The sequence below is a fragment of the Callospermophilus lateralis genome, chromosome 10 (assembly GCF_048772815.1).
Source record: "Callospermophilus lateralis isolate mCalLat2 chromosome 10, mCalLat2.hap1, whole genome shotgun sequence".
NCBI lineage: Eukaryota > Metazoa > Chordata > Mammalia > Rodentia > Sciuridae > Callospermophilus > Callospermophilus lateralis.
This window is the reverse complement of record NC_135314.1, coordinates 27,136,637-27,208,725: the sequence shown is the minus strand read 5'-3', so window position 1 is coordinate 27,208,725 and position 72,089 is coordinate 27,136,637. Positions and strand designations below refer to the sequence as shown.

Genomic DNA, 72,089 nt, shown 5'->3' with positions numbered 1-72,089 from the left:
TGGTGAATTTGCTCACACATTTAAGAAAATAAAGGGAGATGATACCAGCAGAAGGGCACATGCAGAGGGGTCTAGGGGCAGAGAGGCCAACAGTTCTTGCTGCAGATGAAAATAACCAGTCTCAAGCAATATGACAATGGCCACTGACACCTACAGTAACGTCAGAAGGGTCAACATCAGAGGTCTCAACAAATAACTTTCACCACCTTCAAGTCTGTTTCTGATTTCAACAAATATAACTTTCAACACTTTATGCAAAGCAACAATTGTTTGAAAAAAACCACCCAGATGTCAATATCCATGAAGGCTATATAGCACACAATAATTTAGTGACACCTATTTCTTCATCAGTAACAATCACAGAAACTATTCAGACTAAAGAAAATAAGCAAATAAAATTTGGTACTGGCAGCTTTTTTGTGTTATGGTATTAATACTGGGGATTTTACTTTTCTTTACATTTGATGCAAAATACATCCAAGAAGAGGCATGGGGATATCAATAGAATCGTTGATGAACATGTCATCATTTAAGGAAATCCAAAGAAAAAAGATGAATGCAGCCATAAAATTTTGGTTTAATATTCTCTTATTGGAAATAGTATAAGCAGGCTCTGCAAATAATGCCCAATATGTTACACAAATATGCAAAGGTGTCATATGATTACTAAAAGGGTTTGATTTGAGTTTTTAATGAATGGTTGGAGCTTACAATTTGTGCAATGAAAATATTCACTTTTATCAAATACATCGCATGCCAAACAAGTCATTTTTTTTTTTTGGTGGCATTAGTCACATAGAATCAGTAATTGAAATACAACATTGAACACACAATGTTTGTATGCCCCTAACCTGGGCATACAAAGAAGGTGTTTGTCACAGCACTCAGGATTTTGAGTGTTTTTGTCACTCACGCAAAGACCTTCAGTGTTTTTCAGATCTGGACATATCCTAATTACTAATGCCACACAACAGACATTGCAATTGAGTAAAGCACTTCTGAAGCATTATTTAAGAAAGCATAAATATTTTATATGTTTTGAAGTATAGTAGTTGGTTTAGAAACAAAATAATTCTTCAGATGAAACCCCAAATGATACCTATATTAAACCATTGGAGCATTTAAGAACATACATTTTACAAATGACTTCTTTTGACCTTGTAACATTAATTGATGTAATATTTTCTCTATAACTTAGGAAAACTGCAATGTTTACATAATAATGTTTTAAAGACTTTCTTGTAAAACTTAAATGATCGTAGCAAATCTATCTTCTAGTTTTTCCCTGTGAGAATATTGTCACAAGTAGCAATTGCTTTTATTTCATATTTACTCATTAATGTTAATTTTATATTTTGTTAATAATTTTTGAGAATTGTAGACCTACAATAAATATGTTGACTATTTTAGTGGAGAATAAACATACCTAAGTTTTTTTTTTAAAGCCCTTTATATGGTTTCCAAAAAAAAAAAAACACTCTATGTAGTCAAAACTATAGATTAATGACAATTTTATTACACTAGAGACAATGGGATATTCCTCCACTACAAAACTTTGCAGAATGATAATGCTGCTTCTTCATGCACTGTTGATTTTACTCAGAGGCTTGGGGAAATGAGACACACAAACACACACACACACACACACGCACAGATATTTTGGAATAAATTCTATCAAGCTTTAAGAAAGAAAATTTTTAGTCAGACAATTTCTTGCTACCTTATTTGGGTATTTCCCTAAATCACCAACTCCATGGCTGAAGAGGAGTTACTGCTAGATGCATTTTGTTAATGGAGGAAAATGCAAAGTTTCATAGAGACATCACTATTAGCTAATAGAGTTTAGAATGTTTCGAGGCATAAAGTTTATATTCCATAATCAAAGCTCAGTCAAGTTTGAACAAAAGACATATTTAGTATCTAAGTACTAAGATAACATCTGTATCTCAAGAGGCCAAAGTAAACAACAACTACTTCTGAAAATACAAAAGTGAACTAAGACATTCTAATGAGTATGCACTGCATTTAATCAGGACTATGATTTTGGTCATCAACTTTGGTTTTCAAAGAATGCCAAATATCAAAAGTTTTGATGTAAATTGGATAATTTCTACTTGCTGGGTATTATGGACAATTGATTTGAGTAATATGAATAAAAAATTAACTAACTTGTGGGTAAGACTGACTCAATATAACATGCTAGGGAGGAAATTTTATGAAACACATATGGTTATTATGAAAAGTACCTAGTGGGCTACTAGGTGAGTTGTAAGTAACAAACTCAGCCCTAACTGGTTATATAACTACTGCTTTTATTTCTGTGCAAAATCTAGTTGTAGTAAGAATACCTTTAACTTATTTTCTCTTGTATTCTTGGAAGTTCAGTCAGTGCTTCCAGTCAACCATAATTTTACAGAGTGGCCTCAAGTTTTTCTTTCATACTGTTTCTTTACAACTTTACAAATAGAAAATCATTTCTTAAGCACCAAATGTCATTTGCCTTGAATGTTTCTTCTGCTTTGGGTTGAAAATAATGGAAATATAGTTTTCTCGATATATAATCAGTATAATTTGTTATTTTCAAATACGAGTATCTTTAACAATTTTTTAAATCTAAAACATTAAGAAAAGTGATGGTATAGAATATATTACTTTGGAACACATTTTCTGAGCATAAATTTATCTTCCTAATTATATTAAGCAAATGCTCGATTTTATTTTCATTCCTTAAGGATGTATTTATTTGAAGGTAAGAATAAAATCAATATGTCTAAATATTAGGCACAACCTCAATCTATGATTCAAAATTGCCCTTGTATAATTTAGCTTTTTAGTTTAATGTTGCCCCATTTCTTTTTCTTTCTTTCTTTTATGGAAAAGGAACAACTCAAATACAGATAAATGATAACTCACAATTTATTACAGTGATAATTTTGTATTTTTCAGGAAAGACAAAAATCAAACTTCTGCTATCTTTTTTTCTTTTTAAATAATGACCAGTTTGGATATTTTATTATTGCTGAAATCTATTTTTAAAATAAATTTGTTTTCCAGATTAAAAGAATAAAAATGTTATCCTCTTCAGAAATAAAGAGGGGGACAGTTCCTAACTTGTCTTATGAAGTCAGAATTATCCTGATATTAAAACCTTACAAATCCAAGCAATGCAATATTCATTTTTAATTTAAAATCTATCTCCAGCCCAGAGCAGTGGTGCATGACTGTAATACCAGCGGCTTGGGAGGCTGAGGCAGAAGGATCATAAGTTCAAAGTCAGCCTCAGCAATAGGGAGGGTGCTAAGCAACTCAGTAAGACCATGTCTTTAATTAAATACAAAATAAGGCTGGGGATGTGGCTCAGTGGTTAAGTGTCCCCAAGTTCAATCCCCCAGTGAGGGAAAAAAAATTACCACCATTCCATTGTGTGCTTCTGTAGATGTATAAACCCCACATAAGTGAAAGCAGGCAGCACTGGTTCACTTTAGTACAGTTGTCCTCCAGGTCCATACACATTGTTACACGTTGCCTGGCTTTCTCCATTTTTAAAGCTAAATAACAGTCCATTGAGTGTTCATATCATGTGTCCTTTATTTGTTCATCTGCCAGAAGACATAGCTTATTTCTACATTTTCTGCCATTGTGAATAATATGGCAAGAAATTTAGAGGTGCATATGGTACTAAGATACTATTTTCAATTCTTTCAGATAAGAACGCAGATGTGTGATTGCTAGATCATTGAATTTTTAACTTTTCAAGGAATATCCATACTATTTTCCATGGCACTGTACCATTTATATTTGTACCTACAAGTATCCCATTTTTTTTCACATCCTTTCTAACTGTTTTCTCAGGTGTGTGTGTCTTCTAACAGGTGGGAGGTGTTCACTTATTGCAGTTTTCATTTGCATTTACCTGAGTAGAGATAGTGATGTTGAGCATCTGTTCATATAATTGTTGACCATCTATTTGCCTCATTTGGATTGTCTATTCAATTCCTTTGCATACTGTATAATCAGCTTATTTTTTTCTTTTTAAATTATAGGAATTTCTTGTAGATTTTGGATATTACCCCTATATTAGATATGCAGTTTGCAAATATTTTCTTTAAATTTTGTAGGTTGCCTTATCAGTCTTCATTATTCCCTTTCCCAGGAAGAAGCTTTTTCGTTTAATGTTGCCCCATTTCTTTTTCTTTGATTTTATTGCTGTGCTGTTGGTGTGATATCTAAGAAATCATTGTCAAGACCAATGTCATGGTCAGAATAGAAGGCTGATTTCCAGAATCTGGGGGTGGGGGAAATGTAGAATCACTATACAACAGGTATAGCAAACTATGCCTACAGGAAAAAAATACTCTATATTTTAAAATGTGGTGTTAGATCTCATGATAAATTTTTATTTAAAAATAATAAATTAATTGAATATGTCAAAATGTTAATAGTTTGGATAACTTGAGTTAAATGTTTTATTTTAAAAAGCTATCAATATGATTCATTATATCAATACAATAAAGGAAACCACATGATCAACTCCATAGCCACACACTGGTATGATGCTACTAAAACTCTTCTCAAGGTGAGGGCTTTAAAAGGATATTTATGGTAAATTTATCCTTTCAAGAATGAATTGATGTCTTCCTTGAGAAACTGGGTTACGTTCCTCAAGTTTGATTAGCACTCCCAGGAATTGATGAGCTCCTGTGAGATCAGATTGTTATAAAACAGAGATATGTATGCCCCTCCCCGCTGTCTTGCTTCCTCTCTCTTCACGTAACATGGCTCTCCTACTCCTTCCCTTTCTCCCTCTCTCACCTGCTGCTGCCATGTGCCATCTGCCACGCTGTGATACAGCAGGATAACATTTCTACGCATTTTGGACTTTTCAACTACCAGATTTATGAGTCAAATGAACCTCTTTTCTGTTACCCGGTGTCAGGCTCTGTTACAGTGGCACATTGGCACAGAAAAAGTCATTGGCAAAATTCAGCATCCATTGCTAATAAAACGCTCAGTGAAACAGGAATAAAAATATTCTGTCCTCAGAATGAATGCATCCACATCAAAACTTATGAATAATACTATACTTAGTATAAAACCCTTAATATTTAAACCTCACAGATTAGGTCAAGAAAAGAGTATTCACATTCATGACTTCTATTCATCATTAATGTTGAGTGTGAATCTGGCTTTTGAACTTGTACCTACCCAATCATAGGCACCATGTTTGATTTTTCCAAACTTATTTTCTATGTAAAAGCCAGTCTTGACTTTAAACCTGACCACTCTATTACTAGTTCAGTACAAGATATCTATTTATTTGACCAACATGTAACTGATTGATTGTTTTCAGTAATATTCTAGATCCAGATACACAGCAGCAAACAATATGGTAATTTTCTCTAAGTTAGAAACAAAAGTAGTCTAAAAACCAAAGAAATACAGTTCCAACAATGAAACTACATTATTCCCCAAAACTCTCAACCACTTAGAACTTAATCACTTAGAAATAAATCCTGTTACAATGTAGGAAGGGATAACTATCTCATGTCATTTAAGAATGGTTTAATTTTTAATTTAACAATCTTCAGATATTAAAAACTAAATGTCAAAAATATCTGGTTCACAGATACTTCTTTGGGACTCTGCTCTTCTAAATCCTTCAGTAATAAGATGCTAAATTTATCTAGTTATGTTCAATTTATGAAATGCTAATTAACGAGGTATGTTTTGTATTATCATGTATTAATAGACCTTTTAAAATATTGTCCTTTTGGCTTCAATCAGTTTTTTTTTTTTCTAGTTTGAGTCAAAAATGGTCTATGGTAAAAATGGTCTACTTAGATTTGAGTGTTTTCCATTGTACACAAAATTTTCAATACCATTGTATACTATCATACTGATAAACTATCCAAATCCCTATTAATTTATACTTTAACCTTTTAGTTCTTGCAAGGAAGCATTTAATAAGCTTCTCTCTTAGAATAAAGTGAATTTAATGAACCTCAAAAATGCATTAAAATATTTAAATTTTAGAACAAAAACTGGTGAATTACTAGGATCATTATTAAAGGAGGCAAAATATAGACTCTTAAATCTCACTAGTTTAAATTCCAATCTCACATGAAGATTAGCTTTATATATGATAACAATCATTGGTATAAATAACATAATTTGCTGAACATTTATACCTGTTTTGATATGCTGTGGTGTTTCCAGTCATTTTGTAAGTTTATAAAGGCAAGAATTACTTTATTGCAAAATTATTCACCATAGTTAAAAAGCTGCAATTTTAAGTTGCCTACAATTGTATGACAGTGGTTGGTGCATTTATGTCTCATGTAGCCAGTTGGTGGCAAAATTAAATTGTGAATTAAGGTCTTCCCCTGCCCTCTTCCCATTATTGACTCCAGATTTCAGGGGTTAGGGAGGGGCTGTTCTACATTGTTAAGCTGTCAAGATGGGTGGGATGCCAAAACCATGTTAAAAACAAAAAGGAACTAATCTGAGTCTTCAATTATTAGCTGATAACAAAAATCTTGTCTGCAGCCCCACACAAGGCCTCTTCAGCTCTGTGGAACACACCTTACTGGTTCCAGTCCACAGAGTCTTGATAATGCACATATGTCATTCTGGACTTGCAAAGAGATCATCTGTCGCCAATGAGCTTCCAAGAGCTCACAACCATTTCTCTGGCCTCTACACAAGCTGGCCTAGGGGTACATTAGAACCTTGCTTTTTATCAGTATTCTTGGATTCCCAGAACCCCCAGCCAACAATGCACTCCCCCAATTCGAAGCTTAGACTGAGGTGAGATCAGGCATCACCAGATATCTAAGCCATTCCCCTGTGTTTTTGCTCTCCCTAGTAATTTAACTCAGAATCAATGAACAGGACAATTTCTACTCATATACAATTCCAAAAGGCTTTAAACCTCAAGTGTCTGGTTAAAAAAAAAAAAAAAAGACCATTTTTTCTTTTACCTCAGGTATTATCATTCATACCCAAATAAAAAACACATGTAATTGTAATTCTGCTACATCAGCAGACAATGGTCTTTTTAGTCTTCATAATTTTGCTTTATTCTTAGTTTCCTTTAGAATAAGAAGTCAGAATAAAATCTTTTTATTTTCTCAGAATAAAAATCTTTTTATTTTCTCAGTATCTTATTTTGAAATAACATGCTGCTTTGAAGCTGCAATATATATTTAAATACATGATTAAATTAAAACAGGATAGAAAGCCATGTAATTTAGTTTTCTTTCGAGGAAAAAATATGTTCCTTAGAGTTCTCAGCAGATTTCCAAACTCTCTTGGGAGCCCTTACTTGGTCTAGAAGACTAAAGACATCTACATTTTCACTTGCAATAATTAAGAAAATATTTTCCTAATCTTAAAATACTATACAAAAAGAAAAACAAGTAAAATGCCTTCAAACTCCATCCACTATTGAAATTTTTTCAGAAATGAAAATATTAGGCCCTGCCCCATTTCCTGCAACACCATGTATAAGGCAGGTCTGTTGCACAGCTTATATCACTTCTAGGACCAATTGCTCAGCTCCCGGGACAGGAGCATCAGAAACTGGTGGAACAAATCAACCCAGATGGGTCAACAGGGAGGAGTTTGGCTTTAGCATATTGTGGATACACACTGAAACTGACTTACCTTCTGTGTCCTATAAAGATTGTCCTTGCTACTAGGAAGTAACAGAGCAAGAGAAAAGGATGATTGGTGATGTGTAAGATGAAAATTTATGTTACAGGAATCAAAGTCCCACAAAAGGACATTTAGAGTAGTCACCACTGGGAAATCCAGGCAGAGATTGGTACTCCTGGTAGAGTACAAATGGCAAAAAGAAAGCAGAGTTCTCATTTAAGAAAGAAAGGTGGAATTAAGAAAGTTTATGTTTTGAAACTCAGAAGAAACAGAGAGATGCATTCTGGGTCATTTAGACATCGAGAATAACTGGACTACTAAAACAAGAACCAAAACAAACTCAGAAACATAGATTTGACAAGAAGCTTACTTACCAGAAGATGGAAGTAATTTCTGGATAGAATATGATAGATTAAAAAAAAAACCACACACACACACACACAAGGGGGCAGCCCCATAAACACAACTAGACTGAGTTCATCGGACATGTTGAGGAACTAAGGCTTGAACGGTAGACCTCCTTAAATACTGCCTTGAGTCATGACCAACCCTGGACAGGGGGAAGAGAGAAGAGCCTACAGGTGGACCCAGTTGCAGATTGGAACATTAGTAAGGCTGAACACTCAGGTCATTTTCAAACCTCACAGAGGCTGTGGGCTTTTCAATGTTCTCAGCCAGCAGCTGCTAGTAGTTCTTATGGTTTAATTTACATCAAATCACCTTGTGGACTTCTGAAAACCTGAGCACCACATGAGCACTTTCCAATTCAGTAGCTACAGAAAACTAAATTGGGGAAAGATGGGGATCAGGCAGTACAGTACTGTGAGGTGTTCCTAGGATGTGGGTAGGTATAACAGGTGGCTCAGCTCTGCCGTGAGCAATCACCAGTGGAAAGAGGATCAGATCTGCAGATCTAAGAGTACCCGTGTAAGATATCCTAGAGATCAAGCATCTTGTGATTTACTCTTTACAAACATCTTCAAATAGCATTAATGTATTTGTTATACTTGTGAGTTTGGAAATTAGAACCATGTAATTCAGAGTCATTCATTTTCTCTGGGTTCGTACATTGTTCTGGTTCTTCCAAGTTGTCTTCACTTGTTTGGAATTTTGAATAGATCAGATGTAAGTTTGAATATAGCTATGTGAGAATTTTGGCATACTCAGCCTCAGACAGCAACTTGCTCCCTTGGTATTTAAAACGGGAAAAGCTAAGGAAATCCATCTTCTACACCAACTTTGGTTTTCTTGTGTCAACTTTTTCTTATGTCATAATAAAACTTTTGTTTTTATTATGTCAACTAGACATAATAAAAAAGGTACAACATACACAAATTATTTTCCTAAACATCTTGTATCGTTTTATCATAATTTAGTTTGCAGATTTAAAAAAAAAAAAAACAAACTTCCTCAAAATACCAAGAAATGTCTACAAATTCAGAAACAATTTATGTTGAAAGGCTGCCCTCTTGTGGCAAAATATTATGTTTTTTAACTGGTCAAATCTTAACCTTACCATATACCCACTAGAATCCAACTCAAAATAGTATGAAAAAAGAAAGTCTTAACATAGTAAAACTATCTTGCTAATATGCCAGATTTTGATAATGTATAGTTCAGTCTAGGTAGATGCTTCATGGAATTAAAGGTTTTAATCCAGCTCATTATTTAGCTAGCTAAATGGACATATTTTTAAAAATATAAAAATCACTTTTCTTGTTTAAAAAAGTAAAAATTTATTACAGATTGAAATGGCAGTGGCACACATCACATAATGTGATAACCTAGACCATCATCTATATTAGAGTACCTATGAATGTCACCCCCAGATTAAAGAATCAATTAATTCATCGGCAGATATCTCTAATGGAATGGCACATATCCTGTGGGTTTAAAGAGCTAATGCATGAGATCTAATTCAGGAGGTAAATGATATAAAAATAATTTCAAAGTACAATTGCAAGTGTTATTATGTATGTGTATATATATTATGTTATTATGTATGTATATATACACATATATACATATATACATATACATATATATGTTATTATACCTGAAAAAGAGAAAGAACTTAGTTTTGATTTAGACAACCAGTGAAACTTACCAGGGGATGATAATGTTATTTGAATTAGATACACAGAAGTTTTTTATATGCTAAGTACTTCTTAGATTGTTTGTGTGTATGTGTTAATGAAAACACTTGGTCCCTTTCTATAAGGAACTGAATTATAAAGCAGAAATCATAACTAAATGGATTGTATGATAGGGCTATAATGTTCTGTGGACTGTCTTTCCTTCAGCTGTCTTGGAACTATTTCCTTCTTTACATTTTTATACTCCATAGTAAAAATACAGTGGCGATCTTTTTTCAATCTTAACTTTTAAGAATTAAAAGTTTTTTTCTTCCAGTATTTCCCCGAGACCCTCTTCCCAGTTCCAGAAGAAAATCTGTTCTGGGCCCATTGCTTTATAGGATAGAAAGGAAAGGTTTGTTGGAAAAGAATAGTAACTTGCAACTTGCTCACTTTTGTTTTCTGAAATCTTAATTCTTTGAGAGAATGAGAAGGATGGTGGCTCAGTTAGAAAGGATAAAAAGTATACAAATGTAAAGGGGAAAAGATTTTCCCTGAATTGGAAAAAAAAAAAAAATCCCATCCCTATATCCCTACATTCCTTTCCCATGGTTCAGAGGAAAAGTAAACAGAAAGTCCCCTTGGTGAGCAAGGGAACCTGAGCACAGTTTCCTAAAAACATCCTACAAAGTATAAAGATACCAGAAAAGCAGCCACAAGAATTTGTCTAGCTAGAAGGAGTCACAAACAGACACGTGAGATTTTTGCATTTCCAAGAATGGTAAAAAGCAGCGGTGAACTAGTGGGCAAAACAGGCCAGGAAGAAATGGACAAAGAGGAGGCCAGCAGCACCTTGTGTGACAGGTAATCAAGCACCAAGTGCCAGTCACACCATTCATCCTCCATGCTTGGCCTCTATTTAACAAGGCTGTGGTCTGCAACTGGATGGATTCTAAGTGATTGAAACATCCTTCCTCAGTTCTTGGGAGTTTTGACAGATGGGTATTGGCAATAAAACTCAAGTTTGAGTAAATTCCCCCAATCTAAGTTTTTCCAAGGATATTCCACATCTAAGAACTGATCACCATGGAGCTATAAAGGCCCGGACTCTTTGCCCCAATTTGAGAGGTTTGGGGACCTATTGAAATAAATCCCCTAGAGTTGGCTGAGGCCAGTTGTATGACTGGCTTCAGTTAACCTCTGACTCTGCCCAGTCCTATGGGTTTCGCTCTTACACATGTTGGGAATATCCCAATAAGCTTCCTTTCTGTCCATTTAAGACACTTTCTGAAACACCTGATTGATGACACCCCAATACCTGTGGAACAACCCAGGAGGCAGCTTCTAAAAACATACTAAGGTTAATTTTCCTGACAGTTCAGGTGAACAGTGTCTTAAAATAGATATTAAGGGGTTTTAAAGGGCTTGAAGAAAATGGACATTACATGCCATTCTGAATTTATGGATTGAAACACACATGATCTCTAAGAATGCTCATGCAACATGTATTCGCACTCTGTATAAATTATATCACCTTGAATTGATGTCAGTGCATTTTAAAAGAGAAATGAACCTATGGTAAAATGGGGTGTGTAGATAAACTAGACTCTGGATAGGCAGTCACCTTTTGGAGAATAATATTGGACTCGCTGGGCTACATAGGAAGAGAACAGAGTGAACATAGGATATTAGTAAATAAGGATATTACCATACATGTTCAAATCAACGTGAAATTTCTTCCAGAATTATCCCTCAGAAAAGTTGTCCTCTTGATACTTGAATATTCACAAGTCTTTCCATGATGGGTGTTTGCTGTTGTTGTTGTAACTCTGAATAACAAAGTAATATTTAAGGAAACACTTTGCCCTGGTTTTAATTATTTTAATAGTTATTATATTTCTGTGTATTCTTTGAGTACATGCCAGACTTTCAATTATTTAACCCTTACACCAACCCAGTGAAGAAGCTATGATTGATATCACCATTTCTGGATGGGGAAATTAAGGCACAGAAGGTTTAAGTAGTCAGAACAAAGGTACAGGATGGTAAGGGATAGAGCCAAGATTTGAACTGAGGAAGTGGATAGAGTACTTATGATCTATTTAACGATGTCCTTTGCTTTGTATCCCTGATGATGGATTGACTTTAATCTTGAGTGCTCCCTACACCAGAACAGTTGGTATCTCCTGCTACAGAGCTCCCCTGGCTGATTTCGGGATTCTAATGTTGTTGGAATTCTAGCAATTAAGGGAAAACAATTCCACTTATTCTATATACATTTGAAACTTACCATTTAAATTCAGATTTGTTATTTAAACATTTATTCTCATGTCATTCTTTGTTGTCTATTAATTTTACAGTAGAAAATAATCCCTGTGCTCATTATGACACTAGGATTGCAGAATAAAATAATTTTTGCTGTCTCCTTAATAATAGCAATATTATTAGCATTATTTTTATGATTTTATTTGTAGTTATTACAATCACTACTATTTAAAGTGGTACTAAATAAAATTAAATTCACCATATCCTTCTGAATCTCAAATCTGGGATAATTCTTATTATTATTTCAGAATATGATAGTATACTGAAGGTATATTTATGCAGGGAAAAATGCTTTTTTTAATAAACAACAGGATTTTGTAGAACAGCAATTCTTGTGTCTCTTGAATTTCTGTGCATTTTGCAAATTTGACAGTGACTCCTTGTTCTAGAGATTTGTTTACAAACGTTTGAGGTATACACACAATATATATGTGTGTGTATATATATATATACACACACATATACATACACATATGTACATATATATGTGTGTATACATATATTTCTCTACATATACATATATATTATATATGTATTTTTTAAGTGCCTCCTTCTGGAGCAAAGGAAAATATTGTTCATTGTCCAGTGTATTATAGATGAATTCTCCCTCTGGGAAAAAGTTCATCCAAGTGAACTGCCCATAAAACAATGGTTTTGGTTTCCTAAACTTGGAATGGCTCTGCTATGATACAACTTGCTGGCAGCTCTGTGTTGCCCTGGGAGAACAGGATTTCTGGGAGTTGGACAGTCTGGCTGCACAATTGCTCTGAGTAACATAGTCTTTTTTTTTTTTTTTTTTTTCTCTGAACGAAAATCTCTTCTTGCATGAGAATGTAGTAGACTAACTTGCTAGTTTGCAAGGACAACAAAGTTTTAGATTCTTCAAAATTATCAGCAAAGCTGATACAAAAAAATTAATGCATAATTTTGCATCTAGACACTGTTTGGAAATATTCTGTGAACCAAGAGAAAGAGAAATGCTGGTAGTAAAAGGACTTTGTGATTTTTGAGCTTTACTTTTACTCATTCACTATGATTATTTTTTATAAACAGAAAAAATGACTGATATTACATAAAAACAATATATCAGGTATGCTATGATTTATTTACAATATAAATTATATCTCTCTTACTATGTATAGTTTTCTAACTAATTCTATAAAGCAAATATTAATTTCTAAACATTCTCTTATATCCTACCATTCATAATTAAGGGCAACTGATTCTATTGAGTATTATCATCTGAAAACAAAAATCACTTGAAAAAGGAGGACACAGTGTTAGCATTGTTTGTAGAGGATAGTTATGTATACACATTATTAAAGTATATGTATATTTATACATATTTATTTCACGTGTATTGCTTTGGGAAAAATTACCAAGATAAAAAAAACTACAGTGGTAATAAGATTCCTTACCTTGATTCTGATTTCAAGGATAACTGATGCTTAATTAAGGTGGAAAATGTTAAAGGTATATATTTTATCATCCTAAGAAACTTTTTAATAAAAATATTTAATATTTTCAGTAAAAATATTAAAATCCTCGTTTAACAAAATTGTATCTTCTTCCATTTTCTGAGAAATGGAAGTTTTGATTTTTTTCAATTTTCATTACTGAATTGAATAATGTCTGTATAATAATAATGTCTTGTTCACCAAAAATCTTATTTGGACTTATTTATTTCTAGATGTAATTTGTTCGAATGGGGTCACACTGGATTATTTTTGGGCCCTAAATCCCAGACAGGGCCCTTAAAAAAAGAACACACACAGACATAGGCAGACGTACAGAGAAAGCACCATGTAAGACAGGCAGACAGTGGAATGATACACCTACAAGCCAAGAAACACCATGATTTCCTTAAAACACCAACAGCCAGGACACAGGCATGGAATAGACTCTCCATCCAACCCTCTGGAAGGAACCAACCTCCACCACACTTGGTTTTGGAAGCCCAGCCTCCAGAACTTTAAAGGAATAAATTTCAATTGTACTACTTTGTGGTACTTTGTTACAACAAGCCTATCTTAAAAATACAGATTTTATAAAATACATTTTGTGGTATAAACAAACAAAATAATCATTTGATTTTCTATCGTCAATACAGATTTCCTAATAAAATGAAAATGTGTTTTCCCTTGGTTAGCCTTCGATATAAATATGCTTGATTCACTTGTGAAACATTTCACCTGATCATATTCTAGAACTCTTTATGCAATGTGTAACTTTTTTTCTTCCTTCAGTGTTGGAAAGAATTCTAGATTAAAGGCTTTTTCGAGTCAAATATTAATAAGTATCTGAATTTCTTATGAAGTGATTCATCTGCCTAATTGTGACTTTTTTTACATAAAAATTTAGTAATTTTTATCAGTAGAAAGGCATCTGTTTCATTTGTGTTGAAATTATTTTTATCAAAATATATCTCATTGATTTTATTATGCCTTTTCTCCAGTTTTAAAAGTATCTAGCATATGTGTGTTCTTATCCTCCTTGAGTATTGCCAAATAAGTTGATAGTTTTATTTGTTGCTATTCTTTTGCTTTTTTATGGGATTATTTTTTTATCTTAATGAATTTTAGAGTTGAAATTGATTGAGAACCACTGGTCACTTCAGTTATATAATATTCTTATTCATATTACTTTCTAATAATGTTACTAACTTTTCCAATATCTTCTGTGACATTTAGTTCCTTGGTAGAACACTTTTAAATTTCTAAGTGCCAGAATCTTTCTATATTACAAATTTTTAGTTCATGGCATCATAGTTTAAAAATTCATTGTGAATATTTTATCTTTGGAATATTTATCAAGACTTTTCTCCTATAGCCTAATAACCACCAATTGACCAGGAAGGTAATGTTGTAAAACTTGCTAAAATACTAGAAAATGTTTGTTATGTGTTTTAAAGTACTAAGTATATATATAGATACATGTTCACTATATCCAAATGCATTATATGCATTTGGGAACCCTTGGATTTGAAAATTTCTGAAAAGAGTATTTTATGCCTCTATGATTATGGGTCATTTATTTATCCATTTCTAGTAATTTCATTCATCATTTCATATCCCATGACTTTGGGTCATTTTCATGCTACTTGTTTAAGCATTGATTCTTCATCATTAAATTGGATCTGTTTTTACTTCTTTCCCAAACATATTTGTTCTTACTGTTGTCATATTGTTTTAAATTATCTTGTATTATGTTTTCCAACCATTTCTCTTGTTTACTATTTATTACTAAATGGGCTATGGTTTTTGTTTGGTTTCAGGGGAGTGAGTTAACACTTCATGTTTTGTTTTTTTTCTGCCTATTCTTCTGATAATTATAAGCAAGTAGCTGGGGTTTAGAGTTCCTTTGCTTCACCATAAGTTTGTGACCAGTGGTAGACAAAATCTGCTTCCTTGTGAACAATTTGGTTTTCAGGTTTTTTTTTTTCCTCCCAGAAGAATTAATTCTCTGAGGATTTGTGCAAACACAGTAGAGAGAGAGAGAAAACAAAAGAGAGAGAGAGAGAGAGAGAGAGAGAGAGAGAGAGAGAGAGAGAGAGAAAGTGGGAACTGAAAAGAAACACAGGATATTTATTAAATCATAAAAAAATTAGAGATTTTGGAATCCTGCAGTCAGAAGAATATCAAGTCCATCTTCCCAGAATAGCCAGAGAGATATGTGTTAGCAGATATGTGGATAAAGCAATTAGATCAAGAAAAACCAATGTCCACTTTTTTCCTCTTTCTTATTCATGTTTTTAATATTTAAAAAAATTATTTGGATTTATATTTCCAAAATCTCATTTATAGTTTCCCTCTGGATCTTATGAGCAAATTAATGTTCTGTTAATTCCCCTTCTCCATTTCTCAACAATTAGCCTTCTTTCTTGACACCATCTGAAATTATAAAACCAGATTTAAATTAGTTTTTATGTTATGTCACTAATTCTACCGTTTGCTCAAGTACATTTTTTGATTTTATGTTTACTTAAAATTAGGTAAATTCATATTTCATTGGAGGAAACCCTCACCACCAGCACTTTTTTTTCTGACAGTGATCTCCATATTCTGAAATCCTTTCATTCTTCAGTATTGAGATTGTCTTGTATTGAACCTCCATCATATATTTATATTTTATATATAAATATGACATGTTTGTCTTATATATTTCTTTCCCACAGAACAATCTTTACATCTAATTCCCTTCTTCAACTTCGATTATTTCTGGTTATCTTTGGATTTGGACTGTAGTGGAAAATTTGCTAGCCACAATTATGTTTTTAGTAATTATTGACTTAATTTCTGTTTATTTTCTTTACCCTTAATATTTAAAGGAATGGCATGGATATGGTTAATTGTTCCAGTTTAATTAATTTTACCACACCACTTAATGTTTTATGTCAAACTACTTTATATTTTAGTATTTTTAATTATATTTTAAATATATGGTTTTCTATTCTACTCTGGCTGTGTTCAGAAATATCAATTATCTTTAAATTGGAATTTTAGTCTTTGTCATTCCTACTTATCATTTATCATTTCAATATTTCCTTTTCATTTTAAAAGCATGTCTCAAATTTCTGAAATATCATTCATGATATATTTTGTAGTACCTATTACTTTTTGGTTAAAACTGCTATTGATTTTTAATTTCCTTAACATATTTCCGTAACTCTCCAAATCTTTTAACATCTCTGTCATTTTCCATTTTCATATCAATGCATTGGATTTTTCCCCCTATTTTTCATCCATTCCTTACCCTCTGTGTGTTCTTGTTTTGGAAAACTCAGTATAGATACTCTCTAAAATATTATTGGTTTTTCAAAATAAATATTTCATATATAAAATTTTTATCTATTTCTCCCATTTTAATATGGTTTCACCCTTTTTTATTTCAGAATACTTACACAAGAGTATAGATTTGTTTTGATTTTCATATTTACTAAATCTCTAGTATGGCTGTTGTCAACTATATAAGAAAATGGTTTCTTCTTGCTCACCCTCAGTGTTCAACTTCTTTAGTTCATGTCTTTGTTTCAAGTTGTCAGGAACCAGTGTTGAAATGTCCAATGCATGCCAAATATTTTGTACTTTTTAGTGTAGATGAGATGAGCTGAAGAAAATCCTGATTATTTAACTTTGCTTGTCTTATACCACACCTGATATTTCTAAAGACCCACTTGATATCTCCATTGGATCTTTTTTTTGTTAGTCATCTCAAATCTTAAATTTCCAAAATTGAATTATTATTCCTAGCCCACTATTTCCCTACAAAATCTTCCTGTTTCCCACTTCGCCCAATCTAGTTAAAATTAAATCCAGATTATGACATTAGGAGCCATTCTCAGTGACTGCCTGCTTCCAGCCTTATCTGGCTACCAAGGACATTTTCATTAATGTGATACCATCCTGCCTCAATCCTACTTAGGATAAAATCCAAACTGCTAACATGACCAGTATGTTACCAGACTCAACTGCTACAATCATGTTTCTGGGTTGCTAAGATTCCAGCTCTGCTGATCTGGTTCCCCCAACACACTTTCTTATCTCCTCTGCTTATACTTGCTATACCCTCTGTCTGAAGTGTTATGCCCTTGATCTTCACCGTAGTGGCTCTGTCATGGCCTCCAAACTTCTGTTCTCAAACTATCTTCTCAAAAAGACTTTCCCTCACCATCTCCACTCTATTCCTCTTATCACAAATTTACTAACAGATTTTTCTCATTGCTCTATCAGCCTCTGAAATTGTATTTTTGTTACTTTATTCATTCTCTGCTTTATTCACTAAAACCCAAGTTCCATAGGTGAAAAATTTAGTGTCTTTTGTTCATGGGTATGTCTCCAGCCAGCCATCAAATACATAATAAGCATTTAATGTATATTTGATGAAAGAATGAAGGAATGAGTGCCTGTTTAAAGGCTCCCCCGTTACTCATTCTATGTCACATCGTCCCAGAGTTGGCCCAAATTTTTCTTGCCACATTCCATACACTCCTTCCTTTATAGTTCAGAAGGTATATTACTTAACTTTGACTTCATACCAAATCATCTTAAACACTGTCCTAAATCTCTTTTCCTAGATTTGTGGCTTTAGAAGGAGTACAAAGTAAAATAAACAGGGTGAATGTGATGCACAGTGGAAATTATCTTGATGTCATAAAGCAACTATTTGCTGGTAGATAAATAACAATATTCCTTTGACTGGAAAATAAATCTGAAGGTAGTTCATCAGTCTCTTACTTGCTTACACTGCTGGCAATATTGTTCATCTTGAAGTCCTATTTCTGTTTGATTGCTAAAATTCTTCTCTTGAAATTTGGAAGATTATGATTAATTTTCCTGGATTGCAGAGATTTTAAATCTAGATTCTCTCTTTTCTTGACTTGTTCCATGAGGAGGGAGAGAAGAGTGAATGGAGCATTTCGTAACCTTGAAATGCTTTCAAAATTTTTTTTTACCTTATATTAAAAACTATCTATAATAAAATCTACAAATATCAATTAAATGTTACTTTTAGGGCAATTATGGGGAAATGAGGATGAAATAAGATAGGCACTACATTAATTTTGTGAAACTGAATCTTCTCTTTTGTAATAAAGTTTCTTCTGAGCTGGGTGCATTGTCCTGGGTCATGTAGTTGGAAGAATATATTTACTAAGATCATTAAAATACAATATATTCTAGGAACTGGAGTTGTAACTCAGTGGTAGAGCACTTGCCTCATTTGTGTGAGGAACTGGGTTTGATTCCCAGCACCACATATAAATAAGCAAATAAAATAAAGGCCCATCAACAACTTAAAAAATATTTTTAAATTACAATATATTTTTAAAGAATTCTAATATTCCCTTTTTTGTCCCCCATGACCCTGTCTCAAAGAATGTTCTGCTAAGAACAAGCCCATTTTCTAATCTTTATTTATCTGTCTTCCTCTCTTTCTTTCTTTCTGAGGTGCTGGTGTTGGAACCCAGGGCACGTGCTCTACTGCTAAGTCTGTCCCTAGTCCCATTCTTCATTCACTTCAACAATTTTCATCTTGAAAACTTTCTCCACAGATATTTTTCCAATTGAACCTTTCTTCTACCAAGTCATAAAGAGTAAAACAACTTTACTAAATATTGGAAAGTACAAATTATGTTGCAGTATGACAAGTTCAACTGATAAAGGTCCAGTGATTTCAGAATTTTTATCTGCAGTAAATTTTGTGTACTTGCTTTCAATCATCTCTATTCCTAAAATACTATGAAGGAGATACCTGATGTTTATAATTCTTTATGTGTTTAGATGTTAACTGGTGCTTTACTACTTAACTAATATATGCAGGATAATTTTTAAATTTTCAGTTCTACATGCAAATTATTATTATTTATTATTATTTTTAATTTTTTTAAATGCCATAGTTTTATTGAGACAAAGTTTCCATGTCCCACAGTCCATTCTTTTAAAACATATAATTCAGTAGTTGATAGTATATTCAACAAACGTGTAAAACCATCACCACTGTCTCATTCCATCACTGTCTCATTCCATCACTCCCGTTAGCACCCATTTCCCATTTCCCACTTCCCACACAGGCCCTGTTTCTTCAGGGTCTTCTGTGCTTCCAAATGAATTTTAGGATTTTTGTCCTAGATGTGTGAAGAATGTCCTTGGTAGAGAGAGAAGATGGGAGGGGAGGGGAGGGGAGGGGAGGGGAGGGGAGGGGGGATAGTAGAGGATAGGAAGGGCAGCAGAATACAACAGACACTAGTATGGCAGTATGTAAAAAAGTGGATGAGGAACCGATGTGAATCTGCAATATGTATACGGGGTAAAAAAGGGAGTTCATAATCTGCTTGAATCAAATGTATGAAATATGATATGTCAAGAGCTTTGTAATGTTTTGAACAACTAATAAAAAAAAAAATCTTGCACAGGGATGAAAAAAAAATGTCCATACTTACCCAAAGCAGTGTACATATTCAATGCAATCCCTATCAAAATACCAAGGCAAATTATTATCAAATATTATATTTGTTCTGACTAAGATCAACTAATACTGAAATCTGGTTTTACTACATTCTTAGAAAAGTCTTTAAGACAGATTATCTTCAATTTGCTGTACAATGAGAGCTCTCTGACCTCCAACCAGAACTACTTTTAACATCTTGTTCTTTTAAATACCCTCTAATGGCTAGTGTCTGCCCACTCTTTCCATACTAAATTAAAAAGAAAGAAAGAAAAACTTCCTGTTTCATTTATTTCATTTTGCATTTGTCATTGAACAAATATTTATGGTGCCTTTATAATAAGCCAGCCATTCACTGAGACCTAACAATACAAAGATATACAATCTAAAACTTCCTCAGGAAGCTCACATTCTCATAATGGATACAGACAAATTAGCAGAGATTTGTAATATCCAGGCCAGAACACAGACATGGACAAAAATATCTAGTAAATAAGGCAGGAAGCAAAGGTAAATGTAGTATTAAGCTTGGGACAGATAAATTAACCACAACGAAAGCAAAAGAAAGGTCCCAACTGAGAAGAAAGATGTTAGGACAAATCCAAGCCAAGAACTGGAATGTGCTAATGAGGACCAAAGAAACAGAAGAGTATTCAATAGAATCCTAGTGAATCTGGGTGAATGATTGGTTGCTTTGAATCTTCAAACACTTTCTGCAATGTTGTGTTCCATTTAAAGCACTTTAATCATGACTGTTAGCCTGAATGCAAATACATTCTTTCATGTCCTTGTGAGATAAAATTCTACCTTAAGCCAAGAGTCTAGCATTCCAAAAACTTAAACCATGATACAGAAATCCAAATTCAGTTTGTCAACACCATCTGCATGACCAGCTGTTCACCTACCAGATTTTCTTCTTTTTTCATATCCCACATGTTCACAGGGAAAAAATTATGAATGAAAATGTTATCTGTGCTTTGCAGTCCTACATCTCATAACTCCAGAACCATTCCTTAATGTTCTCTAACAATGATTAGGTCACTTGAAAAAGCAAGTCATATTTATCTTGGGCAGGACTCAAGTACTGGGGAATTTTTAGCAGTGTCTTAATCCTAAGAACCTAAAAGCACAAACAGAAAAACAGCATGAGTGACGGTCAATTTGCCAAAATGGTCACATTCAGCAAATTCTTGTCACTTGGCAAACACCAGCCACATCACTATTACTTAAAACTCCCTGTTGTCCTATATGCTGTTTTTAGAGGATTTGACTTTTTGTTCATCCATTCGTTAATTTAGTCATTCATGAATTTATACAATGCTCATTATTTACTTAATATATAACAATCAAAACACAACAATTTTTTTCCAGTATTTTCAATCATTCAAAGGATTTTTTTTCCTTTTTGTCTCCTCTGAGTACCTGAAGATGCTCTATAGGACATTTATAAGGATCCATGAGATGTTCCAAGTAAGGACTTAACGTACAAATTGGTACACAGAAAGCATTTTGGTTTGAATCTTCAATGTCCCCCAAAGGATCATGTGTTTAGGCTTGGTCCCAAGTTCATGGCCCCATTGGGAGGTGGTGGAAGTTTTCAAGATATAAGGACTAATGCAAGGAAATTAGGTCATTGGTGCATGTTTTCAAAGGGGATATTGGGATCCAGTCTCTTCCTCTCCTCTCTTTTCTTGCTTCCCAGTCATCATGAGATGTTTAGAACTTTCCAAGTACATACACTCATCGTGATGTTCTGCCTTCCATCAGGCTCAGAAACAACAGAGCCAGCTGAAACCTCTGAAACACGAGCTACAATAAGTCTTTCCTCCTTTTATTTTCTCAAGTATTTTGTCCAAGCAATGGAAAACTAACACAGTAAATACTCGTTGTGTTTTTGCTATTATTGTTGTAATAATGTGAAAGAACAGGATTAATGCAAAAGCCAAAAATATTATAAGCCATGACACTTCTATTACTATAATTATACAGACACGAATATAATTATACCTAGTATATACTGGCAACACACATTTAAGTGATTTTTCAGTAACTTAGAAACCTTACATAGCCATCTATGTAACATTATTCTTTTTAATGTTTTGAAGTGTTGTTTTTTAAAAGAGTAAAAATCAAAGCCTCAAAGCCAAAGTAACAAAGATCGCTTTATCGTTGACAATTTTATATGAAGTTTATAATTCAATTAAAATAAGTCCCATTAATAAAATAGGTCTTATTTAATTAGATTAAATAACTTTATATTAAAACATTAACAAAAATATAATCAAACTGCCTTCTTGAGAGATTTTAAAAGGCAGTATTTAGTCAAGTTCTGTGACCTGGGCTGAGTAGGCATCTAAGGAATAGAGAATTAAATCACCTAGTCTCTTTGCATGTTTCTGGATCTGACCTAGAGCATCATGTCATCAAGGCAATCTGGCATAATATATTTTGTACATAATGGCCACTTGTTCATTTGTTGTTCCAGATAATTTTTTTAGAATACCTGTGCTTCACTATGGTCCCCCCGCAAAAGTGCAATTTTTTTCCTCCTTACATTCATTTTGTAATCTACAGGTTTTGCAAATTTTTTTTGGGGGGAATATGAGCACATTATTTGTTTGGGTGCTATAAACTAGGGGTCACAGGAATTTATTTCCCTCACTACCATAAATGCAAACTCCAAAGGCTCTTTATTCAGGCCAATTTTTTACTCTGAAAAAAGTTAGAAGGCATGGCAATATGAAAACCTGTAAACATCTTCATCTTTGAGTTATCCTTGGAAGATTGAATCACTTGTGGATGGAAGTTTCATTATGAAGATAAAGTGGTCCAATATCCTATGAGAAAAGTAGGCTACTGTTTTTCCTAATGCCCAGAGACTGTAAGCAATCAGGAACACTTCTGGTATCCCTAGAAGCATATCTATAGTATTTTTATTTTATTTTAAATTATTCTAATATCATTGTGAGATTCAAAAGCTTCTAGGAATATCTCAAAAATTAATGGAGAGTATCATTATAAAAAATGAAATTACATAAGAGTTTGTGGGTTTGCTTAAGAATGTGGAAAGGCTGTGAGTAGACATGTCAGTGTAAGAAAGGAGAGAGAACGTATCTCTATGGACTATAGTCATGGGCCTATGGAGTGAAGGAGGACAGCAAAAATCAAAGGAGCTGTTTTCCTGAAGTACAGTCATTTAGTAGAGGTGCAGGCAACACTTCTTAAATCCGTAGGTAAACAGTGAAGCATCTTTGTGTTTCTTCCTAGAGCATGTAACTGATACCTCAAGGACTTCACAGTCAGTATTTTCCAGGTGGGCACCCCACAATGGCCCCAGTTCACCTTCAAGTGTGTAATTAAGGGTTCATGGCAAGTGTTACATACTCAAATGTACACCCTTACAATTCATATGTTAAAACCCTAGTTCTCACTACTTCCAAATGTGACTATATTTAAGGATAGGACTTTCATAGTAACGATTAATTTAAAATGAGGCCATTGGGGTAGACCCTAATCCATTCTGGTAGGCAACCTTACAACAAGAGAAAATTTGGATACAGAGACACAGGATAAATATGCACATAAGAAAGGCCTTAAAAAGACACAACAAGAAGGAAGCCATCTGCATCTCAAGGAGAGAGGCCTCACAGGAAACCAAACCTGCCAACTCTTGATCCTGCACTCCTAGGCTCCAGAATGCTGAGAAAATACATTTCTGTTGCTTCAACCCCTCAATATATGGTATTTTGTTCTGGAATCTATGAAAAACTAATAGAGGAGGTATGTTAGTTAGTTTTTCATTGCTGTGTCTAAGACATGAGACAATAACAAATTAGAGGATGAAAAATTAGTTTTGTGTTCACAGTTACAGAAGTTAAGTCCATGGTTGACCAACTTTATTGCTCTGTGGCCCAGGTAAGGCAGAGCATCATGGTAGAAGGGACTGGTGAAAGAAAGCTGCTTACCTCATAGCAGCCAGGAAGCAGAGAGAGAGAGAAACTTGAACCCAAGGGACTAGATGTAATCCCTAATAGCATGCCTCAGAGCCCTACTTCCTCCTGTCATGACCCAGTTATCACCCAGTAAGTAGTCCTTTTAAAGTATTAATCCATCAAATGGATTAATCCACTGATTAGGTCACTGTTCACATAATCAAATCCTTTCACCTCTGGCCATTCCTCATTATCTATTACCTGAGTTTATTGGAGGACACTTCATATGCAAACCATAACAGTACACAATAAATACTACAGATACTGACTATTGTTGATAGTCTGCTTCAGAGGAAAACATAAAAGACAGGGCATCGAAACATAAGTGAGAGGGAACCTTGCCCAGAAATTCTTGAACTGAACAGATAAGTTGGAAAATTTCAACCTTGTTCATATTATTATTTTGACTGTGATCATTAATAAATATGGCTACTAATATGGTTAACACTCATCAAACTTTGAAGAACCAAAAAAAAAATAAACTATAAACCCAAACTTCTTAGGTTTGAATTCTGGTTCTATGTGTGATCCTCGGTAAGTCAGTGAACATTTCTAGGCCTTAGTTTCTTCATCTATGGAGAAAACAAGACTAACTTCATGAGTTTTTGTAATATTAAACTAATTAATATTTTCCATGAACACAATGATAAATATATGTAATAGCTATCATAATTCTTATTATCATTATTAGAGACATACACTATTCAAAGTTCTTTATTAAGTCAATCTTCACAAAATTTCCTTAGATGATTGAGACATGTTAAAATAAATTAACTTACTCAGGATTTCAACATTAATAAATAATGAACACAGGATTTAAACATAATTTTAGAGGCCTATATGTTATTTATTTACTATGTTCCATACTAGCAAATACTTTATTTACAAAACTTTACCAAAAGTACCAAGTATTTATATTTACAAAGATTACATTAGCCCAAATTTATACTTTTTAAAAAAATTAATTTGTTACTGCAGTCAGAGTTGTACAATGATATTGATTAGAAGGGACCCACTAAGTTCTTCACCATTTTTCCTTTAGAAAATGTTTTAACATATGAGGTAAACATTCAATGGTAAGTCTATGATTTAGGAAGTAGATGAGGTAAAAGAGAAATAAACTGCTTTAGAATCTATTCAGAACATTTTTTCATATGCATTTTTATTTTTAATATTCTTGATTCTTAAAATTTTACTTAAGAACTCAATGCATCTGATTGAACAATGCATTCTAAAAGAAAGAATGATGGTATTTTTCTAATTTAAAAGTTCTTTAATTCACAAATAAGTTTACAGTTGATGGGAGAAGGAGTTTAAATATTCTTTGCTGTACATGCACGTAGTTTAAGAAATATTTCTTTTCCCTCTTTAAGTGTAAAATTATACCTGCAGAGTGGTGGTCTGTAAAATAGAAAAAAAAGAGAGAAAGATATTGATTAGTAAAAGAACAAATTTTATTTCCCTTTTTTAGAAGTATTAGGATAGTCTATGCCTGTAACTAACTAGTTCTTCAAATGCACGGATTTCCAACAAACCTACAGACTCAAAGACATTACATCTCATTTAGTCATGTAGGGATGAAGAAGATATAACACTGATGAAGAAGAAATTCTCCATTTCAGCATATGTACTTTTTGCTTTACTGGAAAGTTTACATTGTATGGGAGACATAGTTGAACACTGAAATAGCTTAACCTGTATTCACTAAGTGGCCAGGCCACTCTCATGATTACCTCAAAAGAAGAGTGAAGTAAATTGTATAGGCAAATTTTGCCTAAATTCTTCAATCAGTCCTTTTTTTTTTTCTTTGCCACCCATTAAAATGGACATAACAATACAATCTCTCTTGGAGAGATTATATGTATACTACGTGAAGTATCTTCAAATGCAAGATAAGGCATCTTGTCAAGCTATACATTTTCCTTTTAATGTCTTGAAAAACTCTCAAAAAAGTGATCAGCTAAAATGAAAAAAGGTGGTAAAATCTCAATAAAAGACAAAGTAAAATAGTAAAAATAAATTTTAAAAAATCTGTGTCAGCAACCATCACCAGTTAAAGAAAAGGGACTGCAGAGGTGGTGGCAGTTCACCTTAATGTGACATGGACAGCTCTCACTCAGAAGGTCCATGGCTCCCAGGGTCCTCCCAGCTTGGTTAAGATACCACCAAACATTTTGTAAACACTCAAGAGCATTTTAAGTTTAAATCATTCATTTTTTAAAAAAAAAAATTAAATTTCTACACATGCTTAGAAGTCACAAAAGTCATAAAAGATAGACATTCATCTTCATTTCTGGAAGTTGATAAAGGATAGTACAGTATTTTCCATTTGAACTAATAAAGGCAATTTGGAATTCCATTTTAATACTCTAACAGTAAATGTGAAATAATAATGTTTCAATATGGAAGATCTTTTGGATGTTGGCAAAGTAGTTTTTTGTTAAGCCATCAGAGAGTAAAATATACACATCTATCTTTAGAATAATTGCATATGATTAAGAAATCTGATGTTATCCTTCTCCATTAAGAAATAAGTAGATGAATGATTTTTTATTCCCCATACAAATGTATGTACAATTATGATTACTTGTCATCTGCTCTTATCACTGAATGTACTTTCAATGCACTGAATTTCCTAGACTCATGTCATTTTAAATTTATCAAGTTCAGTAAACATGTCATTAGAAACATTACCTTTGTCATTTAATAATTTTTCTGTTTCATATCTATAATATAATATGAAGGCAAGTATGTTTTTGTCCCTTTTTTACAATAGAATGAAATGCACAACCTTATGACCATTGATATGTATTCTATTGTTAACATAGTAAATACACACCATTATTAAAGATTCCACACTTCATAAAGCCTCTGAAAGCATTAAAAAAAGCTTAAGCAGGTTTGCAATGCCTGCCGAAGTTAAAATTCACCAAAACACATAACCACCTTTTTATTTTATTATCAATAGTTCCTTCTCTCCAAACAATATGAAATGAAAACACCATAATTTAGAAGATAATGTATGATCTATGTGAAACTACTTTGAGAAGAATATTGTTTTTACTTTTTTAATCTCAAAAAGTATACTATTACATTTCCAATGTTTTTCTGACCATAAATTCACAGAAATGAGTACATTACCTCGACAGAGTATAAAATTTAATGAATGTAATGGAAGAAGTCCTGAAATAAATAGCCCCTAAAATTTAAATACAATGTAGTTTTTAATTTTAATCCATATATATCATACTAAATTATAAGAAAGGAATGTATTTTTTTCAGTTAAAAAATCTCTTTTTGAGACTTTTTTATTTTACTTAGGATAAGATTCTAAACACCAAGACAGGAACAAATATAGTGCCAGTTCCTACCTGCCAAGTGGGAAAAACCAATGATCCAAGGGCACAAGATAAAGCACACAAAGAAGTCTTTTTTTAAGTAGTGCAAGTTATTGAGCCTAGACTGAGCACTTGGCCAGACCTGGCTGCCTAATTACATGTTGAAAAGAGGACCAGAAATGAATACTTGACTACAGATAACAACAGCTTGAAAATAAATCTCAAGAAAATGTATAGGAACACAAATATAGAAATTCCACATGACTAAATGCACAATGTCTGACAGTTAATCAAGAATTAGCAAGCAGGGATGAGCATGTATCTCAGGAAAGGTCGGGGGTCCTGGGGGGGAGAGGTGCCAGGGGAAAAAACATAAACTATAAAGGAATGCCCCCAATGACCTACTTCCTTCACTATCTGCCTAAATTACTTCCCATTAATCCATCAAATGGATTAATCTACCAATTAGGTTATGACTCTTATGATCTAATAGTTTCACTTCTATAGATTTCTGTACTCAATTTTGGGAGCATGAGTTTTGGGGGACACATAACCCAAGTATTCTCCAGAAGGCATCCCAGGTCACATCTGCCATGTATATTCTTCACTCCCTAAATTCTAAAGTCCTACTTAACTGTCTGGAAGGAAACAGTGCTTGTAGTCTCTATCACACTCATTACAGAAATAATTATTGTTGAGTGCCTGCAGTTTAATTTAGACCATAAGGCATCACATTTTTATAACTCACATTTACAATAATTTGGCAGTGCTAATTCTCATTAATTGCACATTATCTGTATGGACAGATCTAAATAGGAAAATCCACTAGATGGGTTATAGCAATTATCTAGGTAATTAAACTTACAGCATACTTTCATCTAAGCATCTGTTAGCATCTCCAGCCAGCAGGGAATGTTAAGTTTTGCTACACACCCACAAAATGTATTTTAGGTATCTTTTTCCTGAGTAGAAAACAACTGCTTCCAAATTTCATAAACGTAGTGAATTTTTATATTCTATCCATGGTTTAGATTTCACATTAAATTTAAAATTACATACCAGAGCATTTTTTTACACTGGGGCATATCCCAATAACTTCACTCTATTTCTTAACCTGTGAATAAATTTTACACACTATTTGATAATGAATCAAATATAATGGTGGTTATCTGTGTTGCCTCTTCTGTTTCCTTTACCAACTATAATAAGTGACCTTAAAGAAGGAAATACACTGGGAGAACAGGGACTACCTGTAGGTTCTCCAACAGTCTGAATAAAGGTATGAGCATTATGGGGTAAGATGAAAAATTTGAAAATGTTTCTCCTTCTTAATCTCTCAACTATAAATACTTAAGAAGAAAATTGCTTAAAATGCAAATAGTTATATATGTACATATATTCATTGTTTATCATAATAGCACATTGTAAAAAATGAAGGATCTGAAAATAATGAAATATAAGGTTAAATATTCCACAAAAGGTGAAATACAATGTAGCCATTAACTTATAGTTAGAAAGAAAAAAAAAAATGTCTGATAGCCTGGTCCACAGTGCAGCACAGGTTGGATACATTGTGTTCATGTTGGTGTCCCCCAGAACAGTGAATACCTGACTCTATTGCAGCCAATAAATAGACTGCATGATTTCACAAATAGACCCTGCTTCTACCATCATATAAAAAATTAAATGCATGGTTTAACTGTAGCATGCATGCTTATACTTATATGCTTAGTATGACAAAATATTAATAATTGTTATCTTTTATTTGAAGGATGATATAATAATTAAAACTTTCAAAAGTTCTGCAGTGAATATTAGAATATATTAAGTAGCTAATAAAGCTTAGATATGTTCTTTCCACTAGTGAATTTCTGTCTCCTTGCTAAATAAAACAAAATATCTCAAAGGCTTGTGTTAAATATCACAAAAAATAGCATCTGCAATTTAGCATATTATATACAAATGTTCACATGATTATTTACCTAGAAAGCAGTTCAACCATATAAAAATTCTCAAAAAATGTATCTTTAGTGCTCAAATATTTAAAATGATCCATCTTTGGTGCACAATATATTGCATTTAAATCATGTGTGTTGTCTAAAACCTGCTCCTTGGATAAAACTAAAAGTCCCTTCAATTCTCTGCAGGAAGAGGTTAAACTAAAGTTGGGATAAATAACTCTGAAGATAAATTCTACCTTATGAGATGCAATTTCAATCAATGAAAGATTTCTTTTTCCAAATTTCTTAGTTTTGCTCAGTCTTCCTATATCACCCCAAACTCTCTTGAATTAGAATGCATAGCACTGCAGTTACCAGAGTGGTAGAAGTGAGAATAGAGCCTTGATAAGAAGTCGAGAGTGTTCTAATAATTGCAATATTTACAAGAAGCTAGGAGAATTTATATGGTTATGCAATAAAACCTATTCTTAGAAGTATTGGGAATAGGGTTGGAAATCATTTTATTGATAGTTTTAACAATGGGAAAATATGTATCATATAATTATTATCTTGGTCTGTCTGCTGATTGAACTATGTATTTACAGATGCAAGAACGTGTATGGAAAGGTAAATTGGGGACTAAACAGTTAAAGGAAGAAAAATTAGAAGAAAAGATGGAGTATCCACTATGGACAAAATATATACTTTACACATATTATGTAACTGAAAATGTATGCAACAAATTACAAGACAAATATAGTAAGAAAAGCAATTATTTTATGAACCAGAAGGACTGATTATTAAACACACTTATCTACATATGTAATATACTTTTAATCAAATTTTATTGAGATTTTAATTGAGGATTGAATATTTATGCAATAATATAATAGTTTTAAAATAGTTAATTAAAATATACATGCTTCAGTTTTCAGGATTACCACCTTAAAATTGTTGATTACACTGTGCAATTACACAATTACTACCATAAATTATTTCATAATAACTTCCAGGCAAACTAAGGAGAGACTTGTTTATTTTATTTTTTAAATTTAAATTAAGTTATTTTAACAGAAACAAAACCATGAAAATTGTTTCATGGAGTACCGTGTGTAAACATATGTAAACTATGTAATGTTTAAATCAGGTTAAACATGTCTGTCTCCACAAACATCATTTCTTCAAGGTAAAAGAGATTGAACCCAGGGGTGTTTAACCACTGAACCATATCCCCCAACCCTTTTTATTGATTATTTTTGGAGACAGTGTCTCACTAAGTTAAATAGGGTCTCAATAAGTTGCTGAGGCTGGTCTCAAACTTGAGGACCTCCTGCCTCAGCTCCCCAGTTGCTGGGATTACAGGCATGCACCACTGTGCCCGGCTCTCAAACATCATTTCTTTATGATAGCAATATTCAAAATCATTTCTTCTGGATTTTTGAAATATATAGAATACTGTAATTATTTATAGTCACCCTGCTGTGCAGTAGTTCAGTGGAACTTCTTATTTTCTATCATTTTATGCAATTATTCATAATTTTAAAAATCATTCGTTTTATTTTTGGTTTTTTAGTTTCTTTGTTTTTGTTTTTTGAGATGTGGGTCTCACCAGTGGCCCAGGTTAGCCTTGGGCACACAGTCTTCCCATCACAACCAGCTGTGTGGTTCAGATGACAGGCAAGTGCCAATGCACTTAGTGTAAAAAAAAAAAAAAATCTTATGTAATGTAACTACAGGAAAAAATGATTTAAACCAAATAGTTTTAGAAGTAAAATATAAATAAAATGCCCTTTCCCTTAATATGATTATTAAATCGTATTTCTAAAAATAATTAGACTTAATTTTCTTTTTATTTAGTAATGACTATACTGGTACATGTGAGGAGCATCCATTTCAGGCCTCCTAAACCTGTTAGATTCTTCTTGTTGAGGTGTGCTTTACACTCAACAGAAATGCACTGTTATGGTTTGGATGTGAGGTGTCCCCCAAAAGCTCTTGCGTGAGACATTGCAAGAAGATTCAAAGAAGAAATGATTGGGTCACGAGAGCCTTAACCCAATCAGTGAATTAATCACCTGATGGGATTAAATGGTAGCTAAAGGCAGATGGGGTGTGGCTGGAGAAGGTTGGGCTTTGGGGATATTGGGCCTTGGGGTATATATTTGTATCTGGCAAGTGGAGTCTTTCTCTGCTTTCTGATCATCATGTGAGTGAGTTCTGCTTATCTCTGCCAAAATTGTCTGCCATGATGTTCTGCCTCACCTTGAGCCCGAGATTTGGAGCCTGCTGTCTACGGATTGAGATCCCTGAAACCCTGAGCCCACAAAGTTTTCCTTTTCTTCAATTGTATTGGTTGAGGCTTTTATTCCCAGCAGCAAAAAGCTTACTAAAACACATGCATATGTGCCTCACACTACTGACACTGGGGTGCTTTATCTGTGCCACCTCTCCACAATCCCCTGGAACTGGACCATATCATTTGAGAACAGGCGGGGGGGGGGGCCTGAGGCGGGGGAGGGGATAGTGAGGATAGAAAGCTTTGGATTGTATGAACACATTTTGGAAAAATGTACTTCAGAGGTTTTTCAAAAGTTGCTACTTTTATACACCTCAGAGATCTGGAGTACCAATTCCCACAATTTCTGAGTACTTTGGTGTTTTGGGCATGAAGTTTAAAGAACAAATATGAAATCTCTATTTCACCACGAAGTATGTAACTATAAACTGGCTTTCTGAGGCTATTTTCTAAATTAAAGACAGCTTCTTGACTCTTCTTCTTCAAATGCTTGCCCTTCATTAAATTTAAGCCTTATGTATATTTCCAAAAGAATCTTGAAACTATTGAACTATATGAAACTACTTTTAAGTAACCAGAGAATTTAACATGAGATAAGGAAAATATTTAGACTAAATTTGCAGAATTATTATATTAGTATATATTTAAATTATTTTCATCAAGTCCCCCCAAGAGAAAAAAAGATATTTCATTAATTTTTTCCTAATTGTGGCATACATTGATTATATTTGAAAAACTTAAGTCATTAAACAATATACTGTGTTAATTGGCCCATTTTGATGACTACCTAACATTTCATACTATAGATATTCCATAATAAATGTATCAATTATCCCACCAAATGCAGTTAATTTATTTTAGTATTGTAAATCAAACTGTGCATACATTTCTTATATAGAAATACTTATATATATATTTCTGATATTTCCTTTAACATTTACATAGCACTTACTATAGCCAGGCAATAGTTTAAATATCTAAAATATTGTATCTATTATAGATTTCCTTTATACTATTCAACCTTCTTAATTCTACAAAGTAAAATATTATTATTCCTATTTTCAGATAAGGACACTAAAGCACAGATGATTAATTCATTTGTTTAAGATGAGAAAAATAGTAATTAAATGATCAAACCCAGACACTCTGACTGCAGAGTTGATGCTCATAAACACCACCCCAAGTCTCTGAAATGTAAATTCTTAAAAACGAAATGATATATTAACATTTGGGAGTTCTTGATATATTTTACTAATTTTTTTCTGGAATATGTGTAAAAGCTTACATACCTACCAGCAGTAAAACAGGAAGGCAATTTCAGTATGAATTCAATAACAGACTTTGTTTTGCCAACTTGGGAAAAATATGCTATGTTTCCTTGCCTTAATTCTAAAATGACTATTAACCATTTGTTACTTCAACTTTTAAAATTGTTCTATGACAATATACATCTGCATTTCTTCATCCAATAACCATTCATTTAGTGACCAATATGTCCCAAGCACATTTTAAGGCACTTGAAATATTTTGAGCAAAAGAGATAAAATCAGTGCCCTCAAGATGCTTACAGTCTACCGGGGAGAAACAAACAACAAAAATAAGGAATAAGTATAGAGTTCACCATAAATAACAAGTGCTACAATGATAAAGAAGCAGGTTAGGAGTGGTAAGACTGCTGGGTACACTGTGAACAGAATTGTAAGGTAGGCTTCATTGAGAAAATCATGTTTGAGAAAAATTTTGGAGACAAGAAAGTTAGTCAGGAGCATATCAAGCAGCAGAAATTTCCAGGTAGAGGAACCAACCAGGGGAAGAGCATGGAGGGAGAAGTTACAGTAAGGAGTATCAGTCCACGGTGTCCAAGGACATCAAGAAAGCCTTTGAGAAGAGCTAAATGAGTCAGTTTAACAGGACCTAAGTCACCATTCACAGGATCACTCTGGGCACTGTTTTAAAAACAAACTATAGGCCAGGCACAGTGATGCACATCTAGAACCCCAGAAACTGGGGAGAATGAAGCCCAAGGATAGAAAGTTCAAGGCCAGCCTCAGAAATCTTAGTGAAAACCTCAGCAACTTAATGAGACCCTGTTTCAAAATGAAAAAGGACTGAGGATGTAGCTCAGTGGTAAAACATCCTTGAGTTCAACCCTAATACCCAACCCCCAAGAAAAGGAGAAAAATGGGGCGGTGGTGAAGGAAAAGAAAAAAATAAATTATAGGATATTTGACTAAGGTAAAGAGAACAGGTAAGAGGCTATTAAAATGTTTCTAGAGTCCAAGTTAATAGAGTTTGCAGCAGTGGAGATAGGAAGAATGGATGAATTCTGAGAATGATTAGAAGGTAGGGACAAGGAATATCAAAACTGGATATGGAGTGTAAGACAACGAATCTAGGCTATGATAAATAAAGATAGACTCAGAAATTGGGTTTTAAATAATTTGAAGGTCCTTTACTCCATACTCCAACTAAAATGCATTTTAATAGGTTTTGTAAAAATTACTTACATATAGTTTAAAGTCATCCAATATCATATACATTATAAAATTTTCTAAGCTTATTTTATTTTTGTTAATGGTATCTTTGACATATACATACTTGTTTTTTAGATTTTTATATAGGCAAACTGATTAACATTTTTTTTTTGTTTCTGTATCAGCTTTAATTTAGTGCAAACACAAACATGTTCTAAATTTCTTCCTGTTCTTTATTTACCAGTTTACATTTAATACGTTACTATATTTGGAATTAATTTTGATGTGTAATAAGAAAATGTCAAACTTTTTACTTGTCAATCATTTGGTATAGTGTCATTATTTCACTGCTATCCTCAATATCCATAAGATTTTAGGGGTTTCCATTTATTCACTAAACTACTTTTAAATTCATCTGCCAATTTCAGACTTTTTAAATTATTGCTGCATGGAAGCAATGATAAACTCTTTAGTGCTTCACACTTAAAGTTATAAAAATTATACTAATTACTCAAGCTTTCTTGGCTCATCTTGATATTTCTAATTTCAGATTGGTTAGAAGATTCAAATATTATATTTTTTATTGGCATCACATTAAACCTGCACATGCATTTAATAAAAACTCTCTTTGCTAAAACATTGAATTTTCTACTCTCTGAAGATTTCCTAGAATATTTGAAAAATTCTCTTTATCATCAAAATTTTAAAATAAATTTTATAAGAATAGTCTAAATGTTGGCCTCTTGGTTTCCTGCTTTTTAGTTCAGCCTTTCCATTTGAGATTTTTATCTTCTTTTCTTCTACTGAAGGGAGATTTATTTTATCACAAATGGAGTTCTTCTCTTCTGTCTCCTCTTTCGTGACATCAGGTATTCACTTTGCATTTCAATTATTTTCCCGTGTCTATATTTTCCAATATTCCCAATTATTTACATCTCCTTATTCAGTAGATTATAATGTATTTTCTACATTATTGAACCTTCCTTTACTGTTTGTAATACCAATAGCAATTTTGACATTGATTTCAGTTATCTCAGCCAAATCTCTTTTAACCACTATCATTTGTCTCATCATATCATTCTTCACTTGTTTTTTCCTGAATTTGTTTTCTTAAATATCAGTGAGAACCCTGAGCAATACTTTATGTAATTTCCTTGATAAATATTTTTAAAGTGAACTTATTCCTAAAGCTTGATTGTAAATTTTTCATTCTTATGTTTTCAACACTGTATTAGAATCTATGTTCTTATGTTTTCTGTTCATTTCAGTTTAAACAGTAAGTGGACTGTATACCCCCATATTTTACCCATGCTCACAAAGAATGGAGTCTGAGTGGTTTCTTTTATTGTATGCATGCTTGCAACAAAATTTCTTTTGCTCATCTTGAGCTTGTGTGCTGTTCTGTATGCAAATATTCTTGTTAAACACCTGGTATCTTGTCAGGATTTATATTGGGTGCTTCTTCTGGACTGAAAAGAAAATTCTTCATTTTCTTTACATTTATGATACCAAATAAAAAACAATATTCCTGGACAATATGAATCCCTTAAAGTCTATAGACAAAATGCAAAATTACAACCTCTAGACTTCTGCATTCATATCTTCCATCTTTACACTCAGAAAGGTATGAACAGAGGATATGCTATAACAACTCTGACCTCTTCTAAGCCCAGCTTTGGGGACTGCAAATAGAATTTCTATGTTCGTGTTTAGTGGAGACCTTGTATCTTTAACAAAGTAAATATGGAGATTGGATGAAGATTTAAATATTTACAGTTTGAGTCATTCAAGGCATGGTCTCACCACCATCATTACCTAGTACTTTGGTAGAGAATGATAAAACAAAATGTTCCTGCTAAAAAATGTCCATATATTTTTTTGCAGACATTTCAACCCAAGACAAATGACAATAAAATAATCCTTAGTTTTTGTCATTATAATAGCATTTTGTTGACATTTTAGTGTCTAAATATTACCCCCAAAGTTATAAAATGACCTATACTTCAGAGAATTTTCCCAACTCCTCTCTGTTGATATAGACTTCATGTAAATCTGTATTCTTATCATTTTTATTTTTACTCTCCACAAATTCATATTTACTATTGTCAACATTCATAGAAAGGTAATTGGGAAATCAAATATATAAATACACAAGTACATAAAGATAAATGAAGAGAAAGTATCATAGTCAAGTAAAGAAAGGAGATTTCCAGCAATCCACACATGGCTTTTCTACTGGCTCTCAGTTGATGCTTACTGTTGGAAACACTCACACATGCAAATGACAGGTGACCAACTCACAAAGGAGCTCCCCAGTGTTCCTAATACCTTCACAAGAGTGTTATTGATAGAGATATGAATTCTTTGGTGAACATGTTCATCACCACCACAAAGACAAGGAGTCCTCTGTGGTTGTGAGTATAAGAAATCAAGAATAGTCAGTGGGCTGAAGCAAACTACTGCTAAGCTGATGATCCCCAAGACAATATACCCAGATGGTCATGATGGTGTCACATTTCAATAGGAATGGAGGCAACAGTGACATAAGTGACAAACAAGACAGATGACTATAATGACTATAAAACTAAAGTGTGTAGAGTCAGCTTCTCTTCATGCTGTTGTGGTATGCATTCCATAGTCTCACTCTGTTCTTGTGTTGAATCTCCAGAATCTTAGGGGCATCAAATGAAAATGGACTTTCTTCCTTCCCCAACCAAAGGGTAATAAAATTGGGAGAAAGAATGAATAGCTAGAAGTCATGACAGCCTGAATTTGCTGTGACCCTGTGTTTCATCATAGTTTTCAACCACTGGACATCACCTAAAGGACAGCTCTCAACCACTCCGTGAAAATATATTATAAATAAGAAACTATAGATAAACCTCTAAGGCACACATTGTCTCACTTTTTCATGTTTGTTCTGTCTCAGGAAGTGATTGTGTGTGTGCATTTTCTTTGCTTAGGTAATGTAATTTCAAAATAAATTTTATCCAAGCCAAAAAAATGTATTTCATACCTTTTTAACACTCTAATATCTATGTATAATATAGTCTGAAATCAACAATAAACAGATACTTGAATATTTATACATGAATATTTACAACATTACTTAACAAGGGATTTTCAAGTTAAAGACTACACATTTAAATAAAAATTGAGTGGTCTTACCTTTCTGGGTACGTGAGTGATTTTAACGTGAGACTCTGGATCCTGTAGTTGCATGTGGAACATTGTATATTTGAGGTCTGGAAATACGTCAAACCAATGCTTGAAATATTTACAACATCAGTGAAAAATTGAGCAAGAATATTGACTTCTTGAAGTCTATAAAATGGTTTGCTCTTCCTAAATAAAAAATTTAAATATTAATTATTTTAAACATACATTATGTCTAAAATCAGTATGATCCTAATGAAGCAGGATTTAGAAAACAATTTGATATGGAAAAGGCCAAATAAAATACTTGCTAAATATTTATTAAAATAATCTAAACAGTAATTTACTATAAACCTAATAAAATAATAATAATACATACATTACCACAGATATATTGGGGGAATACTTTTGAGGAAAAAAAATGAGATATCCTGTCTCACTCTAGTCAGAATGGCAGTTATCAAGAATATAAATAACAATAAGTGTTGGTGAGGATGTGGGGGAAAAGGTACACTCAAACATTGCTGGTGCAGCCAATCTGCTGGTGCAGTCAATCTGGAAAGCAATATGGAGATTCCTTAAAAACCTTGGAATGGAACCACCATTTGACCCAGCTATCCTACTCCTTGTTCTATACCCAAAGGACTTAACAGCAGCACACTACAGTAACATAGCCAAATCAATGTTTATAGCAGCCCAATTCACAATAGCTAAACTGTGGAACCAACCTAGATGTCCTTCAATAGATGAATTAATAAAGAAACAGTGGTATATATACACAATGGAGTATTACCCAGCAATAAAAGAGAATAAAATTATGGCACTGCAAATGGTGGAGTTAGAGAATATCATGCTAAGCCAAGTAAGCCAATCCCCCCCACAAAAAAAACAAAAGCTAAATGTTTTTCTCTGATAAGTAGATGCTTACACATAATGGGGTGCAGGGGAAGGGATTAATGGAGAAACTTTAGATTGGGCAAAGAGGAGGAGGGAAGGGGACACAGGGGTAGGAAAGATGGTGAAATGAGATGGACATCATTACCCTCTGTGCATGTATAATTGAACGAATAGTGTGACCCTACTTTGGGTACAACCAGAGATGTAAAAAACTGTGCTCCATTTGTGTATAATGAATGGAAGAGCATTCTGCTGTCATGTATAACTGATAAGAGCAAATAAATAAATTTTTTAAAAAGTGAGATATCTTGTTTTTCTGAGTGAGTGCCTAGATTATACATTTGTTTAAGATTATTTGTTTTACATTTCTTTCTTTGGACACTTCAATATCACAATTCCTTAAACAGATTAGAAGTTCAAATAATAACCCTACTGTTCTATGCAATCTTATCAAAGATTTCATCCTTAAAGGGATAATCTATAAAAGCCGTGACCCATTCATCATTTAGATCTCAACTAATTCAAAAGAAAAATTAAGGGTAATATTTAGTGAATACAATTTCCTCAGCACTCATGATGTACCCAGAATTCTAACAATGCTCCACATATTAGACCATATTTAACTATTTCAACAACTCTTTTTATTAGGAATTCTGAGCATTACTATTATATATATGAGAAAAGTGAGTAGCAGAGCATCCAGGTGCCTTTCTTAAAGTCACATAGCTGATAGACAAGCACGTCGTGGGATGTCAACAGCCTCACTGGTGCTTCTCTGCCAAATCTTCATTTCCGTGTCCCTGGAATTGTTTGAATTAACATGGATTTACCTGTCTGCAAAGAGACTCAACCTACTCCACTGCATTTTGTCTCTTTAGATAAAACTAAGAGCAAAGAAAAGAAAAACTGGAGACAGCATATGAGGGGGAGAAGGATCAAAATGGAGGAAAAAGGGAACAGGGGAGAAGAATGAGAGAAGGAAGGGAAGGAGAAGAAAAGAGAAGAAACAAAGTTAAGGAGAAGAAAGGAAAGAAGAGAAGGGAGAAAATTGTTTTTTAAAGTCTATTGAAATAAAATCTGTAAAAACATTAATTAATTAATTAATTCTATTAAAAGAAGCTCCTCTTTTGAGAGAAGAAAGACTTGCTTTAAACCAAGGTGACAATCTCATACAGAAACACTGAAGAACAAACATTTCCTACCTTATCTTATTTTTTACTGCTCTCCTGTTTTATTCCTTTACAACAGCTAGGCCCAAAGAAGGATGCCATCATTATCCTTAAGGTTTATCCCAGCTCCCTCCCAGCAGAGCCACCTCCTCCTCTTTCACAGAATATGTCATTGGATATCTCCCTAATGTTTTTCCAAGAAGTTATCTGGATTTCAATACTTCAAATTCAACATATCCATATAGGAACATGTTACCTTTCCCACCAATCTGCATCCACCCCAGTGGTTTTAAATGCCAACAGGTTGCTCATGATCACCAAGTAGCTACCTCAAATTGAGAGTCCAGAAACATATATCCGCCAGTTTTCACTTTGACATTTGAATATCACAAGGATGCCTAAAGCTTAGAAGTTTCAAATCTAAACGAATCATCTTCCCCAACACCTTCCCCTGACCACAAAAAGAAAATAAAATCTAAACAAAAACATAAATTTCCTAATGATATTAAAGGGCATTATTATCTTTATGGTGTTGGATAAGTAAATTAATGTGTTGGATAAGTAAATTCATACTACCATCTATTGCCTTATCCCCAAAATCAGGATTCATCACTAATACCATTCTCCAGTCAATCCCCACATCTAGTATATCATAAATGCTTATTATGAATCTTACCTAAAAAATATCTTGAATCTTTGAATCCAATCTCATTTTTCTATCTCCGTTGCAAATCTTCTTACCCAGGAGACCATTGTATCTTGCCTATATATATACTTGCAATAGCACTCAATCCCCTCTCCAATTTCCTCTCTAAACCAATGTGGTCTATTGTTTTTCCAAAATAAAAATACAGTCTTGGCCCCAGTCAAACTTCCCAATGAAAACATTTCAGTGATTTTCATTTGTCCAGTGAATTTATTACAAATTCTGGAGCATGGCCTATGAATTCTTGTTCCTGCGATATCTGGGAGCTCTCTCTCTCTCTCATCTTTCTCCCTCCCCGCCCCTCTCATTTGTTCTACCTCTATTCTGAAACACAGAGCTCCTGTCAGGTCCCAGAGTGGCTTGTGCTGCTTTCTGCATCAAGTTCTTTACATTTGTAGGTCCCCAGCCTAGAATGCAGCAGGGGCCGTGACCCATTCATCATTTAGATCTCAACTAACAAAAAATACCCACAAAAATGTTTTAATGACCCCACTAATTCATGTTCCCTACATTAAGTTTCCATACATGAGTATGAATTTGTCTCAAGATATTTTTCCTGGACAGATTTTACTTTTATCTTATTTATAATTTGTCTATCCTTCTATTCCTCACTATGCTGCAAGCTTAATGAGGAGAGGACCAAGTCTGTTTTGCTCATTGCAATATTCTAAACACTTAGCAGAGGGCCTGACTCAATGTACATAAAATTGTTTGAAAATAGGGATGATGGACATACTTGTGTTCTTTCTATCATTAATTTAAAATCAATATGCTGAAATCATATAAGGGCAGAGATCCAATTTGTCAAAGAGTTTCTTTCCCATCCCTAGCATTGTTCCTGGGCTATGAAAATTCTCAACATTTTTTAATTTAATGATTAAATTGGATCATCCCCAAATAAGTCTTACCTCACTATGGAATAGCACTCCACTTTTTAAAAAACCACCAAGCTCCACACACGAAGTTACTCTAAATTGATTTCTTTTCTTGATTTTCACGTTCATTTAATCATAAAAACACACCACATAACTATTTGTAAGCCTTAAAACCTCTAGAGTCTCACACTTCTTTTTCATACCCACTGGCTTGATCCACCCCCCTCATCTTTTATAGGAATATGGCAGTAGCTCTATCTGTGGACTCTTGGCACCAATCTCGTTCCCTCTAATCTACCTACTGCTCATCTATCTAGGGAATTGTTACAATCTGAATTTGTAATACTGGTATTTCCTGTTTAAAGTCCTGCATTGGCATATTCATACTTTTGGTCTCACAAGATCTAAGTGATTTTTAGTCACAAAGAAAATGTGTCCACACTATATCACTAGGTATAACAATCAGGATGCAGACCACATTTTCAGTAAGATACACATTTTGCTAAATAAAAAAAAATATATCCACAGGGTCATGAGCAAAAACAACAACCACCAAAAAAGAGGCTCAGAAGAGGACAGAGAAGGAAAAGAACAAGAAAGGGGGAAAAGAGGAGAAAGAAGGGGTGGAATGATTATTTTTTTTAAAAAAATGGTTAAGTGTGAATATTCTTGGGTGATACAATTATAGGCAATTCTCATTCTCCAGTCTATAAAATGACACATTTTCTACAGTGAGGAAATATTCCTGTTTCAATTTTGGAAAGGCAAATAAAAGATCATTAATATTCTCTGACTCCCAGAGCATCTAAAAAGTGGTTCAAATCCCCAATAATAATTAATATATAAACAATAAAGCCATTAGCCAGGGTTAGATGGGCAGATTTTACCACGGAATGTTCCCATATTTTAAATTTATCCATGTTGTTCCATATGTTTGCAAAGTAAATCAGGACATAAGTTTGCTTTCCAGAAAAATTCAAAGCAACTGCTTGAGAACTCTACTCTGTGCACTATTCTTAAATTATCTGTTTTCCCATCTCCCTATCTTTGAAAATAACTTCTCCCTGTTTTTGGAGTCCATCACCTTATTTTCAAATGCTCCCTTGCTTCTCCTCCGTGCTTTAACAGTAATTTAGTGATATTCTATCATAAAACTGATTACTCAGAGATGCAATTATGGCTTAGTCTTCCAGTATTCTGTGACTTCCTTGTGAACAATAAAACTATTTCAGTTTGAGTTTTAGTACTCTGTAAAATGTCTGAATAAGATTTGTGATGAATAATGTGTTAGATAAGTAAATTCATACAAAAGCTAAAAAAGCATATTTCTGATAAGACTAAATAATTGACTATATGAATATACATACTCAAATTAGAATTACATACGTTACAAAAAGTAGTCAACTATTTTGCAATAATATATACAATGACAACACATTTGACCAATGTTCAAAATTAGGTAAATAATGCTTTAAAGCTTTTTATAATAAAAGACGGGGGCTTGATAAAAGTAAAAAATCTGGATTGAAATTCTAATTTGATTTCTTTTATCTTCTTTTCTAAGTGACTAAAGGAAGTTTTAAAAAAGGAAAAGAACAAGAATAATTGGTACTCTTGCATTATTATTACATTTATTTATTTTTTTCCGAGAGAGAATTTTTTTTAATATTTATTTTTTAGTTTTCAGTGGACACAACATCTTTATTTTATTAGTATGTGGTGCTGAGGATCGAACCCAGTGCCCTGCACATGCCAGGCGAGCGAGCTACCACTTGAGCCACATCCCCAGCCCTACTACATTCATTTTACCATTAAATTATCTGCAATGCTTTTACTAACTTTAGAAAATTAATGTTAGAGTTTTTAATATTAAAAAATGCATTTTTCTCAAAAGATTTTAAAAACTGCCTGACTCTCAACCAAGAATATTATTCCTGAGAATGATCATTGCTTCCCATGATGGAAGGTCTTTATTTTTCTTCAGTAGAGAGTTGTTCAGTGATTTTTATCAACATGAACTTTTTTAAATCACTTTCTTTGTGTAGTGCATGGTCTAAAATATTTTGTCTTAAACACTGTATCAGTTGTAAAGTGTGTCTCCTTTTATATTTTAATGTTACTCTTATTTTAATTAAATGTTAATAATACTATAATATTAAAGACACTGCTATTGTTGTGCAAATAAAATAGGCAGGAATTTTTTCCTAGTTCATAGTTAATGACTGAATAAATCTATATGTCACTGTATACTCAAGTCCGAGGTCCCTCACACATTAGATTTAATCAATTTGCCAATTCAGGTACTAAGACTACCTAAAATGTGACAGGAGCAAATGTTTGAGATACGAACTAAACCCCCTGAAACTCCAATATCATCAATAGCCATTCAAAAGTTAAACCAAACTATTATAAGTGCAGCCATAGCAAAATAAAATTTATCTTTTATTTAATCACCTGACATGGTAACTGTGAGTCTTTTGAAAGCAACTCTGTTATTTAATCGCTTTCCAGAAGTCCAACACTCTATATTGGAGTCATAATTTCAACTCTAACATGTACCTATTTGTCATACTTTTGAGAGAAAATAAATTTCCTGCTTTAAGAATTTATTAAACACACAGGCTTTCAAGAAACCCACATGATAGTTGGCTTTGAGATGATTAGATAACATTAGAAACGTGTATACAATTGCACATGCATAAGAAGCTAAATAGAAGATTAAAGAAAAACATTGCTCTCCTATTATTTAGGAACTTTGTGGCTGAGCATGGTTTTCTGAAATACTAAAATGGCATCACTTGGTTATTTACTGATGCCACTGCACCTTCACTTTCGCCACAGTGAACATGATGTTGCATGAAAACTGGAGAAATTGGGAAGGCAAGATTGTTAGGAAGAATACTGGAATTAAGAATGGAAAGATGAGGCTGAAGTCATAGCTCAGCGGTAGAGTACTTGCCTAGCACGTGTGAGGCACTGGGTTCGATTCTCAGCACTACATAAAAATAAATAAGGTATCATGCCCACATCCAACTTTAAAAAAAAAAAAAGAATGAAAAGACAGAGAGAAAACAAAACATTTCCTCTTGTACTCTTGTAACTGAGGTAGTAACCAGTTCTATAATATTAATTAGCTATTCAGCCTCATATTCAATATCTTCCTCTTTAAAATGAAAGAATCCAAAGGTGACACATGGGATCCTTGTAATATCTAACATTTTAATACTCTTTGGATAGAAATTTACTCTGTTTGGACTATCTTCTAAACTGGATACTCAAGATAGCAAACATTTAATGTATGAAAGAAGAAAACATGAAATGGTACTTACTCATAGAGCCTTGGATTTTCAATGGTTCCAAGTTGGTTTAATAATCTAAATGAAATATAGCCATCACTCATAGCTTCACCCACAGCAACTATACTGAGAACAAAATAATAAGCTACGAAATAAAAATATAAAAGGCCATTCACATTATTTTTTAAACTTTAATTTTGGTACATATACAAATACACAGAGATATATATTATTTAATTTAGTCCTATATTATATATGTTAAATGATATTCATTAGAAGCTCTCTTTTTGTCCTTAAGTAATATATTTTGCTTGTTTTTCAGCTTTTTTTTTCCTTGAGGGAAGGAATACCAGGAATTGAACTCAGAGGCACTCAACCACTGAGTCACATCCCTAGTCCTATTTTGTATTTTGTTTAGAGCCAGAGTCTCTCAATGAATTCCTTAGAGCCTCGTCATTGGTGACTCTGGCTTTGAACTCAAAATCCTTCTGTCTTAACCTATTGAGCTGCTGGGATTTCCGGTGTGTACTACTGCACCTGGCTTGTTTGTCAACTTTTGATTAGTCTTAAAAACAAAGAATAAGAACCTAGTCATGATTGTGGTTAGGATTTGGCCAAGTACCTAATAAATTCTAATTAATCTGCAAATCAGAAAATAAACAACATTCAAAATTTAGTCCAATTAAACAAGTTGTACTTTTCAATAAGATTTCTAAGGTAAATATGAGAAGGTTTCTTAATTATCTGATTAATAGTCCAAGCTATATCTGCTTGACTACCATCACCCCCAATTTTTTGGGCAGCTGAAAGATTAAATTAAATGACTCTATTAAATTAAATAAACATAGTAGGGCAAGTTCACAGTAGGTCCTATTCAAAATGCCCTCATGAAAATTTAGTATGGTATACCTTCCAGAGGCAAAACTACTGAAATCACCCCTATTTTCTCAACAGTTTCAGGATTACACAGGAAGCCCTGACTCTGCCAGTTATCTTGAGTCTTCCCTAGAAGACAATATACATGTTCAAACATAATATGAAATCTGTAAATTTTCCTGTGAGATATACAAAAATTATAAATGCTCCTGGTAATCGTTTCCACTAAATAGTCAGAAGTAATATCATTCATTGTGCTTAGTATTACCTCAAATAAAGTAAAACATTTATGACTGCATCTTGTAAGTATCTAATGCAAGAGATGTAAAGGAACACTTCTTATTCTGAAGTTTATGCCCAGCTTCACGCAGAGTATTTTCACCCACCTCACCCATAAATTGGCTCAGGTAATTTCTGGTAGCATCATATATTAAAATGTTACAGAATAAGCCACCATCCTACTATAAGTATGTAGAAGTGGTAGGTGAGCAATATATATTTTAATACAAAATCAAGCCCAAAAGGAGGAAGTAGAAATGAAGAAAAAAACATTCAAGGTCATAAGGGTTGAAGCCCTGGGATCTGAGAACTGGGTGAATGAAGGAAAGTGAGGCTGAAGTATCAACCTCCACAAAGGAAAAAGAGACCTGGTACTAAGTGACAGAGCTGAAATGCAGGTCCCTATAGAGATCCAGGGACCTCAATTTCCTGCCTCATCATTGAAGTTATCAAAGGGGAAATTACTCCTCCTGGTTCTGTGCCTGTATGAATCTTTTTTTTTTAAATCATTTCTTTACTTCTTTTTGAGGTTCTAAGGATTGAACCCAAGGCAAGACAGGCATTGTACCACTGAGGTACAAACCCAGCAGGTATTAAGGTTAAGAAAATAATCATAAAATGAAATTGAAATTAATACAAATCATTTAATGAAGAACCCCAAACAATTTACATAAGAGTCCTCTAGGATTGTAACGATATAGTTCTAGAAAAAAGGAGTCCAATGTGCTCTGAGAGAGAATTTTGAAAAACAGCTGGCTGTTGAGCATTTTCTATATATATGAAACACATGAATTTCTGATTTAAAAGAGCACAGATTTTTTCATTAACAATTAATCCAGACTTGAAGGGAACATCAATATTAAAAAATAACACCAAAACAAAATAAATTTATAAATACAATAAGAGAAAATTGACAGATTATCTTCAGGAAATAATTAGGTTCATAAAACCAAAAAAAAAAAAAAAGAAGCTTGAATGAACATAAGAGAATTAATATTTTCAATAAGCTGAACAAAAATGTTGATGTAGAACTTATCTCAAACTATGTTTTCATTTCTAAGTGAGAAAAAAATAAGAATATTTTCAAGGGAAAAAAAACGGAAAACTGGTAGAGACCACTAGTGAAAAGTCACTGATAGGGTATATGTCAGGAAAAAGTTAACACTGAAAGGAAGAAATGCAGGATCAGGAGAACTCCAGACACAAATATAAAACAAAAAAAAAATTGGGAAATAAAATTGAATAGTTTATGCAATAATGATATTTATAAATAATATTGAGTATTAAATAAATGGAAGCAAAATACCACAGAATAAAGTATTAAAGATAGATAAAAAGAAAAGATTCAAAGAATCTGTGAGGTAAATTATTGCTGTGAATATAATCTAATAAAATAGTCCATGGGGGTAAGATAAATTTTTACATATAAAGCAAAAATAAAAGAAGCAAATATGATATATAATATATTCAGGAAAACATAACAGCACTATATACATTCCAAACAGCAAAAGAAGAATATAAATTTATATTGCATCAATATAGAATTCATTCCTTATCAGAGTAAACATTTTGCTCTGCAAGTGACTGTGAAAAGGATGAAAAGACAAGTTATAGCCAGAAGACTTCTAGAGCTAATAAAAAGTTTTAGTAAAGCAGCAGGATACAAGATCAACACATATAATAAACCCAATAATAACCCACTGAAAAAGAAAATGGGAAAACTATCCCATCCACATTAACCTCAGAAAATAAATAAAATACATGGGAATGAATCTAACAAAAGATGTCAAGAATCTCTACAGTAAAAACTATAGAAAATTGAAGAAAAAAACTGAAGACCTTAGAATATGAAAATTTCTAATGCAAGTGATGTAAATATCATGAAATTACCATATGATCCAGCTATACCACTCCTCAGTACATATCCAAAAGAACTTTACATCTTGTTCTTGGATCTGCAGAATCAATATTATTAAAATCGCCCTACTACCAAAAGCATTGTATATAGATTCAATGAAATCTCCATTGAAGTGCCGATGATATTCTTACAGAATTAGAAAAAGCAATTCTAAAATCCATTTGGAAAAATAAGAGATGTAGAACAGCCAAAGCAATCCTGGAAAAAAAAAAAAAATATGATGCTGGAGACTGCCGCAGTCTGACTGGGCACAAAATCAGGAGCCACTCACAGCTTTGTAGATTCAAACAGCAACCTACTTGAATAATGGCTCTCAGCAGGAGACATCACAATACCAGACTTTGAAATACACTAGAGAGCTATAGTAACAAAACAGCATGGTACTGACAACCCAGACAGACATGAAAATTAATGGAACAGAAGACACAGAGACAAATCTACGTAGATACAGTTATCTTATACTAAAGAAAGTTGCTAAAAATATACACTGGAGAAAAGTTAGCCTTTTTAACAAATGGAGCTGGGAAAACTAGAATCCTATATGTAGAAGAATGAAACTTGGCCTCTATCTCTCACCCTGCACATAAGTCAATTCAAAGTGGATCAAAGACCTCAGAATTAGGTCTGAAATTCTCCAACTGTTCAAAGAAAATGTAGACCCAACACTGTAACATGTTGGCACAGGAACTACCTGCTTAGCAAGCCCCTTAAAATGCAAGAAATAAACTTAAAAACCAATAAGTAAGATCTCATCGAATTAAAAAGCTTCTATACAGCAAAGGAAAGTAATAAGAATGCCTACACAATAAAGATCTTTGTCACCCACACCTCTGGTAGGATATTAATATAAGAATATATATAAAGAACTCAAAAACTTGACACCAAAAACAAATAACCTAATTTATAAGTAGGCAGACAAACTGAACACACACCTCACAAAAGAAAAAATACTATTGGCCAACAAATCTATTTTTAAAATGTTCAACATTGCTAGTAATCAAGGAAATACAAATCAAAACTATGGTGAGACTTCATCTCTAGTCAAAATAGCAATTATCAAGAATACAAATAACAGTAAGTGTTGGTGAGGATATGAGAGAAAAAGTACACTCATGCATTGCTGATGGGACTGCAAACTAGTGCAACAAGTATGGAAAGCAGTATGGAGATTTCTCAAAATCTAGGAATGGAATTACCATATGATCCAGCTATACCACTCCTCAGCACATATCCAAAAGAACTAAAATCAGCATACTATGGTGACTCAGCCACATCAATGTTTACAGAAGGACAATTCACAACAGCTGAAATATGGAACCAACCATATTTCAGCTTCAACAGATGAGTAGATAAAGAAAATGTGGTACACATACACGATGGAGTTTTACTCAGCCATAAAAATGAATAAAATTATGGCATTTGCTGGTAAATGGATGGAACTGGAGACTATGATGCTAAGAGAAATAAGCTACCCTCAGAAAGTGAAAGGCCCAATGTTTTCCCTCATGTGTGAAATCAAGCTCAAAATAAGGAGGAAAAAATGAGAGAAAGAAAGAAAGAGAGAGTGGGAAACAGTGGGGGATCCCATCAAATAAAAGAAAGATGGGTAAGCTAGGTGGAGGAGACTAAGGGGGAGGAAGAAGGGACAGGATAAAGGAAGAATAAAGGAATGAATCTAACCTAACTTTTCTATGCCTATATATGAATATATCACCGTGAATCTCACCATCAGGTATCTCCACAAAACACTAACAACAACAACAAAAAGAAACCTAAAAAATAAACAGCAGAAAAGTCTATAGAGTAGAGGAAAGAAATTGCAAGAGGAAGGGGAAATACCGGAGACAGAATTTTAGTAACTTACATTCCATGTTTTTTTAATTATGTAAAAATGAATCTTAATGTCATGTATAACTAACATGAAACAGTAAAAAACTGTGAAGACGAGTTGCAGAACCTGAGAAAATATTTTCAGACCAAATAACTAATAAGTACTAATTTCTACAATATGTAAAGAAATCTCAAACTCAATAGTTAAAAAATAATCCAATTGGAAAATGCCAAAAAGGCGTGAACACACTCTTCACCTAAAAAGGACTTATAAAGAGATATTCAATATAATCACATATCAGGCAACGCAAGTTAAAGTCAAATGTGGTGTCAGTATATACTCATCAGAATCGGTAAGATTTCAAAAATAATGACAAAGCCAAGTGGGAATCAGAGAAAATAGATCACGCATAGTTTGCTCAGGGGAATACAAAATGATACAGCCATTTTGGAAAACAATTGTCAGTTTCTTATAAACCTAAGCAAGCAATTAGTTTATGATACAACAATTGAACTCCTGAGCCTTGTGACAAAAATGAAAACATATTCACACAAAACTCTGTACACAAAATTCTTAATAGCATTATTTGTAATAGCCCAAAACTAAATTCATCCTCTATGCTCTTTAACAGCTCAACGGTCAAACTATAGTGCATACATACTCTGGAATACTACTCACAAAAGAAAAGGAATGAATTATTCTTACATGTTACATGAATGACCTTTCAGGTTATGTTGCATGAAGAAGAGCCAACAACAAAATCACATACTAAATAATTTCTTTTATATAACATTTTTGAAATGACAAAACTTTAGAAATATATTTTAATGGATGTCAGAAGTCAGAGACAGCTGGAAAATAGCACATATGGTTATAAAAGCACAACATAAGGAATCCTTGGGGTGATGAACTGCTCAGTATCTTAACTGTAGTGGTAGAGGCATACCATATAATGTGACTAATCTGTATACAAATTATACATACACACACACACACACACACACACACACATACACAATTTAGGAAAAGATCTGAATAAAGAAGATGGACTATACAAACATCAATATACTGCTAATGAAATTATATTACCTATAGTATTATAAAATGTTACCATGGAGGGAAATTGGATAAAAGGTGTGTAGCTCTGTATTAGTTCTTCTATTTGCAAATCTAAAATTAATAAATAAAAATTTTAATTCATTAGTAGACAGACTCAATTCAGTATAACAGGACATACAATTAAGGTTTAAAGAATTATAATATCTTGAACTGACAGTGAGTACAACTTCAAAACCTTAACAGTAACTGGCCCTCCTAAATCCCTCAGACACCAAAGTCAATGCCACTAACTAGAAACTAACCTCATAATATCCATATAAAGTGATTTCTTTATAACTCACTTCCAGCTTTTCATCTCTAAAGAAAATAATTGTGCTATCTTTCATGGGTCCTCTTTAAGTTAATTATGTAATACAACTGGTATAACATTCTCTCCTGTTCTACACATTTTCTCTCATTTAACTCTAAATTTATTAGGGAGATTATTACTTATTTGCCATTTTCAGATGTATATACTTTAAGTCTTAATTTGGTATAAATAATATATACAAAAGTCTTAGGCTTCCTAGGATGTTATATGCTGAAATGATTTCTGGAAAACAAATCATGTGATTTTGAAGGAGGCTAGGATCATTTCTTTGGGAAAATATTATACAAGCATCTGATCAACTTATCTAAAAAAATAAAGTCCTTAGTCAAATTTGTTCAACTATCTGTAACAAATTTTTTAAAGTGATGGAATTTGGGAGAGTGCAAAGCATATTTTCAATAAAATAAAAAGGACTACAGCAGGCACGGTGGCACATGCCTATAATTCCAGCAGTTTGGGAGGCTGAGGTAGGAGGATCTCAAATTCAAAGCCAGCCCCTGCAATTTAGTGAGGCCCTCAGCAACTCAGGAAGACCCTCTCTCAAAATAAAACATAAAAAAGGACTGGGGATGTGGCTTAGTGGTTAATGCCCCTGAGTTCAATCCTTGGTGCAAAAAAAATTTTTTAAAGGAATAAAAAAAAATAATATTGTTTCATTTATTAAAAATGTTAACAACTTACTACAAAATGGACTTGTACTACTAGTATCCAAATACACAATGGTCCTATGAGGCCATCCTTCCACTCTTCCTTTTAAGCCAATTTTCCATAGCTCAGCTTCATAACCTAAGATTTAAGAAACAGAACATTGGATATTGAACTTCTATCAAATAACATGCATATTTCAAATCACTAAAATATAACTAAAGAATTAATAAGCATAATCATTGCAATAATAACAATCATAGATTTTAATAATTTAAAAAACATTTTTCAAATGATGTGGTATTGGTAACTGGAGCTGGTCTCAGTGGTACAGTACTTGCCTGGCATGTGTGAGGCCCTGAGTGTGATCCTCAGCATTGCATATAAATAAATAAATAAAAAGGTCCACTGACAACTAAAAAAAAAAGTGTAGTATTCTACTTATTTCAACTACAATAATAACTCAAATTCAGGATTCATCAATAAATCCACTCTCTAACAGTCTAATCAGAATTTAACACATCACAAGACTTATAGTCTATTTATAATAGGTTTTACTACCATATTATGAATTCATAATTGTACTTGTAACTATTTAGTAAGTTCTGCAGAATACAATGTAGTAAATGAACATATAATTTAGTTCTTTTGGTATAGCCCTCAGTTTTCCTATATACACATGCATACATACATACACATATGATATGCATGTATATATATGATGTGCAATATAAATATGTTAATAGCATAAAGAGCATCTATACACAGTCACATAGTAGATAACATATTTAATAAATGTACACATATGCATATAGAATGTGTATTATATATAACAGATTTCCATATTTATAAAATTTAAATATTTATTAAACATATATGCACATACATATTTCAAATGCTTCTTTGTTCCTCAACTCCTACCTCCAACATGGAGATTTGAATGAAATAGAAAGAATGCTTAGTGGAGATTTCACAAGTTTAACTTTAGTTCCTACTTATGCTCTCTTTTTTTTAACATTTATTTTTTGGTTGCTCACAATATCTTTATTTATTTATTTTTATGTGGTGCTGAGGATCAAACCCAGGGCCTCGCATGTGCTAGATGAGCGCTCTACCGCTGAGCCACAACCCCAGCCCCCACTTACGCTCTTAACCAATCTGGGTCAAATATGAAAAAACAATAAGACCAAAAAACAATCCTAAAAGAGCTCTGCAGAAAATGAACCCACATGATGTCATGTGGGCAGATGTCAACTAGGATAATAAAAATTTTGTGTAATGCATACCTGCCTAGAGATTTTCCGTATATCTTAGTCCTGCTAAAGAAAACTGGTTGCATATGATTGGATTCAGCCTTTGTAATCACTACTTACTCTTAGAGCTCCTTTGGTTTTAGAAACATTTCTGGAATATTTTTCCTTGATACTGACTGGACGTTTATATGCTAGGCTCTAGTATTTTCTTTGGAAAACACTGAACAGTCCCTGAAATTCTAACATTCTATTTTCATCTGCATTCTTTTTGCTTTATAATTTTCCACTGGAAGACTTTAATTTTCAGAAGCTGCAATGCCTAAATGCTCTTACCAAGCTTTATTGATTTAGAAGGTGTGAACCATGTAGGATTCATGACTACTTGCTGATACCAAATGGAAATCTATCTGTAGTTCATACCTCTTCACTTGCTCCTGAAATTTCACATTAAAAACAAATTCTCAGGGCTGCAAAGAATGGGCAAGTTTCTTTATTTAAATGTAAATATAATTTGATGATAAATAGTTAGATCCATTTGGCTATCAAGAACATGGGTCATAATGAGGGCATTGAAATCTGCCCTCTATATTAAGTACATGAAGGCAGTTGATCTATTTCTCTCATTAATTATCTTTTAAAATTTAGTAGTAAATAAAATATTTATTCTGACAGTACCACATCTTCACAGGTGCATTTTCCATAAAATATTAGCAAATTAACACATAACATAAATAATTGATTTTATGATTTAAATTCAGCAGAAAATACTAACAATTAGGGTATTCATTTTCAAAAGGAATTACAGTAACTATACCAATTCCTCTTACCTAGCCTAGGACATGAGTTTTCCTTAAAGCTGCCACAGTCCACACATAAGCTAGCCTTGTAATCTCTGTATGAAGAACAAGGAAATGAAACAAAAATGCAGTTTGTTTCCAAAGTTGCCATGAACAAGTGAATTGCTCGCTGGTGGTCACACTTAATATATTCCAATCCTTTAAGGAAAAAAAAAAAGCAAAAGAACTATAGATGTATTAAACTGAGATTAATTAAAGAAAAACTGAAGATTAAGTTCTACTAAATTCTGTGCACCTCATAAATATGAAATTGTTGACTACAATTTAGTTATATCTCAAGCCCCTTAACAAACAGTACCATTAAAAACTTAACTTTAGCATATCTTTTGCAGGAAAATTAATAATATTTTTCATAAAGTAATTACTAATACAGCAAGGATGTTTAATTTCAATAGAAGAAGGTTGTAAAAACACAAAGCTAGCATATTTAATAACTAGTATATATCTCTCCCTTCTAATTCTCTACCTCTAAGATTTCCACCCAGCATTAGAAATACCTATGGAAGCAGATGACATTGAAACTTTATGATCTATCTTTCCTATCCCAAGGTCTAGCATCCTCTCCCTTTGACCAAACTCGTCTATCTTCAGTAGCCTTTGGCCCTGTGTTATGTCTTACTCATTACTGCTGTGAACCTAAGAATATTTATCACCATGGCTCTAAGATGAGCCAAATTCCACACCTGTAGCAGCTGTTCATCTATCTCTCTATATAAGACAATCAAGAATTGAGAATATTTGTTTGTACAATAAAATGGTGATGGTGAATATTGAATTTTGAGATCAAATGTGTGTTACATGATACTTTAGCTACATGGTGCTTTCTCAATAACTTAAAAGTTTTCCTAACATTTAAAATGATGGACTAAAATCACTGGAAACATTACATAATAGGTCTCACTCATAACCAAATGATATGACTACTGGCAATCTTTATGAATGACTCAGGGTCAAATTAAAGTATTTATGATCAATAACTATCCTGAATCTTGGGGAAAAAAAGATTAAATCAAACTATTGCCCAAAGATTAAAAAAGAAAAAATAAATTATTTTCTTTTACTATTTCCAATCATGTGTAGTTCATTTGCAAATACTATTTCATATACCTGAAAAAATTGACTTAGGACATCCAGGTTGTTTTTTTCCTCCATTTGGATAAAAATCTATATGTCCCAATGGCTCTTGGATACCTAAACCTAAGAAGAAAAGTACCCAAGAATCACAAAGTGTATATAATCAGGTAGGCAACAATCACTTAAAACAAAATTACTTACAAAATCTATTGAAAAGTACCCTAATTTTTAAATTGAAAATAAAATAAAAGCTATTTTTCAGATATGAGTTTCTATCATGATAGTTTTTCAAATTAATTCTTTGTGAGATTATATTTTATTGATTTTATATATTTACCAGTCACCAGTTTACTATGGGCCAGTCATATTCTTTATGCTATTAGTGCATAAATAAGCTTTTAAAAAATAGAGCAAAAATCCTTGTAGTGGAATATACTTTCTAGTGGAAGGAAAATATGAGACAAATAAAAATATAATATTCAAGATAAGTGCTATGGAGCAAATGGAACAGGGCGCAGAGCACACCTAGCTAGGGTGGTAGCTGAACTTTTCAGTAGTTTGTGCTTCCCACTGAAGAGGCTGAAAGTGAGTAAAGATATGGAGGATGTGAGCAGTAAGCCATGGTGATATGTGTGCGAGTAGACTTGGGGTATTTAAGGAAGCCAGGTGACTGGAGCATAACATGTAAGAAGGATCATCAGAAGACAAGAATTCACACCATATATGACCCTTCTGGTCAGGGTGAGGATTTATTCTCATTTAGGGTTATCATGCCTGGCAGCAGCTGATGCTAACTGGTAAAACCTAAAGAGCACACTGCCTCAGCTGGTATGACTTGAGTCAGGGTGGCTTGCAACATAAAGCTATGAGTCCCAGGATTCTGTAGATCTGTAGATCTTTGGGGCACTGGTGAAGGTTGAAATTCTGAATCCATTATCAATATGCAGTCTAATACCCAGGGAGCCACTAGAATGAAAAAAGGGTAGCAAGCTCAGAAAATTCAGGACTACAATTATAAAACCCTGTTGCCAAGTAAGATTGAAATGCTTTGGCTTAAGGTACAAGAAATTAACACAGTTAACACTTGGAAGAAATCAGCAAAAAGTTTAGTATAACAATAAAATAATTGAGTCTGACATTAAGTATTTTGATGCCAAAGATTCAGCCTCAGCAATTTAGTGAGGTCCTAAGAAACTGAATGAGACCCTCTCTATCCATTAAAAAATATATCTATCTATATCTATATCTATGGTAATATACTCAGTGGTTAAGCTGGGTTCAATCTCTGGTACAAAAAAATAAAATGCCAAAGATTAAGATCCAGCAAATTTAACTAGTATATAATACTAAGAGAACACAGTAACAGCTAGGGAGGTATTAGAGGGACATGAGAGCACTGTTGATATACATAATGGTGGGGAAGTGAAGACCTTTAGCATATAAGGAAATATAAAAGACAACTTAGATGACTTTAATTAACGTCTCCAGATTCCAGGGCAGCTTATGTGTTGTATGACTAAAAGAAGAGTCAGTCCCTCTTTACATCTCATCTTATGCTCAGCTTATGGCATTTAAGCAAATATGAAATCCAACAATTTGGAGTTCTCTGAAGTTTCCTAACATCTAAGTGCAACGTTGGGGGTTCTAATTTTGGAAACAGCTATTTCTCCAATCTGCCACTGGGGTTGACCCAAACAGGAAAGCTCCAGGATCAAGGGGAAGCAAAAGATACTTATTATAAACTTAGAAACAGCCCTTCATTAAGGCATGTTATTTTTCTTCTTATCAGATGCAGCGGGGCGGCTTGGTCAGCTTAGATCATTAATTCCCCTGATTTTAAGAATGATGGGGAGAACAAATATGGCCTTTCCATTTTCTTTCTACTATAAATTATAACAACATAAGAAAGTAACATAAAATAAAGGGCTACAAATACACTATTATGAGGCAAGTAGCCTCGTTCCTACTCATGTCAAGAAACAGCACCTAGAAACCTCATTGGCCTTTATCCAGTCACAAGCTTTTATCTATCCTCTAAAGATAACCAACATCCTTTCCTTTAATGAAATCATTTTTTATATAAATTTATATGCTATGAATACATACAAGACACTACATATACATAAAACATATACATATGCTTTTGTGTCTGTTTTTTTCTAATGATCGGTCTGTTTGTGATGTTACTCCACATGATCAGGTGTGAAGGTTATTTACTGCTACGTAGCCCTTCAGTGTATGAGCAATCCACAGCTTTATCTGTCCTCTCCAGTTGGGAGACATTTGTGTTGCTTCTATTTTCAGGATAATATTCATTCATACTCTGAATAGTATTGAGCATATATTCATGTACATGCAAAGGCAAATCTGTTGACTGTACACTTGGAAGTGGAATTGCTGTTTTATAGACCATGAATATCTTCAGTTTTAATAAATAATGCAAAAGTGTTTCCAAAATGGGAGCACCAACTTGAGCCTCTATCAACCACATTTGAATATTTCTGTTGTTCTGTAACCTCTTTAACAAATGGTCTTGCCAGGGTTTTGAATTTTGAGTCTCTTTATAAGCATGCAGTATTTCATTCAAGTTTTAATTTGCATTTTTCTTTTTACTAACTTTAAAAATGTTCCATATGTTTATTGTTTATTTGGAATTTTTCCTTTATAAAAATGCCTGATCAAGCCTTGATTTTTTAAAATATTTTTTTAGTTGTATATGAACAAAATATCTTTATTTATTTATTTATTTTTATGTGGTGCTGAGGATTGAACCCAGTGCCTCACACATGCCAGGCAAGTGTTCTACCACTGAGCCACAAACCCAGCCCAAGCTTTGATTTTTAAAATTTGATTATTTTTGTCATTATTAATGCACTCTTGTCTTAAAGCTCTTTCTCCCCATATTTTTGGTTTGCTCTTTATATTCATTTTATTCCATATATTTTAGTTGTCAATGGACATTTATTTTATTTATTTATATGTGGTGCTGAGGATTGAGCCCAGTGCCTCATACATGCTAGACAAGTGTTGTACCACTGAGCCAGAACCCCAACCCCTTGCTTTTTACGTTCTGAAAGTTTTATTTTTAATTAAGTTCTCAGTCTTAATGTGAACAAATATTTAAGTCTTCTCACTTGGGTTATGAGCTTTGTGTGATTTGGAAAAAATACTATTCTCTACTCCAATATTATGAAGATTTTAAAATTGATACTACATAAACTATTTGCTTTTCCTTTTCCATACTATATACACAATGTGGACAGGATTTTAATTATATGTGAGTTAGAGGGTTTTTTCCCAACTTCAACAATTAACAGGTTGAAACAGAAATATTTGTTGAAATTTCATTTTCATTTCATTTTGCCCAGCTGTGCCCCACCTGCCATAAATCTCAGAAGTTTTACAAGAAACGTATTTTATTGAATTTTTTGTCTTCCTTATGTTAGTGCCACACTGTCTTCATTTCTATGAGTTTATAATAAAATTTGACATCTGTGAAAAATATGTACCTTTTTTCTTCAAGACTGCCTTAGCAATACTTAGCCCTTTTTATTCCAAATTAATTTAATACTTACATTCTGAAGTTATTTTTTAAAAGATGGAATTTAGGTTTAAAAAAAGGGGGGAAGAGGATCAAATCAATGACTATTAATGGCTTGAATAGAACAAATTATGTTTCCCAAAATTTTCATTTTTATGATGATGTAATACTTCTTGAAACCTGAATGAGGCAAACTGAGGCGAGCAGTGTCATTCGACAATGCAGGAAATCATTAACATGAAACATCTTATCCACATCCCTTCTTCCTCTTATTGTCTCCTCTTCTCCAGGGTCTACATTTAATTTTTCATTTTTAAATCATTAAGCCACTGCTTTACCTTTGGCATCAGAATGGATGACATCTACAAATTTTGCATCAGTGTAATCTAATCTACTATTTGATGGTTTTCCAGTAAATTTTGGCCCAGCAGGATCAAGACCTGAAATTCAAGAAAGGAATGATTAATCTAATCAAGTCTTACTTGATGCTCATTTATTGCATGGTTGTATTATTAATATTACATTAGAAACATACTAAGCACTTTAAGTTGAAATCTGTCGCCAAACCATATTTAAAGGTAAGTAAAACTTGATAAATAGCATGTATCTCTTCATTATTTGAATACTTAATATCAACATTTGAAGACAGTTAAACTAAACCACCTTAGAGATACCTACACACAATATTTTGAAACATTTCTAGAATTTTCCTTTAGGTAACAATTGTTAGCAAATTAGAAGTTCTGTGTTTAATAACAACTTCTCCTGGAGGGGAAAAGATAATAAATAGTACGTGTACACATTCTCTTAAGAAAAAAAATATTTAAAATTTCTATGTAATATAAGTATTACTTATAGAGTAGCTTAAATTTTACATAAAATTCTAGACTCATGACTTTCTGAATTGTATCAAAAGTCAGGGGAGATAAAATTAATTTCCTTGAAAGCATCTATGCAGTGGAAGAAAGTACCATCTTAAAAATTTATTTGAAAAATATGTTGCTCATCTTGGGCCCTTCCAGTATTCTTATTTTATTTAAATAGTCCCAATATGGAGCCATTAAATTTGACTAATAGGTAGAAATATATATCCATACATACAAATTTTTTCATGTCTCCTTTTCCTCTTTTCTAAAACTCAACTAAAAGTTTATTGTCTTTTATTAATACTTCAAAATGTTATCAATATTCTACGGACATACATATCAATAACTGTTTTAAAAATAACATAAATTGTTCAAGGAAGGATATTATACTTCTAAAATCACCACCACTTCTAGAGGAAGGAAGAAAGTCTATGTTGGCATTATTTGGTTACTGAGTTTTGTGGATACAGTAACTCTGTCATGGGAATATGTGGGAAATTGGGAATCAGAACTCCTCAAACTTGGATACCGACTCTTGATTCTTCTAGCACTCAAGTAAAACACTTTAAAAACTGAAATACAGTTTTGTGAAAATTAAGTACATCGCCATATTCTTATCATTCTTATCTCACCATACATGAAGTACAATAAAGTTTAATTTAATGTGCCGAATTTTCCTGTATATTCTTACAACAATAATTTAGATAGAAATACAGGGATAGATCTTTTCCTCTCATTTCTATCTCAAGTCATATGAGCTGTATTCAGAACTAAAAAATATTTTAGAATCTTACTTATATCTAATATTTGAAGACGAGTACAGAAAAATAAATGTGCATACATAATTTCTATTACTTCTTTTTTGTACCTGCTAAATTTTAAATAACTTCTGATACTTAAAAGTGTGCTAAAATAATAATTTATTAAAAATAGTTTTACCTGTTATTCTTCCAAGTCCACCATGAAATATCTTTCCAACAAAACCACTAATATGAGCTCCCAAACTCATGCCTATGAAGTGAAAATTGTCAAGAGATGCTCCATGTGTCTACAATTGAAAATAAGAATGTCACAATTTTCATTTTGGGTATTTACAAATCCTGTCTCACACCACCATGTTCTAAAACTCATTCTTTTTTTTTTTTTCTCATGGCTTAATTCATTTCTGGGAGAAAGAGAAGATAACTTTTTAAATTTTTGAAACAAGTTAAACTTTTATTTAATTATCATTAAACTTTTATTTAATTATCATTAAACTTTTATTTAAAGGTAATTCACTATGTATAGCTTGCTTTTTGTTACAGCAGCTCAAATGAATTAAGACATACCCCAGATCAATCTGACTCCAAAGTTTATGCTAATCTGTCTCTCCATTTTCTGTTTAGATTCTATCAAAAATCCTAGAAAAGCTGGTGAAAGTGTAATAATCATTTCTACTTCAGAAATGATAAAATGAGGATTATGGATTTTAAGTGGCTTCCCCTATCACAAGCTGGATAGTGATGGAATCTAATCTGCCAAGGTCAGGGTTTGAAAAACTGTTAGTCAATGGGTAGAGGTGGGAGGATGGAGGTGTTAGGAGCTTACATGAGGGTGTATTTCTTCCACCATATTCATAAGGAAATAATAGAAGACTTGTGGGCAGATCATGTCTAGTCTACATGGTGACATGCCTGAAGGCTTACAGAAAGATGTAAATTGCCACTAAGGGAAAACTAGACAGGCTTTCCCAGCAAAAAGCAATAAAGTTCTTTAAATACTTCAGAGCAATGCCCCAAAACTTGAAGGAAATATTTCTCCAAAGTTTAGTGCTACTGAACAATTTATGTTATTTTTTAAAACAGTTAATGAACATTGAAGTATTGCTAGAAATTTATCTATGCTTCAAATTTTCCCAAGTTTCTCTACTTATCTCTCACCCTTTCCATACTTTGAGGTTCGTTTTTATTATGTAAAATCTATAAACAGAAAAAAATTGATTGTGCACTTTTATAACCTACTGATAGCAATGAGTAAGGCAATTATCTACTTTGCCTTTCACAGGGATGGTATGATTTTCTCCAAATTAGGAAACATAAAAATAATAATGAAAGTTGATTGTATTCAATGATTATTAAATGATATTCATTGGTCACATACATACACATGAACATTTTTTATATATCTATGTATTCTTCTAATATTTCTATAAACATTATTATAAAATTTTATCTTAAATGCAAAAATAAGAAAATGCACATAGAGAGGCTAACGAATTGTGATGGTTAGTGAAGGATTTGGACTTTGAACCGCTGAGTCTGACTTCTAGCCACTATATGTAGCTGCTTCTTGGATTTGCTATGCTTGTTTAATTTCAGCAAAGACTTGGAAGTTCAGCACAACATGTTCAATTTCAAGCCCAAGAATGTACCACAGATCAAATTAACCCTTCTGTCTTTCAATTACCCATAACCACCACCTCTCAGGACAAACATGAGTCTCCATAAAGGTTGACATGGTTAAGAAAACTCATTCAAACTATAGATGACCCAGAACTGGCCTAAATTTACCTGACCCATCCCCACTTTGAGCAAACCTGAATGGAATTTCCTTTGACATTGTTAAAATTAATCTACTTTTCAGACAGTTTTCCCCTGTCTTTTACCAAATTCATATTTGATTAATGTAAACATGGTTAAGACATATTTTAGGGAGAATATCTAAAGAATGAAAAGATTATATACTTTATCCCCTCTGCCCACATAGGATCACTACTTTATTCTGAAGTTAATTTAGTTAGAGTCAAAAAGTCTTACAATGTTTTAAATTAATCATAATAAATGTTTATGATAATTATTTTAAAATAAGGTAAATCTAGATATACAATTATATTTTTATGCAAAGATAATAAGACTGCACAAATTAGAATTTCAAAGCTATAATTCTAAATGCTTATGGGAAAAAAGTATTACTTTTATTATCACAAGTAGTATTACATAACACATTATATATTGTATAGCAAGATAAAATGATAAAAGATTAATCATAAAATGATCAAGATTAATGATAAAATTTCCAGACTTACCAAAAGATATTGAATGTACTCAGTCAAAGTCTCAGCAACTTTTCTGGTGTTTTTAACTGCTCTGTTGTAAATAAAAGTTGTAGCACCATGGTTCCAGTCTACTACAATTACATTAATATCTTCTTTATGCAATAAACTCCTTACAAAATTTGAAAGCCATGATGGGGTGGAGCCCATTGGTCTGTATCCATGAATCAGCCAGACTGTTTTCTTTTGTGTGTTGAAATTAACATTGAGTGAGTTATTGAGCCCTAAAAGTGGCTCAGCACAGTTCAAGTTGTTCCTTGTATACATCATCAGAACTATCTTTAATCTGGGAATAAACAAATCTTTTAAGGAATCCTTTACACTTAGATGAGAGAATTCAATGCATGGTCTTTTATTCTCTGAAATTAAAATTAAAAAAGTCAATCAAGCTGAGAACTTAGATATTATTGGATTCTTGATGCTGTTATAAAGAACAGAATTGAATATGAGGGTTGGGGGATTTCAAAATTTTATTAGCAATCAAATATAATTCACTAATCAACTGCACTGTTCAAAGTAATGCACTGATCAGGCAAAAAATTATAATTTCTAAACTAGAAATAATAAAAAAGTTACAATAGAAAATATAAATAAATATGATTGATTAAAAATCATGAGTTGTTTATCTGTATAAAATAGGAAATTATAGCAATGTTTGTGACTAAAGTCATGAATACTGCTAATAAAGAAGTGATGAGCCCACCACCAATAAGATAGATAAATTGATTTTGAATTATGAACTTTAACAATAGCTTTATAGAATAATACTTACATATGAATAATGAGCTTTAGATAAAAAGACATTTTACTTGACCAGTTCTCCAATGAATATGAATAAAAACAAGATAACATTTTCCTATCAAATAAAAATAGAAAAATCTTCCTATACCATTGATAAGGGTAAATACCAAATGACTGATAAACACAAACAGTGAGAACATATAAAATGACACACTCTTTGAAAATTTACATTTATGTGTGTATCTCCATATGTGTGCACCACACACTTATTCTTGACACAAAATTATAAATCACTTTAAATGTCATTATGAAACTATATGTGTTCTCTCTCCCTCTCTCTCTCCCTCTCTCTTTCTCTTTCTTTCTCTCTCCCTTTATAATTCCCAGAAGAAACCAAGGCAGAAAATAAAATAACTAAGAAAGATTAAAAATGCTCATTGCCACATAGTAAAACAACAGCCGCTTTTTATTTTCTCTTTCATAGATTTTCAGAATTGTAGCTCTTTTCATAAAAACAGCATAATCCCAAAAGTTTTTTTCCAAATAAACTTTTAATGAGAATGTGTGCTTATATTCCTTCTTGAATATTAACTCTATAATATTTGGAAGAGAATTTGTCAACATATATGAAATATTCACAAATGTGTTAGTATATTTTATCTCAGCAAATCTACTTCTAAGAATCTATCAGAAAAAAAAAATAAAAAGAAATGAACTAACAAATATTATTTTATTACTGGACATATGTATTTTATAATAATCTTAATTGTGAATATATATTTGCAATATTGTCATAATCACTGAGATACAGTAAAAGGAGAAAGAGATTGAAGGAGAGCGAGTTATACATTCAATTCCCAGGCAAAAAACTAAGGTATCCTTGGAAAAGTTAAAACCTTGATTCTTTATATGTTTTAAGTACTAGAGAATGAGGAAGTAAGAGAAGGAATAGATTGAATCATAGTGCCTATGAATGCTTGCTACACTGTTCAAGTTGTGTAAGAAATTCTGTACCTCCACCTTATCTTATCAGCAGAACTTGGACAAGAGCCAAATGCAATCAATGAATCCAAACTGCTGACCCACTCCAACTCTAGGTAGCTGTTACATGGCCCTAGAATGAATAATGGGGAATTATTCAGTAGGATTACTGTGAAAAAAAATTAAAGGAAAGAAATTATCATCCAAAACCACCAGCAGAGAAATATATTATTTATTACCAGATGTACAAATAATTGCAGAAATAATTTCTATAGAGATAGCATCCCCATTGGAATGCGAAGAAAAATCTCATTTCAGAAACACAAAGCAGGAAGCCATTAAGAGAAAATTAACTGAGGTTAAAAAAGAAAAAAATACACAGCATCACATGGAGAACAGAATAATGAAATATTCTAGTTTATGAAAGTAAAAAGAAGCAATTGCAGAATTAAAATTCACATTATAAATGTTATAACAAACAGAACTCTCTTATAGCAAGAAATAAAACAAGAAAAAATTAAAATTATGAAGGAAAACCTACATACAAGAGAAAGAAAGATGATTCAAATCTTAAACTGTTGTTGTTCCATGGGCTGGGGCATTGGGGAGGGGGTGGGTAGAAACTACAAAAATTAAGGGAATTGTATACCAGGAGTTGCAAACTGAGAAGGTTCACTACAATGCAGAGAAAGTCAGTTAATCAGACTCACCAAGAGGTTTCCTAGAAATTCGTTTGGAGTTCCATGAAAGAGAGAAATATCCTAAAAATAGTAAGGCAGAAAATATAGGTTACAAACAGAGGAATGAAGTAATGATGACTTCATGTTTTCCTTTAAATGAATACATCAGACAGACAAAAGTTATAAGTGGAAAGTTTGGGGCCTAAGAAGTCTATGTCTTTCTAGAGGACTCTACTAAGAATAATACAGCACACTTTCTGAATCATCATTGTTACTTAAAAATGTTGGATTTATTGGAGATAAGATCAACAGAATTTCATAGTATAAAAAAGATTGAAAGTGAATGTGCAAATAAGGTGAACACTGATTTAGGTTGAATGTTACAAAATTGGATAAAACAGAAAAGCAATAACAAAAGTAATTTCTGTATGTCCAAATTAAACTAATAAGACAGAAGCATATATTAAAAGGAGTATAGAGGAAGTGGGCTTGGTGCAAAAATCCTTAATAGAGGAATTTGTAAAATTTCAAAATTTTTAATTGTAGAGATAGAAAAATAGGGTTTTAAAAAAAAATTGAAAACCCAAATGTCAACTGCTATGCTATGCAAAACATATCACATAAATTTCTAAATATAAAATATTTAGAATATAAATTAAATATTTACTCATATAACAGTGTGTGTATATATATATATATATATATATATATATATATATACACACACACACACACAAAAGAAAAGAAAATTTGAAAATTAAAGTAATGAAACTAGAAAGCATAAGACAATGATAAAGTTACACTAGAGAAAAATATATGATATGTAAATAGACATGTAACTGTAAAGTTGGCCTATTAAAAAGTAATCAATTTCAGCTTTTGTAAAAATAAATAAATAAATAAGAATAACACATCTAGAATAAGAACACAGGGCTGGGATTGTGGCTTAGTGGTAAGAGTGCTTGCCTAGCATGCATGGCGTTGCATGCATGAGGCGCTAGGTTTGTTCCCCAGCACCACATAAAAAAATCAAATAAACAAAATAAAGATATTGTATCCATCTACAACTAAAAATATTTTAAAAATAAATATGAATATAAATGGACAGATAAGTATATTCCTCACAAAAGGGGCATAGGCAGCTTTGTTAGAGCGCAATGATGGCTCCAATTCATCACCCTTTCCCAAGTCCGGGCCATTTACTGTGTCACTTTGAGGTATTCTCTCATTTAAGTGGGGTGATTTGCCCCAAACCCACAATGAAGAAACAAAAATAGGACTTTCTTTGACAAATAGTACCTTAGGAGACTTGAAGGAAGCAGAGGCTTGAAATGGACTTGTACCAGGCGACTTACACTTCCACACCTCTGCCATCACATGAAAACAACCCTGGTCTGTCCAGCTAGAAGATGAGACAGGTGTGGAAAAGCTTATTTCCTCAGTTGTGCTAGGCACTAGTCAGTCCAGATGATGGCCACTCAACAGTCAGACATGCTGGTGATCACAACCAAAAGCAAGAATAATAATTGTTCCTTATTATGTTCACTGAGTCCACAGATGAGAATAATGGGTTCACATCAAGTGCCACTAAGGATGTTAGCTTTTACTTTGTTTTGGCTTTATTTTTGCCTGATTATAATATTGTAGGAAAGAGAGTGAAAACAAGAGATACCAAATAATACAAAAGAGTTAACATAGTGTATTGTTAGACTTAAAGAACATTAAATTGATTTAATTCTAGATCTTTGGAGTAGAAAGAAGAATAAAATTCTAGGCATCAAAAATATATCAGAATCCTCATAAAATTATCCTTAACAATTAGGTATAAATTGAAATATTCCCAAACAAGCTGGAAGCTCCTTTACTTACTAGACTTGCCCTATAAGAAATGCTGATGCATCTTTCAAATTGAAATAAAAGTCCACTAGACAGTAATTTGAAGTCATGAAAATATAAAGTTCTCCAGTAAAGACAAAACACATGACAAATACAGAAAACAATACTATCATTGATAATTTTGGTTTTTAACTTTACTTTTCTGTAAAAGCATGTCAGTATGAAAATCAACTAAACATAACCAAAGGTAATAATGTAGGAAATGAGGAACAAAAAAGGATTTAAAAGACAAATGAATAGAAATAACTGTAAATGCATGTTCAAGGGTAGACAATGTATAAAGACAAAAGTTTTGGCATCAGTAACATTAAGTAGGGTGGAGTGGAACTTTAGAGAGGTAGTATTTTTATGGGATTGAATTTAAGTTAGTATCAATTTAACTTGGATTGGTATAATTTTAGTATGTTATTTGTGGTCTCCATGGTAACCTCATAAAAACTATCTATAGGATTTATAAGAAAGGGAATGAGACTAAAAGCATGTCAGTAAGAAAGCCAACTAAACACAACAAAAGGCACTGATGTAGGAAATGAGGAACAAAAAATACTTAAAGACATGTAGAAAACTAATGACAAAAGAGTAGATCACCACAGATGAATGTAGATGTATTAAAACCCCTAATCTAAAGGTGTACGTTGGCAGAATGGGAAACAAACAAACAAAACAAAACAAAGAATCCAGCCTCCAACTATATTCTATCTATAACAGACTCATTTTGTCAAAAGATGAAAAAAAAATATTCAATTCAAAAGAGAGTAGAAATGCTACACTAATACCAGACAAAATTACTTTAAATTAAAAATTGTTAAAAGATTAGGAAAAACACTATAAAGCTTAAACAATAAAACCTCCAAAGAAAACAGAAATAGAAAACTTTATTAGATTGGATTTAGCACTGATTCCCAGATTTCTCAAAGAATACCAAAAAGATTTTAAAAAGCACAAGCAATGAAAGCAAAAATAGATAAGTTTAATTTTATCAAAATTAAAAGCTTTGTGCATTAAAGGACAGAATCAACAAAGTGAAAAGACAACCCACAGAATGGGAAAATATATTCGTAAAAAAGCAGATAATTTTCAGATGAATACCACAATGTAACAAATAAAAATCAAACACTCAATTTAAAAAAATAAATGGGCAAAGGAGTAGGATAGACATATCAATGAGGAAAAGTAAATGGTCAATAAACTGATTTTAAAAATACTAAATTTAAGAAAATTAAATTAAAACCATAATTGAATATCACTTCCAACTCTTTAGAACCTCTACTGTTTTTTAAAACATCAAAAAATACAACTATTGATGGAGATATGGAAAAATGGAATTCTTGTGCATTGATGGTGGGAATGCAAAATGGTACCACTGCTGTGGAAACAATATGATGTCTTCTCAAAAAAAAAAAAAAAAATTAAATAGAATTACCACAATGTGTTCCCTGAAAGAAGAGAAACAAATCCAGTAATTCCATTCTTAGGTAAATAACCAAATAATTGAAGGCTGAGGCTTATGGCAGTATTATTTACAATAGCTAAAGAGTGGAAACAACCTACATATCCATCAATAAATTAATGGATTAGCAAAATCTCTAATATACAATGGAATGTTATTCAACCTTAAAAAGGAAGAAAATTTTACACATGTTACAATATGGGAAAACCTTGACTAGATTTGATAAAGTGAAAATACAACAGTCAAAAATAGATCAAATATTCTATGGTTCCACTTACATGATCAACCTAGTTTCAATGACCAAAATAGTTGATTTCAGAGAGAAAGTAGAATGGTGGTTTCCAGAGGCTGAACAGAAAGAGGTAAAGGGGAGTTAGTGTTTCAAAGGAACATTGTTTCAGTTTGGGAAGGAGAAAAAGTTCTGGAGATGGTTAGTGATGATGGTTACATGACAATATTTTTATACTTAATGCCACATAATTATACACTTGAAATGGCTAAAATGTAAATTTTTATGTGTTTTACCTCAATTAAGAACAAAAATAAATAGATAAGTAAATGCTTAACAGAATCCAATTCCTGTCATGATGGATATCCATTGCAGATATTTCTCTAAAAACAGAATATTGGATAAGAATTGGAACAAATAAATTTAAAATTGGACAACAACAATCACAGGAATGTGTTCCCTGAAAGAAGAGAAACAAATTATTTGAATCCTATAATCTAATCTCTTTCTGCTAGGAGGTCCTTTCTTGACTGCAGTGTAGGAAGGGTGAATCCAGTTAGAGCATGGCGATCTTGCTAACATAGGAGAAAGCTGGAGTTTGGCCATTGAAGTTTGAACAGCAGAATGCTAGAGAGGAAGAATCCATGAAGAAGAAGAGCTTTGAAATCTATAGGGCAGTTTCTTTGTGTCTGTTGCTGTATACAAACCTACGTATGCATAGAATAAAGCACAAGGAGCTACAAGCTGAACAACTCCAGAGGTCATGCAGGGAAAGAAGACACTAATGTCTCAACTAGATAGAGTAGAAGGATATTAATGAAAAGCATGTCCATCCTCTAGAGACCCAGAAAGTCAGACATTAGTTGCCATGCTGCTAAACCACATATAAAGTAAAAGATAACTTTGACACGCTCTTTCTCCCTCTCATGTTTTCAACTCTACTTGCTTTGATTCAGTCTCATTTAATGGCAGGAAGCAGAATATGTGTATGAATTGAGAGAAAACATTAACAATCTTGAGTGAAGCCAGGATTTCTCAAATAAGAAACTGCAAGAATGAAACAAAAAAGAAACAAGTGATATATTGGACCTTCTCATAATGAAACAGATTTGCTCCTCAAATAACAGTGTCAAGGATACAAACATGCAGACCTGCAATATGTATATCTGACAAGTACTTGGGCTCAAACGATTTGTGTGTGTGAGTGTGTGTAGAATATACATATAATAATAAGACATACCAATTTTTTTAATAGGCAAAAGAACTGAAGACATTTAACAAAGATTGTAAATGGCCAAGAATCTTAAGAAATGATGCTCAATGTCTTCAGTCATTCAAAAAATGCAAATTAAAAACAAAATAATACACCACTACTCACCCACTAGAATTTTAAAAAACTGGCAAAAGCAAGCTGAAACCATTCTACATTACTGAAGAAAAAGGACAAAATAATACAATACTTTGGGGAAAAGTTTGATAGCTTTTTTATAATGCTAAATATGTAACTTACATAACCACAAAAAGCTCACATCTAGGTTTTAACCCTTGAGAACTGAAAATATGTCCTCACCACAACATGTACATTTTCATAGTAGCACTTTTTCTTTTCTTTTTCAGTACTGGGGATGGAACTCAGAAATGTTCAACTACTGAGCAACATCCCCAGCCCTTTTTATTTTTAATTTGGAGACAGGACTCAAAATAAGTTGCTGAGGTGGCTTTGAACATGCAATTCACCCACCTCAGCCTCCTGAGTTGTTGGGATCACAGGCATGTACCACTCAGTAGTATTTTTTCATATAAACTCTAAATTGGAAAGAACCCATATGCTAATGAAGAAGTGCATGAATAAACAAAGTGTGATTATCTATATAATGTAAGGCCACTAGCAATATAAAGGAATAGAGTATTTATTCATGAACAACTTTGATGAATCACAAAAAATATATTCTAAGCAAAACTATAGCTATAAAAACTATAGAAAAGAAGATTTCATTTATATGAAATTCTAGAAAAGGATCTTTACTCTAGAATGTCAGAAAATATGTCCAGTTTATAAGGAATCAGAGAAGGAAGGGGAATTAATTGCAAAGAGCTTTTACGGTAAAATAAATGTTTAAATCTTAATATGTTTTTACTAAGACTTATAAAACTGTACACATATATATTCATAGTTCATCAAAATATAATTAAAGTATATATTTTACTGTATTTAAATTATACCTCAATAACCTTAATTTTATAAAAATGTCATAGTAAGTACCCAATATTTAGCAGCAAATAGGAAAAAAACCTTTAAAATCACTTTAAAAAGTTCAATAACCTTAATACCAAACATGAAAATAAGACAGACACACATGCACAAAGAGCATGCACGCATACACACACACACACACACACACACACACACACACAGATACATGAATTAGAAATCATTGTAAGTCATGCAACACCTTAAAAGCAAAATGCCTAAATAACATATTGACAAAAATACACAGCATTAGACAAAATTTAAAAAAAAAAAAACATTTTAATGGATCAACAATGATGCTTGTTAGTTTATACCCAAAGGGCTTAAAAATCAGCATACTACAGTGATGCAGCCACATCAATGTTTATAGCAGCACAATCACAATAACTAAACTGTGGAACCAACCTAGATGCCTTTCAACAGTTGCATGGTTAAATAAACAGTGATTTCTATACACAATGGAATATTACTCAGCATTAAAAGAGAATAAAATCATGGCATTTTCAAGTAAATGGATGGAGTTGGAGAATATCATAAAATCATGGCATTTACAGGTAAATGAATGGAGTTGGAGAACATGCTAAGTGAATTATGCCCATCCCCAAAAAGCAAAGGCCAAATGTTCTCTCTAATAAGTGGACGCTGATCCTTAATGGGGGTTGGGAGAGGCATGGGAGGAATAGAGAAACTTTAGATAGGGCAAAGGCAAAGAAGGGAAAGGGAGAAGGCATAGGGATAGGAAAGATAATGAATGAGATAGACATCATTACCCTACATACATGTATGATGACATAAATGGTTTGACTCTACATTTTGTACAACCAGAAAAATGAAAAGTGGTGCACCACTTGTGTACTATGAACTGAAATGCATTCTGCTGCATGCATAACTAATTAGAACAAATAAATTTTACAAAGTAATTTACATAAGTTAAAACAGATATTATTTATTAAAATGAGAAAATCCTATGAATTTCATGCTAAGAGTCATTATCCTATTAATGAGGAAATAATAATAGCGTATATCCATTAAAATAATATAAAAAATATAAAAATAAATACTATTATATTATGCATTTTTAATATTTTCAAATTAGTAATAAGAAAAAGAAATATGATGTAATCAAAAGAATGCAGATATTATTCTTTATTATTGCATATGATATGATATTCTACCAAAAATGTGAAGATGGCAACTGAAAAAGTAATCCAATGAGAAACTTTAGTGTTAATATATAAAAAATCAATAACTTGGCTCACAGCAACAGTAGTCAATATAAAATATAATTTTAAAAATATTCAGAACCACAAAAAATATTAATTAATATTACTATCTGTATAATTTGTTTTTCAGCTCTCCTGTCTTACATTTTTGGAAACTTCTCCCCATCCTAAATGATTTTTTTAAGCTAATTTGCAAAGGTGTATTCTCTCTCCATCTCAGTGAACTCTGAATACTCAAACAGAGTATTGGATTGGATCCACAGGAGTGTGTGAAATCTAAGCAGACCCACTTAGGAATCTTTTGAGAGAATCATTGAAATAAAAAAGTGTCTTTATTCTTTTGAGAGCTCAAGTTAGAAGGAAATACATCCTGAAGCTATTATTTCCTGAGTACTTGTATTCAGTGGTATTTCATGCAAAACTCTTTAAGTTATGGAAGATAATAAACTCCTGTTTTTGTTTAACCTAGTTTGAACAAGGTTCTATGATTTACAAGTCAACTAGTTCTTTCAAAAAAAGAAGAGGAAGCAGAGTGTAAGGAGAAAGGAGAAAGAATAAGAGGAAGAAAAGGAGGAAGAAAGGAAAAAAAATAAAGACAAAAATATGTACAATAAACATTTTTTTAAATGAAAAAAAAAGCTACGAAGCCAAAGAAACTTTACATAGAAATAGAATGGATTCAAATAAGCACTAAGGTATACTACAATCCAGAATGGAAGATTTAATATGAAATAATTTTTATTCAAGTTAATTTACATGTACAATACAATTCTAAAATTAAGATGTTAATGAGATGTCACAGGAAGGGGAAAATGTATTTAAAAAAGAATGACCTTTTGAAG

The 72,089-nt window shown here is 32.7% G+C and overlaps 1 protein-coding gene across 1 annotated transcript; it reads right to left on the bottom strand.

Annotated features, from left to right (window-relative positions):
• Window positions 1-37,201: 37,201 nt before the first annotated feature.
• Lipi (lipase I) lies at window positions 37,202-62,066 on the bottom strand. Its single transcript, XM_076866979.1, has 8 exons — window positions 61,770-62,066; window positions 59,645-59,753; window positions 58,178-58,279; window positions 54,332-54,421; window positions 53,195-53,362; window positions 51,151-51,255; window positions 44,170-44,281; window positions 37,202-37,382 (listed from the first exon to the last, which is right to left on the bottom strand). The coding sequence occupies exons 1-8, from the start codon at window positions 62,064-62,066 to the stop codon at window positions 37,202-37,204; spliced, it is 1,164 nt and encodes a 387-aa protein (XP_076723094.1).
• Between the last annotated feature and the right edge of the window lie 10,023 nt (window positions 62,067-72,089).

Excerpts from the sequence above, each read along its gene's own strand:
- Lipi (XM_076866979.1), bottom strand. The coding sequence starts at position 62,066 with ATGATGTATACAAGGAACAACTTGAACTGTGCTGAGCCACTTTTAGGG. Across the intron at positions 51,256-53,194 it reads AAACTCATGTCCTAGGCTAG|GTTATGAAGCTGAGCTATGG; the intron begins GTAAGAGGAATT and ends CTTAAATCTTAG. Across the intron at positions 37,383-44,169 it reads GAAAATCCAAGGCTCTATGA|GAAGAGCAAACCATTTTATA; the intron begins GTAAGTACCATT and ends TTTTTTATTTAG.